The sequence below is a fragment of the Acomys minous genome (assembly GCF_964271855.1).
Source record: "Acomys minous genome assembly, chromosome: 20".
NCBI classification, from domain to species: domain Eukaryota; kingdom Metazoa; phylum Chordata; class Mammalia; order Rodentia; family Muridae; genus Acomys; species Acomys minous.
Genome location: NC_140502.1, coordinates 6805084 through 6877172, shown reverse-complemented (window position 1 = coordinate 6877172; position 72089 = coordinate 6805084). Strand labels below are relative to the sequence as shown.

Below are 72089 nucleotides of genomic sequence, written 5' to 3'. Positions count from 1 at the left end.
AATGTCCCGTTAGATTTTTCTATAATTGATTGTCCTGTAGGCGTGTAAGATATATTTGTAACATTTTCTATGTTACAGTGTCTAAATACTTGGATTCTATAGGATACATATGTTGAGGAATCATCAGATTCAATTTTAAATGCCACTGCAAGTAAGCAGTCACCTCTAATTAATGTGCAATCTCAGAATCATCCTATTGAGATCAAGACAAAAGCCCCCTGAAATTCTCTATAGGACTTTATGGAATGGTACCATGTTTTGCTTTTATAAACTCTGCAAAATGGAACACTTAAGCTATGGTAAGCAATTGCTTTAAGGTGACATTAATAGAACCTGTAAATATTAAATTTTTTTAATTAATTTATTCAGATTGCATCTCAATTGTTTCCCCTAACTTGTATCCTCCCATTTTTCCCTCCCTTCCACTTGCACTGTATTCCCCTCCCCTAAGTCTGTGACTGAAGGGAACCTCCTCCCACACCGTACAGTCATAGGCCACCAAGTCTCATTTTGGTAGCCTGCTTATTCCTTTTCTGAGTGCCTCCAAGGAGAAGTGGTCAAATATGGAGCACCAGTGTGCATGTCAGTGTCAGCCCTCTCTTCCCATACAACTGTGGATGTCCTGTCCATTGGCCAGATCTGAGCAGGGGCCAATGTTTACTGCATGTATTAGACTTGAGGACCTGTATTCCAAATTCATCATACTGATCTTCATCTATTAATTGATTTTGACAACATAACACATATTCTGATTATGATGGTTTATCACTGAAGCCCATACTGTTTCAATGGGATAGCAGTCTTTAATTTTGTCACAAGGTGGCACTGTAGGCCTTATTTTGGATTTACCTGAAGCTCCTTATTTTAATGAGACAGGGTGTCTCTGCTTAACAGCCCAGGCTGTCCTAGACTCTCTTTGTAGACCAAGCTGGCTTTGAATTCACAAAAATCCACTTGCTTCTATCTCCAGAGTGCTGAAATTAAAGATGTGGGCTTTCAAGCCTGGTTTCCCTGAAAATTTTTAATTGTGGTTTAAGGAATATTCTAGTCTGTTTTAACAACCTTTATTTTAGCATTCAGTTTTTCAGTCTCCTTTCTCTCTAAGCCTGACTTCTTTTGATGTTCTTTAAAATGATATATAAAATTTAGGTATAATTGGACATGATTTTTGGTATGGTGACAATAAAATTTATAAAGCATACAACCCCCAATTTATAACATTTTTCAATTTTTAATATGTAACATATTTTATCTTTTAATCTCTCTAGTTTTCTCACTTTATGGAGACTTGTTTTTGTTATTTAAACACTGTGTTTCTTTCTATGACTATCTGGTTTGTGTTTCCAGATTCAGCTCAGAACTCAAGCTATGGCAGACTCCATACCCTCAGAGCAGAATGTCCCTACACTAAGCCCAGTCCCAGATGTCATTTTGCCTGTTCACACAGCAGCCACACCTCCTAGGTTGTCATGAGTTCTTTAGGTACCTCAGTCTTGGGAAGGGCTTATGGGTTGATAAAATAAGTAGTTTGAAATTAATGCATGCATATATTATGAAAAATATACTAATAATCAGCCCAAAATTCATCAATTTTTAGCAGAACACAGGAAAAAACAGGACAATTTAAAAAAATCCCTCTAAAATGCAAATAGAAAGACAAACTCTGAGGACCAAATCTCTAACTGTCCTCCTGATGGTGGCTACAGGGAATCTGGTTCATACAGTTTTGTCCCCAAGCCTCTACCTGCCTCCCTGAAGAATCCATCTGAGAGTTCTATCAGCCATCCTGAAGAGAGCTCCTGAGCCACAGGATCATCCAGCCTCTGAAGCATGGTTTTGCCTGCCTTGCCTAGGAAGGCAGTCATGCCTCCAGAGACACACAGTTCTGCCCTCCAGCCCATGGAACTTCACACCTTACCAAGAGTAGGGATACAAGATTCCAGAAGCACCCAGGCTTTGACTCAGGACTCCACTCACCTTCTAATACCCCAGCAAGTAGCAGAAACATTCATCACCAAACAGGGAAAACTAGATGGCTAAAGGGCAACAGACCAACACAGTCAACAAAAACCATGTCCAAACTGCACCACCAGAACCAAGGAATCATATTACAACAAGCCCTAGATATCCTTAAACATCAGAAACAGGAAAATTATCTTAATTCTATCCTTATGAAAATGAAAGAGACCTTTATAGAGGAAAAAAGTAAAAACCCTTAAAGAAGTATAGGAAAATACAGTCATAAAAGGGAAAAATGACCCAAATGGCTCAAATTCTGACAATGTAAATAGAAAGAGAAAGGAAAACACAAACTGACAGAATCCAGGACACAAAAATTTAGGAAAAAGAATACAAACTACAGATGCATGCATCATGAATGGAATACAAGAGAAGGAGGAGAGAATCTCAAGTGTAAAAGATAGAATTGAAGAAACTGATACATCTGTCAAAGAAAATGTTAAATATAAAAAGCCCCTGACACAAAACATCCAAGACATTAGGGATGCTATGAAAAGACAAAATTCAAGAACAATAGAAGTAAAAGAAAAAGAACATTCCCAGCTGCATGGAACAGAAATTGTTTCAACAAAAGCATAGAAGAAAATATCCCCAACCTAAAGAAAGAGAAGCCTATAAACATACAAGAAGCCTACCAAACACCAAATTGATTAGACTGGAAAAGGAAGTCCTACTGCCACATTATAATAAAAATACTAAATGTACAGAACAAAGAAAGAACAATGAAAGCTACTAAGGACAAAGGCTAACTAACCTACAAAGGCAGACTGTCAATGGTGATAACAAGGTATTCCCTGTTCAAACCAAAGTTAAGCTATAACTGTGCAAGCACCCAGCCCTAAAAAAGATACTAGAAGGATAACACCAAGATAAGAAGGTTAGTTAAACAAAGAAAACACAGGATATAAATAAGTCCACTGCAGCAAAAGCAGAAGGAGGAAGCATAAGCATACACACACACACACACACACACACACACACACACACACACAGAGAGAGAGAGAGAGAGAGAGAGAGAGAGAGAGACAGACAGACAGACAGACAGACAGACAGACAGAGACAGAGAGAGAGAAAGAGAGAAAGAGAGAAAAGAGAGAAAGAGAGAGAGAGAGAGAATCACTACTAAAATAAAAATAACAGGAACTAACAAACATTAGTCATTAGTATCTCCCAAACTTGATAGACGTAATACCCAATAAGACAACATGGGATGTGCTTTACTTCAGATGAGGGCTCTACTTAATCAGTACCATGTAGAATCCAGTGCTTGTCAGCGAACATGATCTGCAGGAGACGCAGAGACCAAGTGTTAACAAGCCAGCAGGCTCCAGAAAAATCGTTGTTTCTAAAAGCAGCTTAAGGCTCAACTTCCTATATGAATTCACTGTACAAATCTGCATAGGAATGGTAAACCCAAACTAAGGTTTCTGTAGCTTTTTCTCAAGTCAAGTGGATTCTGCAGCCACAGGTTGTAATCACAGGGAGACTCTGCCCTTTTCAATGTTTTAATGCATTATACCCGACTTTTTTTTTTTAATATTGAATTTGTTTTTGTTCAGTGTGAGTTTCAAAAGCTAACTTGTTCAAAAGATTCTTCATGTATATGTATGTATTTTGTTGTAGTATGAAACAACTTTTTGAAGAATAAAGACAAAGTTTGCAATTCTAGGAGTTAAAAATGACAGAAGCCAAAAAGAAGGAATGCTTAAACAGGATGCTTCATGTAAGAAAGACACCTCATCAACTAAGATAGACATGATCTAAGAATAAAGGTCTGGAAAAAGGTATTTCAAGCAAATTTTACCCAAAAATGAAACATAAGTATCCATTTTAATGTCTAACAAATAGAATTTCAGTAAAAATAAAATTAAAAATTGTATAGGACACTTCATACTCAACAACAACAACAAAACAAACAAACAAACCAAAAAAACACCAAAAAAACAAAAAGAGGACTCATATTATCAAGATCAATGCCATAAATACAAGGGCACCGACATGTGTGAAGGAAACATTTCTAAAGCTTCAATCTTACATTCTGGATTCCCACACATTAATAGTGGGAGACATCAACACCCTATTCCCACCAAAAGACAGGATTTTGGGACAGACACTAAAGAAAAATAATTAAACAAGTAGATATCATGTGTCAAATGGACATAACATATCTATGGAGCTTTTCTTCAACAACAAAAAAAGAATATATCTTCTCAGTACCTCAGAGAAGCTTCTCCAGAACAGAGCATGTAGTCAGTCACAAAGGTAGCCTCATGAGAATTGAAATAACACCTTGTATTTTATCAGATTACCATTTATTAAAACTGAATTTAAACAATAGAAAGCCTACAACCTCACGAAAAGAGAAGAAATCACTTGCTGCTCCTGCATACTAGCTATGGGAAAGGCAAACAGAGAAGAGATGTGGCTAAGAGGTAGGAAGAATTGATGAGGCAGTAAATGGTGGTTCAGGGAAACTAATCATTAATTGAACAACTGGCTAGAGAAACCAGTTGTTGAGGAGAGGTGGAGGAACAGAGAAAAAGGAAATCCTCAGAGACTCAGGCATAGGTTCTTGGCCTAATACTGGTGTAAGGTATGAATTTCATCTTGTTGAATAAGATGCAAATCTAATCACATAGAAGTTATTTATTCCCATACCATTTGTCTTTGTTTCCTTTTTGTCAAACTGACAAAAATGCAACTCGGTGGTTTATTTGCACTCCAGATTACAGTCCATCATCAAAACCAAAAAGAAACAAACAAGCAATACAAGAAAAGAACCCATGGCAGGAACCTGGAGAGAGGAACAGAATCAGAGAACATGGCAGTAAAATGTTTATTGGCTAGCTTCTCATTGCTTTCTCTGTTTGAATTATTATACAACCCAGGACAAATCAGCTGTTTGTGGAGCAGTAGCCCTCCCACATTGATCTGTCTTTAAAAGAATTCTCCATATACTGGTCAATAGGTCAATATGATTGAAGAAATTTCTCAATCGATATCTTCTCTTCTCAAATATGTCTGGGTTTGTGTCCATTTGGTAAGAAAACAGCTAGCACAATTTTACTTCTATTTTTCAAGTTGACACAAAATATACCACTATTAAACAATATTATTTTCTTTCTTGTATGCTACTAAAATTTCATGTTGTTATTAATAATATGCAATTAGCCAATTAACTAAAGTAAATCACACTCTTTAAAATTTAAAACAACCAAAAAGTTTAGTCTTTTAAAAATATCTGAAGAATTTCTAACAATCTAGATTCTTGTAACTTTAGCGTCTGTAATATTGCAGGATATTTGATATCAATGTGATCCATGAGATTTTGAACTGTAAAAATCCCATTGTAATCTCTGAGAATCAACTGTAAATTCCTGTTTCTTGTTGAGACCTAACACACCCTTAATCAAAGGACTTTCTGTTTATTACAAACAGGTGAATAAGGTATGGTTCAGCCAGCTTTATACACACCTTAGATCCAAGAGCTATCTGTGCACAGGATTTAATAACCCTATGTCAAGAGACAGAGCAAGAAATGAGCAGACAGGGATTACAGAATAAGAGGAACTTTGAGTTGAGGGATATTTCAGACAGCAAACAGAAGTAGAAGGAGGTCTATGGTGCTTTTCGCTCTTGGGCTTTACTCTTGGGATTTTAGCTTTAGCTCTTCAGCTCTTTGGCTCTTCGCTCTCTAGCTCTTGAGCTCCTTACTTCCTTGGCCTTTAGGTTTTTGGGTATTGATCTAACAAGGCTTTGGCTTTGGGTATCTTGGCTTTTTCTCTTGGGCTTTCAGCTGAGCTAGTGAGCCTCTGGGCTTTTTCTAAGATGACATGAGCTCAGTAGGAAATTCAGCTAGGTGCTTTCTCTGCCTCTCTGAGCTAGCATGTTTTTCACATCTGGATCCTCAGTCTTTATTGGTAAAATGGAATGAGCTGGGATTTTAAATAAAAGCAACACTGTAAAATGTAACATGAGTAACATACTTCTTGTTGCAAGAAAAAAAATCCAGGAAATAGCTAAAATCTAAACAAAGTACAGCAGTGCTGCCTACAGTATGTGACTCAGTAGCTCAGTGTTCTTCATCTGAGATTCACTCACAGTGTCCTGTGCTACAGTTGCCTTGATCAACTGCATCTCATTGGCTTTGCCTCATGCAGCCCACCCAACTTGTCTTCTATGCTAAGCTTTCCTAAAAGAAACTTGGAAATGTTCTTTGACTTTCTATTGTTCTGCAATACTTTGAGGAGAGTTGGTGATAGTTGTATTTGAACATATTGTAGATTCATGTACTTTAAGTACCTGGTCCAAGGGTATTTGTAGCTTTCACATATAGAGAAAGCAGAAGATGTAACTTAGGACTCCTTTGTTTTCTATACAGTATGATCCTAGCAATGCAAAACAACTTCAGGCAGTGGTCTTCAGCTTCACTTGGAGTAGCATACAGGCTTAGAGTCTGCATTTCCTCTTAAGAACCAGGAAATAACATCCCATGGGCAAGTTAAAGTAAAGTTTGGCTAAACTCCTCAAACAATATTTCATATGAGTGTTTACAAAGTATATACAATATTTGCTATTTTGCTTACTTTACTTATGAAATTCATCTGAAACTTAAGGATATACAGGAAGTCTAGATAGTTTCAATAATGTAGTTATTCTCACTGTGTAGTTCTGGCTCACTGGGAACTTTCTATGTAAACCAGGGTAAGTTTGAATTCACAGAGATTCATCTGCCTCTGCCTCTGCCTCTCAAATTCTAGAAGTTCAAGCATGATCGACCACACTTGTTCATGAGAATACTTGGCATGTCATAAAATGTACAATTAATATATGATTAATAATTTAAAAGGAAGATGAATATTATATGTGGTATTTTCACCATTGTACATCTATGCATATGGCAAATTATCAACTGTCACCCCATGGCTAGATACAGATGTTATAATGAATAGTATATTTAACTGGTACCTTCATTTTAATGAACATATATAAGTATTACTGATAAATCTGACACTATGAAACTTTAAGAAGTCAGCAGGATTAGGTCAAGATAAAAGTAGTATAAGGAGCCATTATCAGAAAATATAGTTTTGAGAGTTATTTAGTAAAGGTATTCTAAGAGGTATCAGCAGTAACAGAAGATACAACACAGATTTGTTAGTAGGGAAATATGGAGAACATGGAAACCATATGGTGTGTAGGTTTCTTAGTATTTCCTGCATCCTATAATTTCTAGTCAGTTGCAGAAGAAATGTAATATACTATGCAGTTTTTCAATTCATGAAAGTAATGTACTATATACTTTGATATTTACTTAATCTTCTGATTTTGAGGAAAATCAAATCCCTATAGTTCTGAATTATCATTTAAAGCTATGTATTCACTTTACCTCCATAGTCATGGCCCCTTCCTTTCTCTCCTCCCAGTCCCACCATCCCTTCCCTCTCCTCCTCTATTCTCAAAAAATGGGAACCCCCTTATTGATGCCAGCTCATCAAGATGCATCAGAACTGATATTGTCCTCTTTCTCTGTGGCATGGCAAGGTAATTCTGACAATGGAAAGTGATAAAAAGCAGGCAACACAGTCCATGTCAAAGCAATCCCCTGCTCTCCTTACTACAGGACACACATGAAGCCTGAGCAACCCATTGGCTACATCTTTATAGAGGACCTAGGTCCATTCCATGCATGGTCTTTTGTTAGTGCCAAATCTGTGTTATTTGTAAATGAGTTTGCTTAAATATAATTTACATATTTTTAAATGATGGTTTGTGGGGACACATGGCATGAAATAAGAAAGAGAAAAAATATTGATAGATTTTGCATTAGTGAAAATTCATGTAATTTTATACTTCAACATAAAGTATTAGAATTGAAATAATTCATAAAGATACATGTTATGTATGCTCTACCTAACAAAATATTCATTTTCTACCATACTAATTATGTCAAAAACCAAAGTCATCAAAAATATTCTTATAAAATAGTGTAATGGAAGATGATGCTATCCTTACAGACATGATCTTTTGGAGTTATAATTTTAAGATAAATATGCTCATGCAGCTGTTTTTAGAGTGTTAAGAAATTTCACTGCAGAAAGAACAGCACTTCCTTCAAATGTACACACATATTCTATTAATCTTATGTAAAATATATAGTAAAAAGCATTAAAACTGTATGTGGGTCTTAAAGGATGTGTGCCCTCAATGAAGCCTGTTCTCTATAAAAATATATTTTGACAATGTATTTCATGGGTCAAATGTGGTAATTAATCTGTCATAGAAAAAAAACAATGTTTTCCTAGTCATAAATTTGTTTTGGTTTTATTTCTGTCTTGGTATCATGTTAAACCTTCCTATAAAACTGTCTGTCTTGAACTTACTGGGAAAAGTCAGCCATGTAAATCCTATGTAACTGTAAATTTGTTCTTTCCAGGTATAGACTGTAGGACACTGAAGAGGAACTCATGCTAATGCACACTGATATCTGAGCTGTTCATATGGCAGAACAGATGCATAGACAAGGAACAGGACAGCATCTGTTATGAAGTGTCTCCTCTGAACATGTAAGTTGTAAAAGTCTGCTAGACCATAAGAGACAATGCAGTAATTCCTATCAAAGTAACAATTGATCCCTGAAGCTATACAACTTTTCCATTAAACATTTCATTAGAAGGCGAATTTTGGATTTTTCATGCCAATAGAGTATTTTTCCATTTAAGGACAACTATCTTAAGATATTCTTAATGTCAAATGACATTTCACACTTAAATATTTTTGCCTCAATGACCTCTTTTGACTTAATGACTTATTATGCAACCAAGTTTCAGCAAAGACACAGTTAATGCCACTTTGGCAATACTTAATCATCATCTCTATGTTTATTTTAGAAATTTACATTATACCTATATATGTATTTTCCCTTTCTTTATTTGTATTCACAGTTGAGAGGAAGCTACATTTGTTTGTTTCATGGCCCTGAATATGTGAAAAATTATGTATATAGGAATTCCTGCCTCCCATTGGATACACCAGATTGATATTTTAACATTATGTATATATTAAATATGTAATATATAATATATAAAGATATATAATATACACTAAAGCATGACAGCAACACTGAAGTCCTAGTACTTTTAGCTCTAGAGAACAGAAAAAAGAAAAAACTACCGGTCTAGGGGGAAAACCAGGAGCAGCTGTGGCTGTTGCTGCTAGAAGATGCTTCAATGTGTTGGTGCAATGAATTGTTTCTATGGAGACTATCGATGCTTTTCTCTCTGTTGCCTGCTCTAACTACACATCAATCCAGTGATATACTCACAATGTTATTAAATAATTTTTCATCTTGTCCTTTTTCGTCTTGTCCTTAAAAAGGAAAAATTTTCTCATTTTTACTCCCAGATTTTTCTATTATTGTTGCTATTATTATTATTATTATTATTATTATTACTAAAATGTCAAGTTTTTTAAAAATTGTGTTTTGTACAGTACAGTGGAGAGTGGGATATGACTTTCTCACATACTCTGGTGCCTCACCTTTGACCATGTCCCCTGGAGGGGGAAACCTGATGGCACTCAGAGGAAGGACAGCAGGTTACCAAGAAGAGACTTGATACCCTATGAGCATATAAAGGGGGAGGAAGTCCCCCTCAGGAACAGTCATAGGGGAGGGGAATAAGGGGAAATAGGAGGGAGGAACAAATGGGAGGATACAAGGGGTGGGATAACCATTGAGATGTAATAAGAATAAATTAATAAAAAATTTAAAAAAAATTAAAGATGCCCAATCTTCAGCTACTATAGACTTAGGTTTAAATGTTTAAAGTTGATGAACACTTTTGATTTAATAGGTTTTGTGTTTTTTGTTTGTTTGCTCATTTCTTATGGTTGTCTTTAGTCAGATATATGATCATACTCTGGCAAAAGGGGCAGTTAAGGTTCATGAAAGCCAACTTCTATTATTGTACACAGTACAAAGATATTATTTTATACAATATTCCAAGCTTCTGGTAGTGAATGGACTTGACATCTGAAACTACATCAGTTTGTGTTGCAACTTTCTTTTCTGTGCTCAGAGTGCATAATGTCTTTTCCTAAGTAGTCAGCTATAAAGCATAGTCCCAGGCCTAGGATGGGGCCCTGGTGACTCCAGGAAAATGCCATTGTGTCACATTTGGAAACTGTCTTTGTTAAATAGCTCTTAAAAATTTTATTTCTAGGACTCTCATTACAATTGATTACTAACAATACTTATGCTAGCAAATTATTTGAGAAATTTTAATATTACCAACATTACGAAATCATCTACTACATACTGGGCCAAGATATTGTGGAATAACATCAAATATTTAATTGATAAAATTTTTTAAAAGTGGGTATTGTTTATACTTATCTAAATCATTACTTACTATTTAGCTATGCTAACTTTAAATAAAAAATTAATTTACAGGATAATTACTTTTTTCTTGTTCCCAAACATTTTGCCTTAAAGGAGACACATCCTCAAGTTTATGTGGTTGTTCGAGTAGAAATGGCTCCCATACACTCATAGGGTGTGGCATATTTGAAAGGAATACTACATACAGCTTCGTTGGAGTAGATGTGGCCTTGTTGGAGGAAATATGCCACTAGGGGTTGAGATTTGAGGTGTAAGAAGCTTGAACCAGGCCCAGTGTTACTCTCTCTTCCTGCTGCCTTCAAGTACAGATGTAGAACTATTAGCTTCTTTTCTAGCATCGTGTCTACCTGCACACCACCATGATTTCTGCTGTGATGATAAAGGACCTTAACCAAGACTCTTAGCAGTGCTAGACATGGAGCCTAAAATACAACCCTACAGGTCAGCTAGCACTTCTAGTGGAGGTATTGGGACACCAACACCTCCATAAAACCTTGTATTTCCCTACAAGATGTGTAGGGATAAAGATGGAACAGAGATTGAGGGAATGGCCAAGTAATGATTGTCCCAAATTGGGTCCATCTCATGGAAGAAAGACAATCCCTGACACTATTAATGATATTCTACTATGCTTCCAGATATGTGGCTAACATAAATGTTTTCTGAGAAGCTTCATCCAGTAGCTGATGCAAACAAATGTAGAGACCCACAGCCAAATAATAGGTGAAGCTCAGGGAGTCTTGGGGAAGAAAGGCAGGAAAAACTGATTGAGCCACAAGATGTACAGAGGAAAATAATGTAGGCCTTGGGGGGGAGCTCACAGAGTCTAAACAACCAACTGAAGAGAATTCATGGGCTGGACCTAGGCAACCTACATATGTGTAGCAGGAATCCTTCATTGTGCTTTGTAATAAAGTCTGCCCATCATCATCATTAAAAAATGCAGATAAGGTGGAATACTGAAGATTATGACTTGAAAACGAGTTAGAGGAGTTGGATGGTTCAGTCAAAGAAAATAAGGAATTAAAACGAAAGTCTCGTAGATGGAACTGGAAAAGATTCTCCTCAGTGAGCTAACCCAGATCCAAAAAAACAAAAAACAAAAAAACCAAATAGAGTATGTATTCATTTATAAGTGGATATTATCAGGAAAGTAAAAATAATCATGCTACAATTCACAGACCCAGAGAAGATAAGTAACAAGGAAGTCTTAGAAGGGAAACACTAGACTCCCACCATGAAGGAAAATTGAATAGATATCATGTGTTGATAAAGAAAGAGATTTGGATGTGGAATGATGGGAACAGAAGGGCTTATGGATCAGTTCAGGGGAGGATGAAAGAGAGAGTCCTGACAGAGGCAACTAGAATCTTGGAATGGGGTGAAGTGATTTCTGGAATGAGCTAGAAACCTAGTGTATTGGAAACTCCCATGAATCTCTGAGGGTGACCCCAGCTACTATTCCTAGCAATAGAGGATATAAAGCATCAACTGGGTATCTCCTGTAACCCAACAAGACTTCCAATGGAGGGACTGCGAGCTACTATTTGTCCTGGCTACAAGATGTGCTAGCGTAAAGGTGGCACAGATATTTTGGGAGTGGCTAATTAATGCCTAGTCCAGCTTGGGACCCATGCCATGAGAGTGAGCCCACCCCTGACACTGCCTGGAGACTTGGGAGCCAGAGACTGAATAGCCTAGAGGCTTATGATAGAGCCAAATACGAATGGAAAAAAAGTCAATGAAATTATTCTTAATGATATTCTGTTATACACATAGATCAGAGATGGTTCGTCTACAAATTGATGGAAACAGATGCAGAGATTCACAAGCAAATACTAGGCAGAGCTTGGGGAATCCTGAGAAAGAGGGGCAGAAGGATTATAGGAGCCGGAAGAGTCATGGGCACCACAAGAAAGCCCACAGAATCCACTAATCTGGACTCAAAGGGGATCACAGAGACTGAACCGCCAACATGGGAGCTGCAGTCTCCCTTTGTACGACCTCTACAAGACTCAGTTGTGTAGCTTGGTCTCCTTGCGGGACTCCTAAGAGTGGGAGCAGGGTCTGTTGCCTGCCTGGCGACACTTTTCTCTTACTGAGTTTCCTTGTCTAGCCTTAATAGAAGAGGCTTCTAGTCTCACGGCAACTTTCTATCCTTGGGGCACACGCCCTTTGTGAAGTGAAATGGAGGAGGTGTGGATGTGGGAGGGGAAAGGAAGTTGGATAAGGATTCGGAAGAGAGGAGGAAGGAGGAATTATGGTTGGTATGCAAAACAATAAACAAATAAATTTTAGAAGATCTCTATGCAAGTAGCATCATTTAGAGTTAGCAGTGAAATCACAGCAGTGAATGTACACATGCCTATATAGGAATGTGAAGACCTGAAATTAAGATGCTCATCAATCACTCTCTGCTTTAGCAAGCATAGACTCTCAATGTAACCTAAGCTCACCAATTCGGATAGTCAATCTGGCTAACTTTCTTCAGGACACTCTGTTCTGCCTCAGGAGTTTTGAGATTACAGGTGGGTTTTTGATTGAGTTCTTCACATCAGAACCCAGTTTTCATATTTGGACAGCAGGGGATGATTTACTGACTTAACCACCTCCTTGGACTCAACTACCTCCTTACTCCCTCAGATTTAATAATTTAATGTTTTAAAAATTATAATTTAAATGACCTCTTGTAAATGTAATGGAGAAAGAATGATCTTGATCCCCCAATTACTGGACACACACACACACACACACATACACACACACACACGTGCACACAGGCAGATATGAATGCATACAAACACACACACACGAATGTATACTCACATACTCAGACAAACAGACAGACAGACACATACATGCACAGACAGTGGCACTGGTAGTTGTGCGCATGCGTGCACGCATACACACACACACACACACACACACACACACACACACACACACACATACAGTCACAGAGAAAATTCTCACAGGAAATTTTTCTCTAAGAATGGTTTGCCTTCATGTATGTTAAGATTATGTTATTGTAGACCCTACAGCAGGCAGACAAGGTTTGAATCTCATGGAAGTTGAGTCACAGATGGTTATGAGGCACTATGTGAGCAATGAGACTCAAAATCCATGTCTCTGCAGAGAGAGCAACCAGTGCTCTCAACCACTGAGTTTCCTGTTGTAGTGACATGTAAAGTGAAGCCTTTAGTGTCTGGTTTTCGTGAAATGCTTCAGTCTAGTGTTTGCTGTGCTGAGACATTACTTAGAGACTGCGTGAACCATGAAAAAAATGTCTCCATGGAAAGTCTGCACTTGGTGGAATGTGAGAGCTTACAGCTGTACAAACCTTAGTCCTAAGACACTCCTTGTCAACTTTGGATTTTTATTTTTCATTATGATTAGCCATGATCAAATGGGACTAAGAGTTGTGTGGGCTGTCTGCTCTCTCAGGCAGCAAGGGCAAGATAACCTTGGTAGTTGGAATCCTTCCCAGTCTCAATTAATTTTGTCTAATGATTGAATAAAAGTAATTGGAGTGAGCTAGTCAAGGTCAGTCTTTTTTTTCTTCCAAGGCTGAACCCCCTCTGCTCCTTTGGAAAATAAATGTTTACCATCTTGGTGTGCTATCCACTGCTGCACCTATGAATAACATGAATTTTTGATTTCTCTACACCTCAAGGCTACATTACATTTTCATCTTTAGAAAAACATATTTTCAAAAAGGGTAGCTGAGTGTACAGTTGCCTGTTGGGACATCCAATCAGGGAGAAGTTAAATGTTCTGCAGTATTTTTAAATGTTTTTGTTTTGAGGAGCTTTGGGATTGAACCCATGGATCTGCTTGGCCCAATGCACAAGCCTTCAGCTTTGATAGAGGATTTCCATAATGTCTGAGTGCTGGGATTTCAGGTGTGTAGAACCAAGGCTGGCTAATGAAATTTTAAATGATGACATGAATCAATGGCTTCACCTACTCATGTTATGTCTTTATAGAATTTACAAACCACAACAGAAAATCATGTTTGAAAACAATGCAGAGTGTTCTTATTCACTGCACCCCTGATTATTGTGAATGTGAACCAACAAAACCCAACAAATAGTGTTTGAGTATTTGCAAAGCATGGATTAAATGACATATATCCATTTGATCAAAAATAATACTTTAAAAATATGGCACTCAGGCAAAGGAAGACATTAAAACAGAAGTAGAAAATTAAGCTGTTTTAGTGTTAGAAATGAGCCTGAGAATCTCATGAAAAAGGCAAGGCAAAAATTCTACTTCTGTGGAAGCAAGCATAACTATGCCAAGTCCATCACATAAGCACATCCAGTAAAGGTCCCATGAGGACTTTGTTTATAAAGCAAAAGAGGCTGGTATTTTAATGGTCACCTCAGACACTTATAACAGTTACTAAGTCAAAACAATGCAGTTTACAACTAGAACAAATTTTTTGAGCACCAAAAGGAAACCTCCAGTCCAGGGGATCTATTGCTCTCCTCTGGTTTCTGTGAGTACATAGATGGACCACAGACTAACATAGGGGCAAAATGCCCATAGGTAAAATCAAAACAAAAACATCTTTGAAAGTGTCAAGTGTAACCATTTCTGTTGATCTTAGCCCTCCCTTTATCACACCTAGTAAGAAAGTAAGAGATGGTTTCCTTTACTTAGATTTAAGAGATGACACCTGAGATCAGCATGCTGTAGCCATGGTTTTAAAGTGACTAACCTAACCTGAACTAGCTCGCTGCACATCAGTTTTTAGTGTTACTAATGGTTTGTTCTGCAGTCCCAGGGGTCAACCTCAGGCTCATACACGCTTGGCAAGTGCTTTGTAACCCAGCTACATCACTAGTCCTGCTAGCTACCCTTGAAGCCTTGCCTATGTCCTGTGATGTACAGTGGAAACACCAGGCTTACTGGAATCAGGAGGAAATGGAGAACACACAGAGAACGCAGAGCATCCTTCTCTATACAATCACTACAGAGTAGAAATTAGGAAAGCTTCCAGTAGGAAGGAATGGAGCATAGATTTGAAGAGATAAATTCCTGTTCTGCAAGAATGAAATGCGGTGGGAGTGGGGAGCAGGGAGTGATGTCTCAGTGCTTAAGAGAATTTATTGTTCTCCCAAAAAACTTGGGTTCAGTTCTAAGCTCCCTCATACTGGTTCACAGATTCTGGCAACCCCAGTTTCATGGATCCAGGGCCCTCTTGTAGCCTCCAGGTACACCATGTATGCGTGTCATGCACAAACAGATATAAAGACAAAACACCCATAAGTTTGTTTAATAAAGATGGGAATGGATAGAATGATCGTGGCAGGTGTAGGGACAGAAAGCACAAAGAACTTGTGACATTTAACCCTACTTATTCCCATCTCCCTACCCCTCCCTCTCAGTCTGGTCTCTCATTCCTTAAAATAACCAGATAGCCTGGGCTAAGGAGATGGCTCCAAGGTTACAAAATTCAAGGGGATCTGGAATAAGGACCCAACACTTCATGCAGGCACAGCAGCCTGCCTGTAACTCAGAGAAAGAGGACCCCAAAGCAAACTGATTTGCAAGACTCACTGCTTCTGTAAGCTCTGGTTTCATTTAAATGCCTTGCGAGAATAGTGCTCCATATTTGAATGTTTGTTTTCCTGGAGGGAGCACTGTCTTAGAAGGATTAGAAAGTGTGGGTTATTGGAGAAGGTGTGTCACAGAGGATGGCCTTTGAGATTTCAGAGGATCACACTGTTCCAAGTTTGTTCATTTTCGGTCTTGTGCCTATGGAGAAAATGTTTGCTATCAGATACAGTTAAATTTCCATCCTTGCTTGCCTGCTGCCATGCTCTCTAACATGACTCTAATCCCCTGGAACCCTGACCCTTCAAATTAAATGCTTTCTCGTAGAGTTGTCTTTGCCAGGGTGTCTTGTCATGGTAATAAAAAGTAACTAAGACAGAGCCTCTATCAATGAATGTATAATAAGGAACAATGTTAGACTTCTACTCACACAAGAATACATGTACACACCTACCCAATCAAACACACGCACATACACAGGTGAAACTATGTACACACATCAACACACAGAAAACCAAGTTGCTTTTCCACATTCTGATTCCTATTTTCACTGGGCACAAGGCTGTCTAGGCTGGGTAGTAGACACCAATTGTGAGGGAGAGGATGTTGAATAAAAGAACTCGGCAAAACCAGACCTACCTCTCCATCTTTGGCTTTATGGTCTTAATCAAGTGTGAACCCTGGGGCAGTGTGCACCCTTTCTGACCACACCCTGGCCTTGCACTGTGAAGTCAAGACAGGCAGTGTGATCTCATAGACATCCTGGTGTACCTCTCTCCCACTTTGCTCCTCCTGGTCCCAGCTGAGCCTCTTCTTCCTGCTCCCAGGTAAAGTTGTCAACATCACTAATTAGCCTCACTAAAGGCACTTGCAAAGATGCATGAAAATGGCCCCAACTGCTGGGATCCCCACAGGTCCTTTGATCTGAACTCTCACTCAACCTCAGTAAAGAAGAATTTGCTACAAGAACCCTGTGGCCTGGCTGGTAACAAGATACCATCAAATATGTACGGTGTTGTCATCGACATGGGTACTGGCACATGTAAGATAGGCCTTGCTGACAGACTCAACCAACCTACATTGTGATCAATGTTGTGGGCTTCCAGTCCAAGAAACAAACCACCATGGGACAGTCCAAAGAGGAAACATTTAATGGTGAGGCAGCCCATGCTTGCCCAGAGTTAACCCTGATGCAACCAGTTCATAATGGGATTGTGGTGGACTGGGAAGCTGCTGATCTCCTCTTTTGCCACATCCTATAAAATGACCTCCACGTGGCCACCTAGGACCATCCTCTGTTTTTCACCGATCCACCCTTTAACCCTGCCTGTAACCGTGAGAAACTGGTGGAAGTGGCTTTCGAGTCGCTACACCCCCCTGCCATGTATGTTGCCTCCCAATCCGTGCTGTGAGGCTGTGCTAACGGGTGTGTTAATGGGCTGGTGGTAGACACTGGCCATGGGGTCAGCTACACAGTTCCAGTCTTTCAAGGCTACATTCTACCAAATGACATCCAGCGCCTGGATCTAGCTAGCCACCACTTAACTACTTTCTTGGCAGAGAAAATCGTGAGAACTAGCTTCCCGCTTAAGAAGGAAGACATGGATATTGTGGAGAGCATCAAGCTCCAAATCTGCTATGTGGCGTCAGTTTTCCAGAAGAAGCAAGGGCGCTCTGATGCCAAATTCCAATGATGCCTGAAGCTGCCAGATGGACAGATGATCACAGTGGGGAAGGAGCTCTTCCAGTGTCCTGAGCTATTATTCCATCCCCCAGAGACCTCGGGACCTTAACCCTTGGGCCTCAAAAGCATGGTGGAACAGAGCCTCTGCTCCATGCTTCAGGAGTTGTAGGCCAACATGGAACAAAATGTGCTGTTGTGCAGAGGCTCCTCCTTGTTCCCTGGATTTGGAAATCGTTTCAAGGCTGAACTGCCACGCTGTCGTCGTCCGGAGGCCTTCATGGTTGTGGCGGCCCAGCCCAATGGGAACCTCTCGTGGTGGATTGGGGCGTCTATTCTGGCCTTGTTGTGTGCTTTCCAGTCCACTTTCCAGTCCCACTGGATCCTGACTGAGCAGTATGACGAAGAAGGTCCTGATATAGTGCACTGCAAGTGCTCTTGGTTCAGCACAGGTTGGGGAGGTGTGTGGGAATAAAGTTTCTGTAGGGAGCCAGTTGTGTCTTAACAAATGTTCCATTCTCCTCCATCCTACCCAGTAGCCACATAGAGAAACTCACTTGCAGACCAAGGCCACGGAGACTCGAACATCACACCTTCCTCTATGACATATGATCTAAAGCACCTCTCATAGTCCACTCTCTAGACACCCTAATTCTCACTCATTCCTCACAAGAATCCCTAACACAATACCTTTCTCTACTGTCATCAAACCACCCTCCTGGGATCATTCCCTCACTTGCCAACCCAAGGCAGACTGTAACATTTGATACTAATTTTCCTTTCCTTTCCCCTCCCTCCCTCCCTTCTTTTCATCTTTCCTTCTTTCCTTCCTTTTTTTGAGACAGGGTTTCTCTGTGGAGCCATGGCTGTCCTGGACTCGCTATGCAGACCAGGCTGGCCTTGAATTTGTAGAGTCTGCCTGCTTCTACCTCCTCACTGCTGGGGTTATAGGCATGGGCCACTGCATTAGCAGTTTTTGTTTTCTTAACTGTCCTCCTGACTGGTATTTCATGGAAACAAAATGATTTGCATTACATATTTTGAGAACTGTTAGTACTTTAGCCTGCTTAGGGACCAAAATATCTGACTTTTTAAAAAAATATTGTTTAGTCTTCTGAGTTCTTTATATTCAAGGCAGTAGTCCTCTTTTAGATGTATAGGGTGCAAAAACTTTCTTCTATTCTGAGGAGGTATTTATTGACTTAATTTGCTTTTTTTGCTATTTTGATATGCAAGAGACTTTGTAATTTCATGAAGCTTTAATTGATAGTTTTTGGCCTTATTTCCTTAATTACTGGAGTCCTGCTGAGCAAGTCTTCCCCTATGCCTATATTAAATATCTTTTGCTTTATTTATTTTTTATGACTGTGCTGCCTGCATATTTTGTGTCCATTACATATGTATCTCATGCCCATGAATTTCAGGAGAGAGCATAAACTCCACAGGTATTGAATTTATAGATAGTTGCCAGCTACCATATGGGTACTTGAAACTGATGCCAGTTCTTCAGTAAGAGCAACAATTGCTCTCAACCTGAGTTTTCCTTTATCAGGGTAAGGATGTCAGCTCTCCAGTGAAGGTCTTTGGTGGCCGTTGGTGGTCAGAGTTATAAAGCATCTAATTTACATCTTGTAATATGCTTATTTAGTATTATTGCCAGATTTCTTTTATTTTATGTGTATGAGTGATTTGCTTGCATAAATGTATGTACACCATGACAGTCCCTGGTGCCCATAAAAGATAGAAGAGGTAGTCAGATACCCTGGAATTGGAGTTATGAGCCATCTATGTGAGTGCTGAAAATTAATCTCTGATCTTCTTAACAAATGTTCTTTATCTCTGAGCATCTCTCTATGTTTCACCTCTTCTTTAGGAAAAGATTTCACTGCACAGACCTGGCTGACATAGAAACGGCCTTTGTAGATCAGGATGGTCTGAAACTCACAAGAGATCCATGATCATCTGCCTCCTGACTGCTGGAAGTAAAGCTCCATTCTACCACACCTGATTCAGTTATTGAGTTTCAATCTTTTGTTAGAGAGGCTGTCACAGAGATGGGGGTTATTTGCAATGAAACACCATCTACCAGCTGTGAACTGAGCCAATGTACACATGAACTCACAGTGGAATAAAGGAGAAAAATACCTTGAGGTAACAGGATATCTGATAGAAGATCAACAGAGATGGCTTACCAGGGCCCAGAGGGGCATAGTGAGAAGGAAGTAATGACCAAGAACGATATATGAACTGGACCTAGGGTTCCTACATACATGTAGATGATGGGAAACTCAGGTTTCATATAAGTTCTCAATTTAGAGGCCTGGAGGCTGTCCCTGACAGTTTGATCACTTCCTCTTGGCCTTACTAGTCCATAGATGAAAAGGACATGATCCGTCCTGATGCAACTTGGTGAGCTAGAGTGGATGGGAAGGGGATCTTCACTTATCTGAGAAATAAGGGAGAAGTGATTAGGGAGAGGGAGGGAGGATATAACTTGAAGAAGAAAAGAGATCCAGTTTCCAAACAGGATATAAAGTAAATACATTAATTTCAAAAAGATTCACAAAATATGTTTTTAGGAAATTGATTTCTCTCTGATCTTTTGAAGAGAATTTTTGTCTGGCCTCAATAAAATGATATAGCACTTGGGAACAAAGATGCACCCCAGCATGCCTGCACTGGAAGACAAGATGGAAAAAATCTCCACAGCCACCATGACCTTGCCCTTGGTGCTGTGGTAGACAGGGAGGAAAGTGATCCAAACAGTGCAAAACACCAGCATGCTGAATATCAGGAACTTGGCTTCATTGAATGTGTCAGGCAGGTTCCTGGCCAAGAAAGCCACAGTGAAGCTTCCCAGGGCCAGGCAGCCTAAGTATCCTAGGACACAGTAAAACGCTATAACAGAACCCTTGTGGCAGACAATGATGATGTGGCCATGCTCAGTGTGTACATCAATATCAACAAATGGAGGAGAAGCTCCTAGCCAGATTGAACAGAGAATAATTTGGATGAGTGTACAGAGAGGAATGATGTAGTTAAGTGTTCCTGAAACCAGAATGTACCTCATCCTTCTTGCAGGAGCTGTGACTTTGAAAGCCAGAAGTACTGTGATTGTTTTGGCCAACACACTGGAAATAGCCACAGTGAATACAATTCCAAATGTGATTTGCTGCAGGATGCAGATGACAGAGTTTGGATGGCCAATGAAGAGCAAGGAGCAGAGGAAACAGAACATAAGTGACATGAGTAAGATGTAGCTTACAGCGCGGTTATTTGCTTTCACGATGGCTGTGTCATTATGCTTCAGAAATACCCCAAGGACCAAAGCTGTGAGGGCAGAGCAGCACAAGGCAATTAAGGCCAGAGCCATCCTGAAGGGGTCTTCATAGCTCAGAAAGACCACAGCTTTGTGGATGCAGTGATTCTGCTCTGTGTTGGCAAACTGGTCCTCTGGACACTTCACACACTGACCCATGTCTGATTGAGAAAGGGCAGATTTGTTAGTACAGCTTCAGCAGTTTGTTGATAAGAACTTTCATTTCAGATTATTAAAGCAAAATATGAGAAAAACTGTTCACCGGCCATTTCATTTAGCCAAGAATAAACATGTACTCATTTGACTAAAGGGGCTCTGTAGGTGGCAAGAAAACTTTAATATTTGTGACGAGTTGCTTTCAATACAAAAACCACCCTAATTTATTATTTCATGAAATTATTATGTTTGCTGTATAGAAAATATTTTATATAAGACCCCTTGTATTTTGTAGATCATATGTCAACCCTTATCCCCTACTTTACTAGAAACAAATGGCATCAGACACTTGAAAATGGGATCCTAGATATTATATGAATTCTGTCTCATATTTTCTCTTTCTGATAAATTTACTAGTAACTTCTTTTACCTCTGTACTAATTTTCCTAAAGATACAGATTTAGTTTCCACACCTCCATTACCCTGTCCAATGGATCATTTGCCTTATGTGTTCTACCTGGATGTATGTACATACATGGTATGCATAAACATCTCTAGATAAACATACTTAAGTTTAAAAGGAATAAGTGTATATTGGAAAGATTAATGCCTGCAATTTGCCTTACATGCAGTTTTAGAGATGAATAAGGAAAGATCTTATGTAGAATTGCTCACACTGCACCTTAATAATGAAAATTATTTCTTTGAGAAATTGTGATATGACCTAAATTTTCAATGAATCAAAATGTAGTTCTAGGCATAAGTTTTTTGTTATAATGTTATTAATGTTTGTATTCCTATAAAGACTAATGGATAAAATTGTATAATTTATTTTTGCAGTTGCATTTTAGACTCATTCAACATCCTTTGGTGGTGGAGAGGTTTACCAATGTGAAGGCTTTATGACAGCATCAAACACTCACTTGTTCCATTAGAAATTTCATTTTCAGGGCAGCGGATGCAAATAAAACAGCAGGCTGACATTCCCTCCTGCCTGAATTTCCTGAATCCAGGACCACAATCAGCACTGCATACAGAGGGCAGCATCTGAGAAAATAAGATACATGCTAACATCAGGAGTTTTATCTACTTCTACCATAACTATATTATATTAGCATGTTAAAATATCAAAAAGTTTATTTTATATACAGAAACTGAGGTCCCAATGTCACTTGCCAGTTTGTATAATGCCAAATATATGAATCTACTGAAGTAAATAGCTGAGAAGTTGAGATTATTACCATGTCTTAGAAATTCAAGAAAAGAAACCTTTAGCTCATTTTTGAAAACAGTATATAAATTGCAACCTGGTTTTCTAGTTAATTTTCACTGAGCTCAAACAAAATACGGTGAAAAGAAAGGTTTAGGAGAACCTTAATTGAGGAATTTTCTCTAACAGACTAGCCTATATTTATATCTGTGAGATATTTTATTAATTAGTATGTATTGTAGGCATACTTGTTTAGTATGGAAAGTACTATTCCTAGGAAAGTATGCATGAGAAATCAAACAAAGCAAGACAGTAAGCAATGTTCCTTCAAGTGTCTCTGCTTTTGTGTCAGTCTCCAAATTCTGTTCAATTTTTTAAGGCATGGTCTCTATGTTGCGCTGCCTGGTTTGATTAGCTATATAGGCCAGACTGGCCACATAAGGATAGAGAATTTCCTGCCTCTGTCTGCAAAGAGTTTGGATTAAAGACATGCACCACACACACCTGGCTTCTTTCTGATTTTAATGGATTTTTAAATTTTTTCTCTCCAACATGTATAGTGCTGTCAATCTTTTTGCCATAGAAAAATTCTATTCTATCGAGATGTGTCCTTTCTACTCCATCAGTTTTGTTTTTAAACATTGAATGGATAATGGACTTCTTTAAAAGCACTTATGTTGGTTTTTGGATAATCATGTTCTTCCACCCTCGCGTGTATTTATGCAATGTATCTCATTTAGTTGATCTGTATTTGTTGAATCATGCTTATATCCATGGTTTAAGTAGGCATAGGAGCAGAGAATGATCATTCTGTTGCCTTGTTGAATGCTCTTGGTAGGTTTTAGTTAAGAATTATTCCAAACAATATCCATAATGGGGATTTCTCACATTTTCTAAAAATTATACTTCATTACAATATTTCCCCCCAATTCTTATAGGAGAATTCTGCTCAGGTTTATAAATAACATTTTATCCATGAAGGTAACACAGGATGCTTTGGGTTTTTTGTTATTGTTTTATTAAACCAATCTTGTTTTCTGTGTATTTTATTAGATAATCTTATCATGAACATTAATTTATTTTTGAAAATTATTTGGTAAATATTGTTTATTTGTTGTTATTGCAATAATTGGTATTTTTTTCTAATAGTTATTTTCTCTGGATTTTCATGATGTCTGTGAGTTCCTTTGACATCTTGTGTTCAACTTGTGTGGGGTTCATTAGTGATTTTCATAGCGCTGCTTAAATGGTTATGAACTCTTGTGATTGTGCCTGGTATTGAACTTTATTCTCTATCCTAGTATGAGTAATAACCTTGTTGAGTATAGTATTGTGGTTGGCAGTTATGTTTCTAAGTGTTTGATATATATCACTGTTACTCTTCTTCTTCAAGAATGTCCATAGAGGAATCTACTGTTATGCAGCCTTTCTATGACATGGTGTTCTGCACTGCAGCTTTCAATTTTATTTCATTGTAACAAAACAATTTTAAGTGAAATGTGTCAATGGCTGCTTCTTTATTGATATTAAGTATTTGGTATTTACATATCTGTTCTATCTTTATTGACACACATCTCACTGGAAATTTACAACTACATTTTTTCTGGAAATGGTGCTGATGACATGAGTGGGTCCTTCTTTTCTCATGCCCATGGTTTGTAAATATGATCTTTTAATCATAACACTTTGGTCTCCCATGCTTTTAAGTCTTCTGAATTGGTTTATCAAAACTTACCAACAATCTTCATGCTTGACCATCATGTTTTCATCTTGAAGTATTCTTTTGGTGAGACTTTTTTCTTGGAATTTAATTTCACTTATTTTGCTTTTCCTTTACATACTTTTGTGTGAATATTTTTGTTATTTTGTACCCTTATGGGATTCCTGTTTCACATACTCTTTCACTACCTTATTGTACGCAAGTACTTTTGACCTTATTGTATCCTTCCAGAAGTAATTTGTGTCTCTTCAATTTTTAGAGAAAATTCTTATAATCATTCTTTGAACTCTTTGTTTAGTATGTCACTGAACCTTTAAGTCTATGATTCTAACATTTTGAGGTATGCTGCTTTGATATTATCAGTTTTATGTTTGTTTGATGCTGCATGTATCTTGTTATGCATACTCCGGATCAGAGCACTAGCTCTATGTTTTTTATTCTCAATTATTATTCCAGTGGATGTTTTTGTAATGTTGTAGGAAGGTGTAGTTAGAACACAGGTAACATTTTATTCGTGTCATTGAATGGATTTGTAGCTGAGTAGCGACACTTTTAACTCACATGTTAATTGACTTGGCTTGACTCCCCTTATCACTCAGAGAAGGAATATTTACTTTAAATTTCATAGCATGTGATCAACTGAATATATCACTTAGAATATAACATATATAATTTCTGAGCTTTGTACTTGTAGTTTCATAGGACAAATAGACTGTCTTAACACCAACCACATCAGAATTCTTACTTCTATCGTACCCGGGAGCCACGATATTATATTTAGCTTACAAATTTTCTCACAGTCAAATTTGTATTACTACCAGTATCTCCCAATATAGAGAAGGAAACTAGCCATAGCCTTGTTAGCTTGAATGAACTATGCAAAAATTTATGGACCAAGGAAGGATACTTTTGTGAACATTTTCTTTTATGTAGGATAAAATATTGCTTGAAAAATGGACGAAGTCTCCATAACAATTGATTTCTTGCGCACACTGTGTACCACTATTCTCTCTCCAGTTCCCAGGTATCCATTTCACTCTCTGGTATTCTTATGCAGCCCATATACCAGTGTTGCATGGGCGTGCATGCAGACAAAAGCCCCATCACACACAAAAGAAAATAGAAAGAAAGAAAATACACAGTTATAATTCACAGAATATCTAATATTTATAACAAAATGGTAATTAATTATTAGAGTTGCTGGCAATTCAGAGCCTCCTTGTAAAATGGCTTAAACAAAATTTTATAATAAAAATTATTTATAGTTTTTAAATGACTTTGTATTTTTATTTACTCTATCTTTCCAATCAGCCTGAGGCTCTTCAGCATCTATTCCAGAGGTTCTCCATAAGTGAGGAAATAACTATTTAGTTATAAGAATGGTACCTCAAGAATATTGCTTATTTTATAGAAAATAATATCATTGAGTTGTTAAACATAGTTTTATATTCATATTAAAAACAAAACAGGTCCTGATAAAATTAAAAATATGGCATACATGGCAGGTTTGAAAGCCTTAATGAACTAATAGAAATGTCACATGAAAATAGTGAAAATAAGAAACATGATATGGGAGGCTAGAAATAGGTTCCTTATGTGATGGTTTATTTAATTTCATGACATTACAAGAAAGGATAAGTGCAAATCAGTACAGTTATGTCAAACTTACCTGTCTACTTCCTGAGGCCCACTCTAGTGTGACTTCAGATAAATGGAGCTGTTGTCCATATGGAAAATAGGGGCTAAACTTTCCTATCTTCACCTTAAGCACAACACTGTGTGGGGAATTCCTAATGTGAAAAATATCACACTCTTGATGGTTTATATTCACTATGTCACTAACAGTATTAGTGAAGTGGTTCTTTCTCAGAAAGGAGTGCATCTGAAAGACAGGAAGAATTCTACAATCTATATGCCTTTGATTGATGTGAGAAAATGTGTTCAGATTTTCATCTAAAAGGCATTTTTTCAAAGGTACCTGGAGGGAAATGTCAATGAAAGTGAAATTATAAATTACAATCTTTGCTGAATTTTAGTTAACTGAAAGGACTAACAAACAAAAGCATAGACTTACATGTAGACATCAAACATAGATGTACAACACACAAACATGTGCATTTAGAGAGACCCACATCCATACAGAGATGCAAACATAATATATCAGCACACTTACTTACACACACATCAATATACACACCCAGACAGAGATATGAATATACAGACAGAAACAGACACAGAAGTACAGAAATGCACAGCACACATATATAGGCACACACATGCACACACAGAGATATAAACACAAAAAGACATAATGAAATACAAACACCCACACAGAGACATATTGACACAAATAGAGATTCATTATCATAACATCTAAAGTCAGAGACACACACGCATACACACAAACACAAACACACAGAAACACAGATAAACATATGTGCAATCCCAAACACAGAAACACACAAAACAGAGTCAGGAACACATAGACATGCACTGACATATACCCTCAGAAAATACACTAAGCCAAAAACAGAGAGACACTGAAATACAGACAAATTTATGGTAATTTACACAGACTGACAGAGAGAGTCATTTGGCCGTACACACACACACACACACACACACACACACACATACACACATGTACAAATGTACAGCGAGAAGCATACATTCAAGCACATAAACATACATTTATGTGCTGAACTGATTCGCAGCACCATTTTTTGTGTAATTACTCTTATCCTGTGAGGAAGAGCCCAAGAGATTAAAGTTGGACAACATCGGTTGATAAAACTTGAGAAACACATCCTAGCATTTATAACCTGAAATTTTACAGTTAATGAACAGACACTCATCTCTTCATCATGTATAGAGTTAATGAGGAAGGCTCAATTATGTCTCCAGTATTAGAACAAGTGTGATTATATTAAGGTGCTCTGTGACAAAATCACTGATTTTCACTAATAAATAGTGTCTCCCACTCTGTTTGGGCAGCTGAGAGATTCCTACAAACTACGATAGTAATGCACAATTATCATCCAAAAGAAGAAACACTACCTTCAAACATTTATGATTGTGTTCATTCCCATTGTCAGTTGGCTGATTTTCTACCTGTTGAAGAAGCATCTCATGAAGGGAATGGGCCATAACATACACAGCATTGTATATGTCATAACTGCTGTCACTAAAGGCCACATCACTAGACTGTGCTTTTAGCCATTCCAATGAAGCATTGGATAAGCAGTTCTTCATTGTCTTACAGTTAGATGCTGCTGCTTCACAGTTAAAGTCCATCCAGTCCTGGCTTGCCAGATATTTATCTGAGTATTTGAGAGGGTTCAATGTCTGCACAAAATTTTTAAAACCAGAAATCTTACCATGGCCATGTGCAAAAGCAAGAATCCCATGGAATGAGACAAGTGTAGAATCTCCCTTTTCTGTAATAACATCCCACTCTGAGGTGGTGATCCATATTTTCTGTATCCCTACAAATTCCCAAATTCTAAAACTCAAAGCTAGGGTACTGTCTGAGTTGCCATAAATGATAACAACATTTGTAGACGATGTCAGAATTTGGTTGTAATACACTTCAGCTCTTGACTTGTATAACTGCATATTGACAGGGATTACATTCACAAAGGCAAAACAGACTGTATTTTTTCCATCTCTCTTCTCAAATATGAGAGAAATTGTATGCCTTGATCATTGTCTGAGATGGCTAGACCGACCCAATTCCAGCTGTAGTAAACTAAGAAGGAGACCATGGCCATGGCTAGAGATGTATCCTCATGGGCCATCTGATGCAGATAGGGAAATTGTACATGGTCATTCAGGAGAGGATGAAAAGTGCCATAAGTAAGCTGAAGTACCTAGGACACAGGGAGCAGCATGAGGTAGGATACACTTCTAAGAACATGTAAACATATTCTTATTTGTAAAAGCTCAATAAATTTCCCTTACTTGTTACTTCTCCCCTTATCCCTATTTCTTACAAATAAATGTAGGATCCCATCACATCTTTGTATAAAACCATTGAAATACATAGATTGATATAGGGCCAATAAAACCAGTCTTGTCTTTACACCTTTCTTAACATCTTGTCAATTGCACTGATGGATACACAATTTCACCAATTTTCATGTCACAAAATCTCACCTGATGATATTTTAAGATGTAAAAGAATGTGTGAAGTATCAGAGATGTTTCCCAGTTTGGTCCTGTAAGCATTATGTTACATAAGACCTTGTGGCCACAAACATAATTAGGCACAAATATATGTATTTGTTTAGATAAATGAATGAGATTGTATAATTCTGGCATACTTAGACAAAGTGGAGATTTAAATACTAAAGATGCATTTGGTAGAAGATCAGGGTTTCTGTTGATTTCATCCATTGAAAAAGCCAAGGTCAGAACAAACCTTTTGTTTTCAGCTTTTGTTCTGTAAAAGGGTATAATATGTATTATAGACAAAGTTCTACACAGGGTAATTTTCAGTCAATACATGGCTATGCTGTACTTGATGTAACTCTGCCCCACCCTTAATGTTTGAGACAAACATTCATTGTAATGAGGTTGGGATGACATAAGAATTTGGAATGTTGGAAAATTTATACATGTTTATGTGAGTTCATCTCACCAAAATAAGCATTTTTTATAGAAGTCATTTTCCACTGTGGTTGTTTCATACTTGCTCATAATGTAAAGACAAGACCACATGCTTTGATCAAACTTCAAACCTGATCAAGAATTCACTTTTTAATTATTGAGAAATATTAAAATTACACATAATGTGTGAGACCCTGACTTTGTGGCATTTTCTTATGAAATTGATTGAAGTGGCTGCGGTACTGAATGGATGAATGATGAATGAATGGGCAGAAATGTTTCTGAGCAACATTTGTCTACTATACTAAAAATTCATTACAATTAGTGGACATATATTTAACATATTCTCACACATCCATCTTCACATTGTTCCTTGGTTTTTGTAGTTTGTTTTCAGGTAGAAGATACACACACACACACACACACACACACACACACACACCTGGTTCTGCCTTCACTGTTCTTTTATTATGTTTCTTTTTTAACATATATATTTATAATATTAGACATGAATAAAATAAACTTTATACAGCAAGAACCACAGGACAATCATGAGTTATACATGTGTTACATTATTAATGATTAGTCTATTTGTATTTGTCAAACTTGATGTAAACGTGTTTCCTATCATGTTGGGTCAAAATTTCTGAATGAAGATCAGTGTCTACCATGTCTCATATCTATTCATTTAAAATACCTTTATTGATCTAAAAACATCTTAACGCCTAATCTACTAACATTAACTGAAAGACTAAACTACTTGGTTTTCAGCCCCATCAGAGATTTGAGAAGGAATAAAACTTAAGTATCTGAGTGAGCCAGAAGTGCAGGTTAGCAGCTTCCAAAATGAAAAAATGAATGACAGTTTACTGCCTGAACAGTCTCCCTGCACTCTAGATCTTTGGAGCATCATCTTCAGCCTTCTGGCCCAATATATCTGACAGACATGAAGCCTTGTCTATGCATAGACCTTTATGTCTCAGCCAGCATCAGAGCTATTCCCATATAGTGGGATTAGAAATATTAGTTACTTGCATGTTCTGCAGTTTGAATTCTTTACATCCCAATTGAAGCCCTCTCCCTCATCACCTCTGGAACCCACTCCCTTCCTCATCACTTCCTTTTCCTATCCCTTCCTTCATTCCCTTTCCTTCCTTCCTGTAGTCCTTAAAAACGGAAGTGTTCCTCCCTTAATGTCTGTCCTCAGCTTTTCCAGTGTCTTCTGAACTACTGGTAACCTCTTCCTCAGTCGCCATGCAAAGCCACCCCACCAGGATGGAAGTGAACATTAGGAGGCCTGAGTCCATTTCAGAAGTAGTCCCTATTCTCTATATTCTGGGACTCACAAGAAGACTGTGCTGCCTATCTACTACATCTGAGCAGGAGGTTTAGGTCCACATCCCACATGGATCTTGGTTGGCACATCAGTCTCTTTATTGTAATATGGCTAACCTGAATTAAGTGGCTAACATCTGCTTATGAATAAGAATATTCCATGTGTATCTTTCTGGGTCTGAGTTACCTTACTCAGGTTGATTGTCTCTAGTTCCATCTTACTCCCTGAAATTTTCAAAATTTCTTTGTTTTTGATAGCTGAATAGTGTTCCATTGTGTAAACAAACCATAGTTCCTTTATCCATTCTTCAGTGGAGGTACATCTAGGTTGTTACCAGATTCTGGCAATTACAAACAAGGTGTTGGGAGATTTGTGGGAAATCAAGGAGAAAGATAAAAGGACCAATAATTGACACACATTATGACCACATTTCCAATTACACTAACAGAACATTGGCATTATACTGAGAATTAGAAACATCTGGAAATTGTACTGTGATTTGTTTGTGCCAATATTACATGTTTATGAAATAGAACATAAAGATTAAATCATATGGGGAATGTTTACGATATGCTTCTAATAAAATGGGCCAAAAGTTAATTTGGAATATAATATCTTTTTGTTTCTCTTGATGGGAAGAATAATCTCTCCTGTCCCCTCCTAGTCATTTCATATCTGAACAACAAACCTCAGTCATACTTCTTCATTCTGAAAGATTCGCTCAGATTTAAATATAATTAGTTTTCCACTTAGAAATTGTACTTTTGTGGTATCTTTGTCTACAAAAATAATCCCTTTTAGAATACCCTTTATTACTATAGAAAACTTGCCATTGAAAATTTCAGAGCCACACAATTGGAATTCAAGACTAAAATTTTTGTGACGAAAACACTAACTCATGCATACTAAACACTCAAACTAAGGCACCAGCCGAGGACAATACAGGCGGTAAACCTTAAACCCCTACCCAGATCTAGCCAATGGGCAGAACATTCTCCACAGTTGAGTGGATAGTGGAGTATGACTTTCACACGTACTCTGGTGCCTCATATTTGACCATGTCCCCTGGAGGGGGAGACCTGGTGGCACTCAGAGGAAGGACAGCAGGTTACCAAGAAGAGAGTTGATACCCTATGAGCATATAGAGGGGGAGGTAATCCCCCTCAGGAACAGTCATAGGGGAGGGGAATAAAGGGCAAATGGAGGGAGGGAAGAATGGGAGGATACAAGGGATGGGATAACCATTGAGATGTAACAAGAATAAATTAATAAAAAAATGAAAAAAAAAGAAACACCAGTTATTTGAACTATCAGAGTAGCCTATTAGTATAAAGTGATGTACTTGAAAACAACTGTCAGAAATCCATAAAGCCAAAATATGTACAGTAACCACGTGGTAAAATATGCAATTATACTTAGTAAATTACTGAAAGAGAAATATAAGTGGCAAATATGATAAAAGTCTCAGAAAATAAACAACTTAAACATAAAAAAGAAGATATATAATTCTTAAATAATTGAAGAGATGAGCTACTAGGAAACTCCTCTAATCATGTGCTCAAGTACTGTCAACAATATATGCTACTTGGACAAGTGACAGGAAAGTAAGTAGTCACCACGATTAGTGATAACCTCAATTTTCAAATATAAAATTTACAGTATAAGCATTCTTTCTTTATGCTAAAGTGGGAGTAAAGATCTAGGATATGTAATACATGAAAACCAGTGGTTGTGTATGTATACAAGTTATGATGGAGATAAAGGGCTACTTTTAATTCACATTGGACAGAAATCATACTTACGTTCTTGATGCAGGTTCAGAAATCATAGAGTGACCACATCCATAGAATTTCAGACAGTAAAACACCTGTGTGAAAGCTTTCTATAGCTGGATGTAGCACAAACAATAGGGGCCCCAGCACTTACTTGTACTGGTAGCTGCACACTGATAGAATTGTTATCAGCATACCCTGTATAGTTATATAATTGTACCTTCTCAGAATGAAACTTATTGAAATAGTATGGAGTCTCTTTTGATGATAAAGCACTGGCTACTCTTCGCTGAAAACTGTCAACAAGAGGTCTATTTCCTGTGGATCAGGGTAAATATTCCTGTTTTTACTCAAATTCTAGCTGTGAAATCAGAACTCTAACTGAAAAAAACATAAAATGGCAATTTGAAATCATAAAATAGCTTTGAGTTTATAAAAGAATTTAGAGTTGTTTCTTGATGTGAACCTTGGAAGAACAAGACAGAACACTCAAAGCATTGCTCTTTTTCTCTTCTTCGGATCACTCCTGACTGAAATACCTGTGACAAAATCTACAAGAAAAATATGAAAGCACTTACAGCTTTTTCAGAATGATGTTGAAATAGTCTTTCTTCACAGGCCTTTCCACCATATGAAGGGAGAAGACACAAGCTGTCATTAAGTTTCCATCCTTTTTTTCATTCTGCTTCATTCTCCAAAAGCACCTGGAAGGAATGAAACTGGTCATGAGAAGTGGAATGTTCAGAAGCAAGAAGAACAAAATCAAAGTGAACATCTTTGTCCTACTGTAAACCTGGTTATTGTGGGTTGAGAAGACTCATACATATTTATCTATCATATGGGCACCCACGTGTTCCTATCTTCTTTTATTTTTCTGGACAAAGAAAAGTCTACTTGCACATCCATGCTTCCTTTTTTCCCCAAGGCCCTTGATCATTCCTGGAGGAGTCTTCCCTGGGGCTTGTCATGTGTGGTCCACAGTCTATGTGGTAAATATGAGTCAATAAATATATATGAGAATAGTTCTTTCCCTGGTTCCATGACATCATTAATGTTTATGGACAGTCAGATCCCTAGGCAGAGGAGCGTTTACAAAATTTTGGTTTCAGAAGTATCTTAAAAATCTGTTTTTGTGAATACCATTAGATATTATGTCACTAGAAAATTTTTAGATGATTCACAGTGAAATGTAAATTATTGATTCAGGAGGGACATAGAAAAGTCTTCATGATTACATGGTGAGCATTGTGTCACTAAATCTATTAGTTGGAGAGGCAGCCTCTTGTGTGAGGCATCTGAGAGTTACAGAGAATTTACACTGTGGAGTATGCCATACCAGTGACAAATAGAGAACATCTAACCAAAACTTGTGTATGTAATGTCTAGAGAATCAACAATCAGGTAAAATCCTGAAATTTCTTGAGTTCTTCTGTATCCAAAATCATCCACCTACTCACAAAATGACAGACAATTTACATGTTAAATGTTGACTTTTAATGGTTAAACAAAATCTAGAGAGAACTCCAGACCTTTTTGTATGGGTTCAATTATTAAATAAGACATATCAGTCTATTAACACCTACATTATTAATGAGAAACTAACTTAAATGTTTGAGTTCTAACACGTGATCTTCATCCTAGATTCTCAGTTCTCACAGATCAATGACTTGTGGTGACCCATTTCTTTTAATTCACCTTTGATTTCCAACAGTGAGTTTTCATCTTTTACATTCAAGTGATGTCTGTAAAGAATTCTTACACTGAGTATCTTAGAAGTGAACAAGAATTGGGAAACAACAATGGCTTTAATGTGTAAACTCTCCCTGTACCATTTTCCTAGTAATCTATTCTGGTTGCAATCTATAATCTGCATTGCCAATGTGATGATGATATTTGACTTTCCCACTGGCTTTACACAACACTCCATCCTTAATTCCTCCAGGCCTTTTCAATTCTCAAATAATACTTGTCCTATTTTTTGCATAAAAATGTGTACGTCACACATGCATACCAACAGACATTTATACATACACAGACACAACACACATATACACACAAACACATACACATGCACAAACATACTATTGGAACTAGAGTCTATGAAAATTCTGTATTTCCTAAATTTGACTGTGTAGCTTAACATGATGCCTTCTTGTTTCATCTCCAAGTGCTGATAATGATATCATTATTTTACAGGTTAAGAACAACTCCATTATTTATATATAGACCATCATGTGCTTTTCATCTGAATTTTGATAGGTGTAGAAAAGTATGGACTCAAAAATTGTATTTGTTTAGTTTCATCTTGGATTTTTGGTTTCAGTCATTTATGAATTAAATAGAAGCTAATTTTAAAGCATCCATATAAGAAGTTATACTATTTAATTAAAATAGCTTTGTAAATATGTAATATATGAGATAATGCATTTAATGAAACTTTCAATATTCTAAGAATGTTTTGCAAATAGCAGAAGTGACTATATATATATGAAGGTAAAATCATACAATTTTGGATATGTCTTATTTATTTACCCATATGTTAAAGGGCATTAAATTTGATGTCATATCTTGTGTATTCTGAAATAAACATTACAGACAAGTGTCTATGTGTTATGCTTACTTATGTACATACACATATTTCATGACAGGTTTGGTGAAGCTGTATCCTGTTTACCACTCTTGAACCTTCAGTTTTAATGCACACTAAAAATATCTAAGGGAACTTTCACAAGTCCCCTATTCTCATTAACTTATTTGGTCGTTATGTATCTATCCATTCTCATTATGATTAGGGAAAGTCCTTCTGACTAGTGTTTCATATTTTTTATGCCTAAACTAACATAAGCTGAAATTTTTAATAATTAGATAAAATGAAAATTTAAAATATAATTTGAGATATGAGGAAGTATGTTCTACCAGGCCTGGAGTGATGACACAGTAGGTAAGGGCAGTGACTGTTTTTACAGAGATGTAGGGTACTATTCCAAGTATCCACATAGAGTCCCACAACCATTGATAAATCCAATTCTAGAGGCTCTGCTTATCTATTCTGGCCTCTGTTCATTCATATGAATAAGATGACTAAATTGTTTTTAAGATAGAAGTCTGCATTACTACTTATTTAATGCAAACAAAAACATTTACTTCTATTTTACCACAGAGTTATTTTTAACAAAATTATGTATAATAACATAAAACAAAGTACATCACATCAAAGATGGACAATGCAAAATAATAATGAAAAACACCCAAGAGAAGGCATAAGAATGAGATGCACACTCATTCACACACACAGGTATTTTATCCAATACTAATCTGAAAGCTATACTATATATGCAAAGCACCTGGTTCAGACCAAGTAGGACCTGTGATTTCAGCTTAAGTCCTTGTGAGTGCATATGAGCTTTTTTTCTGTTGATTTACATGGTTTATGAAGGATGCAGTTTTGTTGGTTAGGGGAAGTAAACTCAGGGACCACTTTCTTCACTTTGCCAATAGATGGATTAGGTGGAGGAGGAGGGGAGTGTGGATGTCACTGGTTGTCTACTTTTCCCATGGAGTTCTTTGGGAAACTAGGCTACTGGGTTGAAAAAAAATAGGAATGAGAGGGCCAAGTGCCATGGGGACTTCCCAGAAGTTATTGATGGTAAGGGTGGTACTTGACTTTGATTTGTCTTATGAATTCAATGAGGAGTGGGAGATGTCAGGTAAGGATGGCTTTAAAGTCCTAAATCTCAGACTTGGCTGGCAAGGAAGAGGCAGTGTTTTTAGATGGGGTTGCTTTATTGGTTCCTAAGCATTGGCAGACTGTGGCTATGGTAGGAAAAAACAGCAAGAGGGTTTTTCCCTCCTTGATTATTTTTATTTTAGGTTAGAGACATGTCTTGGGTCCATGAGTCAGGTAGTAATTATTACCTGTGACCATGTGACATCCCACGTGGGAAGGACGTGCTCCCAAAACAAGATTTGTATTTGGAGAGTTCTGTGCCTTGTGACATGCCCAAGCTAACTGCACAGCATAATCAGTAGACATGAGTGTTCTTGAGAAAGAAATGAAGAAGATATTGCTGCCAGAAATAGTTTCTGAGAACAGTTTAAATCAGTTAACACAATTAGCTCATTGTTGCGTTTGCAAGTTCAGTGTATTTTAATCAGATCAAGGCCTATTAATTATGAAAAGAGCTTCTCTTGGACTTATTCAGCCAAAAGTGAGTCTGTGAGTTCTTGTTCTTCAAACTGGTCATTCAGGGGGCTGAGAATTGAATGGATAATGGATGTAGTCTCCTGGGTATTCTCAGGCTGAGGAAGGCCAGTTTCCCATCCTCCTCCACAGGGAGGCAGCTCTCCATTTCAGTGCCCTGCCCACCACCCCTCAGAATAAAGTCTGATCTCCTGGCTTGAGAAGGCACAGGGTGGCCATACACTTATCCAAAATGAGACACCAGGGGACTGAGTCTCTTCCACAAGGGGAAGGGAACCGCACTCTTAAGAGAGAACCAGACAGCGGAGCTTGCTTAGTCAAAATAATAACAGCCTGGAGACAAAGAGCTATGTTTTAATTCATTCACAGAGTCCTCTATATCTAGTTTGGAAAAGAAAAGCTTATGAGACAAGGGAAAAGCTTGGTGTGGGGTGGGTGATGAGTTGGGGAGAGATAGAGGGAAGGGATGAGTGAGCCAGTTCTTATTTGGACACTGTTTTTTTTTTAAAGCCTCTCCCTTGTATCCCCAGGATATCACCCAAGGCTCCTGTCTCTGGATCTTTTGAAGTAGATGCAAGGAGCCAGAATAATTACACCTTTTCTACCAAATGAGATGTTATAGATTCCACCGCCTCGCCCCAAAAAAGAGGGAGTTTTGTTGTTGTTTTCTTTTCTTTTCTTTTATCCCTGCACAGATGAAACTGGCTTCTCTGGGGGGAGACAACAACAACCAAGCAAACAAAAACAAAAACAAAAAGCAAAACCAAAAAACACCAAACCCACCAACCAAAACAACAAAACCCTCACACCTCTGCTCAGAAAACTCCCACAAGAGTCTAGATTTTATTCTCTAATTTAGGCTTCCTGTGTCTTCTACCCTTTGTCTGTCTGTTGCATGAGTCTCAACTGTGCCTGCCTAAAAGGTTGTGTTGTGAATCTCTGTTCATCTGCATGTGTTGTCCCTGTCCTATGTCTGTGCTTGTCAGAACACAGAGAGCTTCCAGTCTAGACTTTCTCTTGGTTACATGATCCCAATGTAAAATGCTTTCATGTCTTTCCTTGACTTGACAGGGATGTATTATTGGTGGTAGAGTTAATAGCTGATTTGTTTAATCCATGCACATACGCAGAATCTACTAGGTGTTGACATTTTTAAAAAAAAAAAAAAAGGAAGAAAGAAAGAAAAAAATAAGAAGTAGCTTTACTCATTTAGCCATCTTGATGGCCTGGCCTCTGATTTCTTATTTAGTATCTTTAGGAGTTCCAAGGGCAATTGTTCCTTAACCTTCTAACCACACTATAAACTTTCATGGGAGATCTCTCAACACCTAGAAGCCCATTACTATATTTAATCATGATTTATCTATCCATTCTCACTGTGAGCCTGGACCCAAATCACAACTATGGTTTCAGTTTTTGATAACTTAAGCCAGTGAATGCATTTTATACTCAAGTAGTCTTTCATAATTTGAAAAGAATGAAGTAAAATTAAATACTGATTATAAAGAAGTCAGCATTACTAGTTTTTTTTTACTGTTAGTGACTTTCTTGGTCTAGACAACAGTCATTATGTTGAGGCATCTCCCACATGTTCCTATTGTCTCCATTACTTTTATTATGAAATGGTGTTGGATGTTGCCAAAGTCTTTTTATTAGCTAATGAAAAGACCAATATCAATCCTTCTACTGCATACAAGAAACACGCTTCAATACCAAAATTAACATTACCTCAGAAGAAAGGGCTAGAAGAACATTTCCACACACGTGGACCTAAAGAACAAGATGGTGTGGCCACTACAATAGTTAAAAAATAGACTTCAAACTAAAATTAATTGTAACAGCTAGGGAAGGAATCTACATAGAAATCAATGGGAAAATCCAACAAAATAATGTTTCAGGTATTAACATGTATGCCTCAAATGCTAGGGCATAAACTTTTGTAAAAGAAACAGTACTAAAGCATATATTATATGTTAACACTCACCCATTGATAATGAGGGACTTCAATACACAACTCTTACCAATGGACAGGTCATCCAAACAAAAACTAAATAAAGAAGTAATAGACCTGACAGACATATTCAACAAAATGGACCTAACAAATATCTACAAAATATTATAAAAGTATATACATTCTTCTTATCACCCCATAGAATTTTGCCCAAATTGACTACATACTTAGCCACTAAACAAGTACTAACATATACTGAAAACTTGAAATGAACATTTAGCCTATGAGATCATCATGGATGAACAATGAATTTTAACAACAATGGAAAATACAGAAAGCTTTGAAACTCATAGAACCTGAACAATTCTCTAATGAGTGACTATTGAATCAAGAAAAAAATAAACAAATAAATTAAGGACTTCCTATAATACATTGAAAATTATGTACAACATATGTGAATATGTGAGACAAAATGAAAGTGGTGGTAAGTGGAAAGTTCATCGCAATGAGTACCTACATAATTATAACAGAGATCTCATATTAGAAACTCAATAGAACACCAGAAAGCTATAAAACAAAAAATGTCAGCAAACAAAATATGAGTAAATGGTAGGAAATAATGAAACTGTGTGGGTAAAACAATAAAACAAACTGAAAGAGAACAATACAAAGAATCAAAGATACAAAAAATTGACTCTTTGATAAAATTAACAAGGTAAACAAACCAAACTCTTAACTAAACTAAAAACACAGAGAGAATATCCAATTATCAGGATCAAAGACAAAATGGGAAACACCACATAAGATACTAAGGAAATTTAAAGTATCATCAGGGTATACTTTAAAAATGCTCAACAAAATTGGAAAGTCTAAAGGAAATGAATAATTTTCTCAATATATAATCCTTTGCAAAGTTCAATCAAGATCAAATAAACAAACAATAAACCTACAATCCTTAATGAAATGGAAGCAATAATTTAAAAGCTCCCAATAAGAAAAGCCCCAAACAGGAACGTTTAAGCAAAGAATTCTAAGAAGTTTTCCAATAAGAGCTAACTGTGATACTCTTAAAATTATTTCACAAAACAGAAACAGAAGGAACATTGCTAAATTGGTTTTAAGAGGCCAAAGGAACCCTGAAACAAACAAACAAAACAAAAGTTTCAACAAAGTCAAAGAATTGCATACCAGTTCCCCTTATAAACAGTGATACACTCATGCTCTATAAAATACTTGCAATCTGAATTCAAGAATTCATCAAAAGGATCCTCTACTATGACTACCAAGTAGGCTTTTTGCCAGAAATGCATACAAAAATCTGTCAATTCAAACCACCATATAAACAAAGTGAATGAAAAAGTGAAATGATAACTGATTAAATTTATAAAAGCTTTTTGACAAAATGCAATAACACTTCATGATAAGCATCTTAAAATGGGTTATAAGGCAGGGGTCATATCTCATCATAATAAAGACAATTTACAGGAATTCTACTGCCAATGTCAAATCAGATCTAGACAAACTCAAAGCAATTCCTCTAAAATCAGGAACAGGACAATTCTGTCTACTCTTATTTGAAGTCCAAGATACATATTCTATGATATATTGATATTTCTTTCTTTCTTTTAACTTTTATGTAGATCTGGGTGCCTTCTCTGACTGTATGTCTGCAGTCCCTGTATATGTGGTGCATATAAATACCAGAAGAATGAGTCAGATCCTTGGAAATTGGAGACAGCTTAGCACTGCACAGTTGGCACTAGCAATCAGACTTTATGTCCATTCATGCACAGAAATTGCTATTGATGATTGAGCCACATCTCCAGTACTGAATCAGTGTGTGTACTAGGAGAACCTTGTTTGGTCCCCTTAATTATAGCAAAAAGCAAACAAGGGTACATGTAGGTTTCTTCTCTCTTTGGAGATGCTTTTATATAATAAAAACTGGCCTATAGGACGGTTGTAAATGGTATGTTCCATTACAGGGCTAAGTACATGATATGTATAAGTTATGATGTGAATGGTTTCAAAGTATCCACTACAAACTGCCCAATGACAGAGTAGGTTGAATTTTAGAGGTTGTAACTTCAGAAAGTCTTCCAGCTTGACCTAAAATTATATCTCAGATCACTCAGTCGATATAAAAACAACAGATATTGTTCTTCCTCAAATTGATGAGGAGAGTAAATCTCAGGAATAAGGTCATGTGAACTAAAGATGTAGTTGCTGAGCTATACATCCACTCAGAGAGCAGCACTGATATCTCATGTCTGTTCAAACTAGGCCTCACATGAGCACTATAACACATGCCCTGAAAGAATACATTAAATGTAAAAAAGACACCTAGTGCTCCATTGCCAGATATGTGAATTCCAATGCAAAACCAACATAAACATCAAAGTAACATTATTCCAAATGGTACAGGCTTAGGCTTAGAAGAGTTTACGGTAAATGTCATAGTAGACAATTACTTCCAAGAATGATAGGAATGTTCCAGAAAATCGTAGAGTATAGGCATCACCTCTAGAAGAATTCAATGTGATCATAAAGCCTTCTATACAATGAAAAAATAGAGTTAGCCTGTGACAGAAAAATTTCACAAAGTTACAGAATTATTTTTTTAAAAAATCAGACTAAAAGATGTAAAAGAAATATAAAATAAATAAAATAAAAGCTCATGGAAATGTCTAATCAGGAGAATACTGCAATCTGAAGACAGATTGGCAAGACATGAAGACAAAGTAGAAAAATTAGAAAAATCAAACTATGACAAAGGTCAAATAAAAAATGAGAGATACATGACACCAAAAGTATACAATAAAATTGAAACTTACAATCAATGGGCATGAAAGGCAAAATGTACTCACCACAGTCATTTAGAGTATATCTAATAAAATGTAACACAATTCCCAAAATAGAGTGGGAATTGTGGCCACTTAGAACTAGGAAACATATAAATACCAAACAGAGATTTTCAGAAAAGAAACTCATCTGACATATTTTCATTAAAATTTGAAATTTATAGGACATAGGACAGAAATTGAAGATTGTCAGAGAGAAGAGCATTTCATAGAAAGGACCCTTCTGGATGACAACAGATTATTTTATGGACTCTCCTAAAGGGAAAGAGTATCCATGATCTAATTCAGACAGATAGAGACAATGCTGCCCACAAAGTTACTATACCCAGCAAAGTTATCTTTCATTATGGAATGATATCATGATGGCAATTCTGGGTTATTAAGTTAACAACATATTAGATTTACTGAATCTCATAATGGCAGGCTTGCCTAGGAGGAGTTTTGGCTGAAAGTAAAGCAACTTCTAATTTGGATATTTGAAGTAGGCAGACAAGCCTTTGAATTGGAAAAAAGCACATCTTTAATCAGTATCCTGAGTTAAGAAGACACAACTTTCTATTTCTTTCTTCCTTCCTTTCTTCCTTTCTTTCTTTCTCTTTCTTTTTTCCATCTTTCTTTCCTTCTTCATTTTACATCCTGGTAATATCCCCCACCCTCCTCTCCTCCCAGTCCCACTCTTGCTCCATCTTTCCCATCCACCTCCTATATTCCTCAGAAAAGGTGAGCTCCCATACCCACTCACTCTCCCTCAGACCAACTGCAGGATTGGAGAAATAAGAGAAAGTCTTGGTGGCTCCGCAGTAGGGTAAAGCGAGCATGTAGGGAACAGCTGGTGAAGGGAAATCAACTGCTGGTTGAACAAATAGTCAGAGGACTAGTTGTTGAGAAGAGCTTGAGAAAAAGAGGAGAAAATAAATTTCAGCCCAGACATATACGTGCTTTAAACTCAAAGGCCATCCAGGGCTACTATATTTATCTTCTGCATTTTTCTTGCCTCCTTGGCCCAGCCCCAGTATTTTATTTAAAGTGAAGTTCAATTTTTTCATTACAAATTACATCATGATTTTCTCATCTTTTATAATCAATAGAGCCTTTGAAAAATCAACAGAGCAAAGAAACAATCTAACAAAGAAATACAAATGATTCTGCTTAAGGTACAGTAAAGCATACAGCAAAAATTAGTCAATACCTAAGCAGTGGTGAGCATAACTTAATTATTATTTCTTAAATAATACTCAGGAAAGTTTAATAAAAAATTTCCCATGGCTAAGGCTATTGTGTTTACATTATTGTCATAGCAACATAGCTTTAGTTAAACGTTCTCTAATAAAAAAAAAAAACTTGACTTACTTTTAGTCCCAAACCAACAGGTATACTATCCAAACTCAGGCTGTCAAGAGATCCTCTCTTGTAAAATATCTGTAAAGCATTGCATTCCAAGCCCTCCTTCTATTGTTCTCAAAACATATTCTAAAGAAGATTTGCTACACCTAACAGTATGTAGCCAGGTACTATTATATCAAGATCCTAATTTTCTTTCAAGCAGTTTCTGCCTGAGGGTTCACAATGGTCAGTGCCAAGATTCTCTTATTGTCTTGTGTCTTTGGCCACATGCCTTCTTTAAACATCCTCTGCAGGGAAAACATTTTCCCTGTGTGAATTTCATTTCATTAGTGCTGAGAAATAGGAAGGCAGTTTTAGAAGAAAAAGTATATTTCAAAATAGTTTTTAGACAAAATTAACCTGGACCATACATAATATGTAAGTGCAGTGGTGATCCACCATAGATCTTTGGAACTTTGTCAAGCTAAGCCTCAACAGCTATTCTAAATGTGTAGTTATCATGCTGGAGAGTTGGAGGTCTCTGGAACTTTGTTAAGCAAAGCCTTTATGACTTATCCTCATGTTTGTGACAATGCTGCCTCATATAAGAAGGATATTTGTCCAGCTATGTACATGGAAGATTTCTTGGTAGTAGCCAGAAACTAGAAACAACACAGGTATCCCTCAACTGACAGTGGACAAGGAAATTGTGGTAGATTTATGCAATAGGGTTCTACTCAGCTATTAAAATCAAGTGTAAATATTTTGAAAACTTATTTATTTTATACATCACCTTGATTCTTTTATTTTGTTTGTTTTAAATACTAAAATATAACTCCATGATTTCCTGCTCCCTTTACCCCCTTGAGTACCTCATAGGAACCATGCCTTCACCCCTTCTCTCCCTATAATTCATTATTTATTGTATTATTGTTAGCTCTTGACTTAAACATACTTGCTAATCATATAAGTAAATTGACAGAATAAAAACAAAACCAGTTCTCTTGATAGTACATTCACTAGTGTTTTGTTACTAATTATTAAGCACTCCAAAAGCATTTATAATTATCAAGTTACCCTTCATATATATTCATTTTCGTGTGTATGAATGCATTATCTCTCTATATATGTGTGTACCATATTTAGTACTAATGTCTATGCAGGTCAAATACCCATGAATTGGAATTACACTTCATGACATGGGTGCTGGAAATCAACTCTGGGTCCTCTGCAAGAACAGCTAAGGTTATTAAATGCTAAACCATCTCTTCATCTCCAAGATATGAGTTTGAAATGCTGCAAATACAAATAGGATTCACAATGTTTGATAACATATGTTATGATATGTGACTTTCTAATGGTGAGCATACATGTGGGAAGAGAATGTTAGGAGGAAGGACTTGGAATGACTAGAGAGGAAACTCACACTTTCTTCGAGGGTTCAGTTTAGTTATCCCACAATTTTAACATGGTCACACACAAAAAATTAATACTTATGCAGATCAATCTTGAGAGACAAGTGAGATCTAACCAAGGACACTTATGAACACTCTCTGTTCATCAAAAGGACCTGTACTTACTTATGAACTCCCAAATGGCAGCTACCAACCATCTCAAAGCCAGTTATTGGAATGCAAAGCTGTGTTCTTGTCTCAGTGGTCACTGTACACATATTATTAAATACCCCTATACAGGAAATGAAGATAAATATATTTTAGAAAAGAAATCTAACTCTAATTACCTGTGCCTAGGGATATTTATAATGCAGAATAGAAAATTTATCTTGGTGGTTTTTACTTTAGTGCAGTGGTACTGAGACCTAGGTTTTCCTTCAATAGAAATGACAACTGCAGAGAATCTGATAGTCAGAGTCATCTAAATTTCAAACGTAGTACAAAAGATCATTTAAAGAAGCTTCTCTTCCTGTGTCAATTTCTTGACTGTCTCTTATGGTATACTTAAAGTTCTTATGTGATATGCATGGAGAGATGTCCAGCCATTCTTCTCATTTCCCATCCTTCCACTGTAGGTTCTTGTAATTCTGACACTCTATGAGCACACTGAAAAACAGAATTCCAGTTCAGAGTCTTTGTAATGCTATGCTTTATTTTTAAAAATTATGTAATTTCATTTGTGTGTGTGTGAGTGGTGTGTGTGTGTGTGTGTGTGTGTGTGTGTGTGTGTGTGTAAGTGTGCTTGTGCTTGAATGTGTGTTTTAGTGTGTTTTGTGTGCACTTGTTAATTCAAGTAACATCAAAGCCCAGAAAAGGTTATCAAAACATTCTACTCCTATACAACTACTCTACTTGCTAGAATAACATCAGGATTATTTTACCTTCTCCCTGCAATCAGGAGCATTGTTTCAACTTAATCTGTAAACAGCAGTTCACTCATTAAGACCCTCCTGCAGTTTTCTCTCACTACTCAACAGCCATGAAATGTATTCATTTACCTAGAAACTGAAACACAATATTTGGATTTGTTTTGAACACTTTTGTATCGTAGAACATAAAATAATATTTGCACACTAAACTATTGCCAGATAGCTAGGTCTTTTAAGTAAATGGATGAGTGTGAGAATATTCTGACAATGTAGAAAATAGTAATTAACACGATACTGCTGGAAAACATTAGAATAAACAGTGAGAGTCGTTCTAAAAACAGATCTCGCATTGTAACCAAATAGTTTGTGGTTATGCACCATTCTCAGTTTGAATTCATGAAATGTGAGTTCAGGAATATGATTTATCCCTGAGGTTTTAGATGGCATTTAAATTTGTTCTTAACAAAATTATGTAGAACTTGAGAACAAAAATGCATACTGCCTCTTTGCAGTGGAACCGAGATGGAGAGAATCACCACAGAGACCATGACCTTGTCTTTGGTACTATGGTTTTCATGGAGGAAGATGTGCCAGACCAAGAAGAACACCATCATGCTGACTGTCAAGTACTTGGCTTCATTGAATCTGTTAGGCAGGTTCTTTGCCAATAAAGCCACCGTGAAGCTTCTCAGGGCTGTGAAGGCCAAATATCCCAGGACATGATGGAATACAATAATTGAGTTCTGGTTGCACACAGCGATATGACCATGGTTATAATGTGGATCAATATGAACAGGCAGAGGAGTATCTCCTAGCTAGGTTGTGCACAGAATACTTTGGAATAGAGAGCAATGTAGTCAAGTCACCTGAAACCAGATGTTGTTAAAATTCTTTCTGAACATTTTTGCATAACAGCATAATAATACACTGATATGCTGATGTGGAACAATACTTGCATCCCTGAAATGAAGTAAATTTGGGTGCAGGGAATGTTCTTTCTCTTTTCTTGCTGAGTTGTATGGGTAGGTGGTTAACCAATAGTCATTTCATACATATTCATCAGAGAGATTGTTCTCACTCTTTTTCTATTATACTTCATCACAATGCTTTTATCCCATTTCTATGGAAGAGCTCTCTTCATGCATGTGAATTAGGTTTTTCCCCAAAGAAGCAACAAAGAAATGGTTTTTTTAAATAAACCAATGTCATTGTCTATGTGTTTTGATTAGACAATGTGACCATTAACATTGAATTGTTATTGAAAAATCATTTGATTATTATTATCTGACTGTGATGTGAGGTGATATCTCAGATGTCTCAGATCATATAAAATTTACAGTAAACATTACTTCTTACAGTAATGAGAAAAGACTCTCTCAGGGGGACATATCAGCTGAACGTATAGCTACTGAGTTAAGTATCCAGTGAGTAAAAAGAAATGAAATCTCACATTTGCTCTAACCACACCTCTTTTGAGCATTGCAAAAACCCACTTGAGGAAAACATAAGAATAAAAACAACACGAGCAGTGCTCTGCTCTCAGGTATACAAATGTCAATGTAGAAATAAACACCAACATGAATATATCAAAGCCAAATCACTCTAAATGTTATAGTCATAGACTGAAATAAGTGTATTTTTAATGACATACTAAGTAGAAAATCCATAGAATGATGAAAATATTTTTAAAAAACTCAAGCAAGGCCGAAAGCATCTTCTCTGTATACACAATGAGATCATGCACATTTACATACATTATGACACTGAGTAAGTATATGAAAAAGCCCCAATAAAGGTACAAAATACTTTTTAAAAATTCAAATAAAAATATGTAAAGAAAAAACTAAAATAAATTAAATTCAAATATTAGTAAGAAATCTCACCAACAAATTGCGTCAAGTTGAAGGAAAATAGGCACGACTTAAAGATAAGGAGTAAAAACAAAAAATTTAAAATATGACAGAGGTAAAACAATAATGAAGAATGAAAAAGATAGACAAAAGAAGAGATATGATTAAAACACCAAATTTATTAACCATGGGCACAAGAAGAGGACTCAAGACAAACATGGCTGTAAATTTCCAAAATACAGTGGGTCTTGTGGTCATGTAGATGCAGTCATCGTTTAAACACAAAACACTCTCAATCAGAAAAGAAACAGACATTAACATGTTTTTCTTGAAATTTGTTTTATAACAAAGAAAGTAAATTAAAACCTTTATGAAAGAAGTGTTTGTGATACAAAGGCCACATATGAAAAACGCAGGTTGCACTATAGACACTCTTAAAAGTGGGGAGTGATGTGTTTCAAACACTTAAAGACATAACTGACAATCCCAGTTTCTATACATAGCAAATTATCTCCCATAATAGAATGAAAGAAAACAAAGATCTATAATGAATACAATTACAGGATTTTCTGACTACTGAAAGAGAACTATAAAAGACACTTGAAGAAACTCCATCATACTTATAAGAAAGATGAACACAAGTGGCCAATGGAACAAATATACAGCAGTAGAACACCAAACAGAAAAACAGTTATCAGAAAAGTATCAAATATACCAATAACAATAGTCAGATAATAATAATCAAACGATTTTTCAATAACAACTCAATGTTAATGGTCACATTGTCTAATCAAAATACATAGACAATGACATTGGTTTATTTTAAAAAATCATTTCTTTGTTGCTTCTTTGGGGAAAAACCTAATTCACAGTCTCATCATCTGTCTGATTCCCCCCCACACTAAGTGAAGACTCTCAGAGGATATTCATGTTGAGCTAGTATCCAATTATAAGTGAGTGTATACCATGTGTATCTTTCTGGGCCTGGGTTATCTCACTCAGGATGATCATTTCTAGTTCTACCCATTTGCCTAAAATTTTTAAGATTTCCTTGTTTTTAATAACTGGGTAGTAGCTGGGTGGTGGTGACACATGCCTTTAATCCTAATGCTTGGGAGGCAGAGGCAGGTGGATGCCTGTAAGTTCAAGGCCAGCCTGGTATACAATATGAGTCCAGGACAGCCAAGGCTACACAGAGAAACCCTGTCTCAAAAAAAAAAAACAGGCAGCATTCCATAGTGTAAATGTACCACAGTTTCAGAATCTATTCTCTGACTGAGGGACATCTAGGTTGTTTCCAGATTCTGGTTATTATGAATAAGGCAGCTATGAACATGGTTGAGCAAATTCTTTGTTGTGTGGTAGAGCATCTTTCGAGTATATTCCAAGGAGTGGAATACTGTGTCTTGAGTTAGCCCTATTGCCAGTTTTCCGAGAAAGCACCTGATTGATTTCCAAAGTGGTTGTACAAGTTTGCAGTCCCACTAGCAATGAAGGAGTGTTCCCCTTTCTCCACATCCTTGCCAGCATATGCTGTCACCTGAGTTTTTGATCTTAGCCATTCTGATGGGTGTAAGATGGAATCTTACAGTCATTTTGACTTGTATTTCTCTGATGACAAAGGACACTGAGCATTTCTTTAAATGTTTCTCAGCCATTCTATATTTTTCTGTTGAGAATTCTCTGTTTAGCTCTGACCGTCATTTCTTTTTTAAAATATATTTTATTAATTTATTCATATTACATCTCAATGGTTATCCCATTCCTTGTATCCTCCCCTTCCTCCCTCCTTCCCCCTTTCCCCTTACTCCCCTCCCCTAAGACTGTGACTGATGGGGACTTCCTCCCCCTGTATATGTTCATAGGGTATCAAGTCTCTTCTTGGTAGCCTGCTATTCTTCCTCTGAGTGCCACCAGGCCTCCCCATCCAGGGGACGTGGTCAAATATGGGGCATCAGAGTTTGTGTGAAAGTCATACCCCACTCTCCACTCAACTGTGAAGAGCGTCCTATCCATTGGCTAGATCTGTGTAGAGAAACTCATTTCTTAATTGTGTTATTTGTTTTAGTTGTGTTTAATTTCTTGAGTTGCTTATATATTTTGGATATTAGCTCTTTGTCAGATATAGGATTGGTGAAGATCTTTTCCCAGTCTGTAGGCTATCTCTTTCTTCTGTTGACAGTATCTTCTGCCTTACAGAAACCTTTCAGCCTCATGAGGTCCCATTTATTGATAGTTGACCTTAGAGCCTGGGAAACACTGTCTCCTGTGCCTATGAGTTTAAGGCTCTTCCCACTTTTTCTTCTAACAGATTAAGTTTCTCTAGTTTTATGTGGAGGTCTTTAATCCACTTGGACTTGAATTTTGTGTATGGTGATGAATATGAATCTACTTGCATTTTTCTACATGTAGATGTCTGGTTAGACCAGCACCATTTGTTGAAGATGCTATTCTTTTCCCATTCAAAAGATTTGACTTCTTTTCAAAAATCAAATGTCAAGATCTTACTGGGACCAGTGACCCTGACTCTATCGGAGGCACATGGCCCAGACTCATCATGCATGAGTGCATTTTAGTCCATGTGGGGCAGGCTGGTGTTCTAATGGGTAATGCTTGCTGGGAGCTCTACTGCCTGGAACATGGTATTCAGTCTGATAGGTAGATGCCCAGCGATAAGATCATTGGTGGAGGGGATGACTCCTTCATCACTTTCTGTGAAACTGGAGCTGGAAACTATGTGCCTCAGGCAGTTTTTGTGGACCTGGAGCCTACTGTCATTGATGAGATCTGAAATGTTCCATAATGCCAGCTCTTCCACCCACTGGGAAAGAAGATGCAGCCAACAACTATGCTGGTGGCCACTACACCATTGCCAAGGAGATCATTGACCTGGTAGTGGACTGGATGGGACAGATATCTGATCAGTGCACAGGACTTCAGGGCTTCCTAGTATTCTACAACTTTGGAGGGGGCACCAGCTCTGGATTCACCTCTCTGCTGATGGAGCCACTTTCTGTCAGCTATGACAAGAAGTCCAAGCTGGAGTTCTCCATCTACCTAGCCCCACAAGTGTCCACAGCTGTAATGGAGGCCTACAACTCCTTCCTGACCACCCATACCACCCTGGAACACTAAGACTTGGCCTTCATGGTGGAAAATGTGGCTGTTTATGACATCTGTCGCTGCAACCTGGATATTGAGTTCCCTACCTATAACAATCTCAACTGCCTTGCCAGTCAAATTGTCTCCTCCATTACATCTTCTTTGCACTTTGATGGGGCTCTCAACGTAGACCTGACAGAGTTCCAGACCCACCTGGTGCCCTAACCTCAAATCTACTTCCCATTGGTCACCTTTGCACCACTCATTTCTGCAGAGGAGGCCTACCATGAACAGCGGTCAGTGGCAGAGATCACCAATGCCTACTTTGAGCCTGCCAACAAGATGTTGAAGTGTGACCCTTGGTATGGCAAGTACATGGCCTGTTGCCTGCTGTAACAGGAGATGTGGTGCCTAAGGATGTGAATGCTGCCATTGATGCCATCAAGACTAAGCGCAGCATCCAGTTTGTGGACTGGTGTCCCACAGGCTTCAAGGTAGGTATGAACTACCAGCCACTTACTGCAGTGCCTGGAGGTGACCTGAACAAGGTACAGCATTCAGTGTGCATGCTGAGCAACCCAAGTGCCATTGTTAAAGCCTGGGCCCACCTAGATCACGAGTTTGACTTGAAGTATGCCAAGAGGGCTTTTGTACACTGGTATGTGGGTAAGGGCATAGAGGTGGGTGAGTTCTCTGAGGCTTGAGAGCATATGGCTGCCCTAGAAAATGATTATGAGAAAGTAGGCATCAAGTCCTATGAGGAAGAGGATGAAGGAGAAGAATAGACAGCTACTTGGAGCCTGTTCACTGTGTTTATTGAAAAATAATCTCCAAATACAGTCTCCTTGCACAGTTTCTTGTCTCCTTTGTTACTGCCTGAGCTTTTGCTGTCTCCTTTTCTGCTGTAGCTGCTAACTCTTGCTATTTGCTGATGGTGCCCTTTTATTTTATTCTTACATGGCTGAAGGTGAGACTTGCCAAGGGGCCCTGCACTGAGCCCCAGAAAGTATGAACCTAAGGACGTTGATGTAAGTTCCTAAGGAATCTCAGGATAGGAAAGAAACAAGGACCAAATTGGGGACGATACAAGTCTTCACTTTTCTAAATATGGACCAAATGCCTGGCAGTTTCTGTGATCACAAGTTGCACTGCTTTTTTCTTGCTGCTACTTCTTTCAACTGCCATAGAAGCAAAGCTTGGCCCAGGCTTCTTTGAACACTGAGGGCTTGGACATGGAGGCTGCATGGTACCAAAGTTCCTGGGTATAGAGACACTTCATACACTTGGGGGATGAATGAGAACAAGGGCACTCTCCTAGTTGTTTATACCATTGCACCTCTGGCAGCTTTGCATAGCTTTGCTGTCTATCTTGGTTTCTGGGGCTGGAGCTATGCTATTAAAAGTCAGGTCATCTTCTACCCCCCACACCCCGAAATCAAGTGTCCATCGGTGTGTGGATTATTTCTAGGTCTTTGATTTGATTCCATTGACCAACTTGCCTATTGCTATGCCAGTACCATGCCATTTTAATTACTGTTGCTCTATAGTACAGCATTAGATCAGGGACTGAAATTCCTGCAGAGGATTTTCTATTGTACAGGAATGTTTAAACTATTCTGTGGTTTTTGTTTTTCCAAATGAATTTGAGAACTGATCTTTCAATGTCTTTAAAATTGTGTAAGTAGTTTGATAGGGATTGCATTGAGTTTATAAATTGCATTTGGTAAGATGGCCATTTTTACTATGTGAATTCTTCTTATCCGTGAACAGGGGAGATCTTTCCATCTTCTGATATCATCTTCAATTTCCTTCTTTAGAGACCTGAAGTTTTTTTTTCACAGAATTCTTTCACTTTCTTGATTAGAGTTACTCCTCAATACCTTATATTTCTTGTGGCTATAGTGAAGGGTATAGTTTCCCTAATTTCTTTCTCAGTATGATTTTTATTTATATAAAGGAGGGCTACTGACTTTTGAGTTATTTTTGTATCCACCCATTTTTTGAAGGTGTTTATCAGATGTAGGAGTTCTCTGCTGGAATTTATGGGGGTCACTTATGTAAAATATCATGTCATCTGTGCATAGGGATAATTTGACTTCTTCTATTCTCATGTGCCTCCCATTGATCTCCTTTTGTTGTCTTATTGCTCTTGCTAGAACTTTAAGGACTATGTTGAATAAATATGGAGAGAGTGGGCAGCCTTGCCTAGTCCATGATTTTAGTGGAATATTTTTGAGTTTCTCTCCATTTAATTTGGTGTTGGCTGTTTCTTTGCTGTACATAACCTTTACTCTCTTTAGGTATGTGCCTTGTATCCATGATCTCACTAATACTGTAAACATGAATGGATGTTGGATTTTGTCAAATGATTTTTCAGCATCTAAGTATATGAACATGTAGGGTTTTTTTTCAGTTTTTTTATATGGTGGATTACAGTGATGGATTTCCATATATTAAACCCTTCCTACATGCCTGGAATGAAGCCTACTTGGTCATGTGATTGATATGTTTAATGTGTTCTTGCATTTGTTTTTATGTATTATATTGAGTATTTTTGCACCAATGTTCATTAGAGAAACTGGTCTCAAATTATCTTTCTTTGTTGTCTCTTTGTGAGGTTTAGGTATCAAGGTGACTGTACCCTCTTAGAATGAGTTTGGCAATGTTTCTTTTGTTTCTACTTTGTGTAGTAGTTTGAAGTGTATCTGTGTTAGCTTATCTTTGAAGGTCTGGTATAATTCTTCCCTGAAACCATCTGGCCCTATTTTTTGTTGGGAAACGTTTGATAGCTGCTTCTTTTTCTGTAGGAGAAAATAGGACAATTTAATTTGTTTATCTGATCTTGATTCGACTTTGGCAAGTGGAATCAATCAAGAAAACTGTCCATTTCCTTTATATTTTCATTTTTTGGCATATAAGCCTTTGAAGTGGGACATAATGATTTTTTAAAATTTCTTCAGTGTCTGTTGTTATGTCTCCTTTTTCATTTCTAGTTTTATTGATTTGGATAGTGTCTCTCTGCCTGTTAGTTAATTTGTCTATTGGTTTGTCTATCTTGTTGATTTCTTTATGATCTAGCTCTTTTTTGTTTGTTTGTTTGTTTTGGATTCTTTGAATTATTCTCTCTGTTTCTAATTTATTGATTTCAGCCATGAGTTAGATTATTTCCAGCCATCTACTTTTTGTTGTTGTTTCTTCTCCTTCTCCTTCTCCTTCTCCTCCTCCTCCTCCTCCTCCTCCTTCTCCTCCTCCTTCTTCTTCTTCTTCTTCTGTGTAGGGCTTCCAGATATGTCATTAAGTTGCCTATGTGAGATGTTTCCAATCTCTTTATGAAGGCACTTAATGCTATGAATTTTCCTTTTAGCACTTTGAGTGTGTCCCACAAATTTGAGTATGTTGCTCCTTCATTTCCATTGAATTTTAGGAAGTCCTTAATTCCTTTCTTTGTTTCTTCCCTGACACAGTTGCCATTGAATAGAGAGTTGTTCAGTTTCCCTGTGTGTGTAGGATTTTTTTTAATTCTATTGTTATTGAAATCCAGGTTTAGTCAATTGTGATCTGATAGTACATAAGGTATTATTTCAATCTTCTTGTGTCTGCGGAGACTTGCTTTATGACCTACTATATGGTCAAATTTGGAGAAGGTTCCTTGAGGGGATGAGAAGAAGGTATAATCTTTTGTGTTTGGGTGAAAAGTTCTGGTTTAATTACTATGTTACATACATGGAGACAGAGCAAATTATCAGCTACAACTGAGCAACAGGCCTGGGTCCTCTCCATACATGGTCCTTGCTTGGTACATCAGTCTCCACAGGCACTTGCGGCACCCAGATTTCTTGTCTTTTTTGATTCTTGTGGAGCCCCTGTCTCTTCTGGTCCTTCTATCTCAACACTCTTCCATAAGACTCCCTGTGTTCTGCCCAAGATTTGGCTGTGAGTCTCAGTAACTGATTTGATCCAGTGCAGGGTGGGGTTTTACAGAAGGCATCTATAAAAGGCTCATGTCTTGTTCATTCTCTTCAACTGCTTCCAGAAAATGTGCTATTTACCCTTCTGAATTAGAATTAACTATCCTCCCAAGGGTCCTCCTTTTTACTTAGCTTCTTTAGATCTGTGGACTGTAGAATTGTTATCCTTTATTGTATGTCTTATGTCCGCTTATACTCAGTTGAGTATATAACATATGTGTCTTTCTTGGTCTGTGCCATGGACTGTCTCAGTTGGGTATAGGTCTTTGGGGTCGGTAGCTCTTGAAATGTCAGTGGGCAGAAGATAGGCCAATTGCCAAACAGACCAATTCAGGTGAAGTTTGAGTCTGTGTGTATTTTACAGAAAAACAAGTCAGGTTCTTATACACATATTGAAATGAGGATTTTTTTTATTGGTTACATTTTTCCTATACAATTCAAAATACAGGATGCAGTGTAATAATGTTGTCATCAATCTTGAACAATCATTCATAAGTCATTAGACTGGTATTGGTGAATATGCCCTCTTTATCAAAAGTCAATGTTTTCTCATTATGACAAAGACCTGTGAGTCAGGACTGGTTGTTTTCTTAGCTCTTCTGTCACTATCTGGAGCTTTCTTAAACACTTTATTTGTAAGTCATAATATGAACTATGATTAATTCTTAGCCACATATTTATTAATAAGTGGAATGCAACTTAGTGGTAAACTTGTCTGAATGGCCCTTGGCTGCATTTTCAAGTTAAGGTTCACCTAGCAACACAGTTATGTCTGAAAAGTTCTTTGATAAGAAAATAAAAAACAAAGGCAGAAAGAGAAAACAGTCAGAAAAAGAGTCGGTATGTTCTAAAACAATGAATGCTGTAATCAGTTACTCCTGTCATGGATATCAGATCTGTTCCAGGAGGCTCTCCCTTGAGTAGGGGTTGTAGTTTCCGGTTCTGTAGTAATGCTTGTCACACAGACTCCACTGGAGGGGTCATGACAGGTTTGGACTACTTCACTCAGGATGATCTTTTCCACATCCTTACATTTGCCTGCAAATTTCATGATGTCCTTGTTTTAAATAGTGGGATAGCATTCCACTGGGAATATGTACCACACTTTGTCATTCATAAGTATGAGATATAATCCTTCTATGTCTTCTCCATCTCCCATGCTTGATACAATCTCTAGGATGGGAGACCAGCTCGGTGAATTCACAACAGGTTGTTCTCTTATGGAGGGTGAAAGCCTCACCAATAACCCTAAAAAGAAATGAAGCAGAGCAGCAAAAAAAAAGTTTCCATGCTATCAGGGACTGTACTTGATCAGTAGCTTTTAAAGATGAGGAAATAGAAGCTACAGGTAGAGGTCCAAAATCAGCACAAAGAGGGGGAAATCCTCAGCCTTATCACAGAAAGAACACTAGATACTGTATCACATGGTACTAATTTTTGCTCTATTTCAGATGTTAGTTTAGCTTTTTTTCAGATCATTTTATTTTTATTTTTAACTCTGGCATTTTTTTTTTATCTATTCCCAATTTTATATTTTTCCAAAGCTGAAAAGTATCATTAGAATGTTCTCTCGTACACTTGCATTGATTGTCCCTGAACTGCTCTTTCTAAACTGGACCATGTCCTGGGATCAAGAGACTCCACTTCTGAGAATGAAGGATAACATTCATTCACTAATGAACTCTATTAACTTTATCAGCTGATGGTATCCTGCTTTATCTTTTTTAACGGGAACTTTGTTGCTCCTTAGATATAGACAGTTCCATTTCTTTTTTTTACCTCCAATGAATCTTCCTGCCTTATTATTCTTTTTATAAACAATTACCAGGATTTATCACCTCTTAATCTTTTTATCCTTTTTATTTTTCAACCCCCAGTATTTCAGGTTGTGTTCCTGATTACACTTACAAGCACCTGCATTTATTTACCAGGTCAAGGTCACGTGATATGGCCACAAAATTAAATAATTCTGTTTGGGAGGGCCACAACACAACTAAAGATGTGATAATTTTACTGAGAGCAATCAGAATTTTTATACCTTTATCATTAATAGAATTTAAGGGAAACTGCCAAGGGCAATAAAGTTGCAATTGTCAGGATAAAATTACCTTTGCAAGTTACACAAATTAATGTCTAAGACCAGTTGTCCTTTTATAATTCCATGCTTCATTAACACCTAAGAGAACATACAGAGCATCCCAATGTGGGTTGAATGCTTACTGCCTAGGAGGGTGCATCTGTGTCTCAGAATTGGAAGGCACATTGTGCTTTAGGAGGCATGGACTGCAATCTAAAAACCCTACAACACATGTTTCTCAAAGCGCTTACACCAAGCCTTCTCCTTGGTTCCCTGTAGAAACACTGTTTTTTTCTTTTCATTTTTGTTTGTTTGCTTCATACCTAGAATCATTTCAACTCATGCTCATATCTCCTCCAATCTGTATCTACTAAGGTTTCCTTCTCTCATTAGAAAACAATTGAGCTTCTTTGGAATAATAATAAAATAGAATATATTAAATAAAAATAAGCTAAGATAAAAATGCATCAGAAATTGACAAAAGAAACAAATATATGAAAAATCTTTCAAGAGAAGGCATTGTACTTAAGACCTATGCATTTGCACTAAGGGATCACTTAAATACTCTACCTTGGAAGCCATGATAATATACAAAGAGCCTTTAGATTTAAAAAGGGAAGAAAAATATATTTCCATCAAATAATATAACACATATAAATATATAAATAATGTGATGAACCTAAAAATATAGGGAGGGGATAACCCTGCAATGGCATCCAAAGTTGAAATCAAGTTCACTTTTCTCTTCTCCACATATGGCTGGCTTGCAGTCTACCTTCAAAAGTAGTTTACTTCCTTACTGAGACTTCACTGAAGGAGATTTAATTTTCATTAGCACATGCATAATGTCCCTGGGTCTGGTAGGCTTCATGGAAAGCAGTTATGTTGTGGATCTGTAGCACAGAGTAAGCGGTGCAATTTGCCACTGTTGGGGGTGTTTTAGATGTGTTGATAGGTATGTGTTACTCTGGAGGGGCTCTCCTGGTGTCCCTGGGTCTGGAAGGATTCCAGAAAAGTGGGCAGAATTGTGGAGTAAGAAATGGAGCACACTGTCTGTGGTAAAGTTTACTGGTGTGAGTTGGAAGATAGGGACTTAAGTGAAAAGGGGTTTTCCTGTTATCCCTTCACAGGGTATATGAATGATTATTTTGTAATGAAAGATGAAAATGAGGAGAATATACATGAATAGGGATGGAAAAAGGAGGCAGGAGAATTACAGGAAGCAAAACCATAATTAGGGTGTATTATGTGAGAAAAACTATATACAATGAAAAAAGAAAAATTCAAACCAGTATGTTTCTACTGCAGTTACTTTATAAACTGCAATTAAAATTTATTTAATTTCATTATATGTGGTACATTTTATAATGTATTGGTATGTGCCTATATGAGCCAGAGAAGGGAGTCTGCTCCTCGGAGCTATTACTGGTAAGTGTTAATTGCTTGAAGTGGGTCTGGATATTCAACTCACGTCTTCAGTAAAAGCAACACATGTTCTTAATTGCTGTGGTATCTTTTCCACTTCTGCAATAATCTTTCTATTCATTAAAAATCTTTCCATATACTAAGTTCTACTCCTTGGACTCCCAGGATGCGTGAGGGTTATGTTACTTTCCACCTGCAAGGGAATACTTTGTTTTGTCTTCATCTGCAAATACTCATTCATTTTCTCACAAACTTCCTGTGATTTCCCTTAGTTCTGAACTTCTGTCAAAGTCACACATTTACTCAGATAGATATCTTAACTCTGGCTATACATTAAAGATAGGAAAAACTGACATTCTACATTAATTTTCAAGAGTTATCCCTTAAAATTTTGGTGACAACATAAAAAAATAAAAGACAATGCACAGAAAAGTAGTATTCATGGCACGGTAGGCATTGTTGATAGAAAAAACAGTGAGAGTAATTATGTAATGATTATATCTTATGTCATATACCAAGAGGTGGTATTGTACTGAAATTACATTACATTTGCCATGTATAATTTATGAAATGTGAGTTCAGGAAGATGTTTTCTTCCTTAGCTTTCTAATAGAATTTTTCTTTGATATTAACGAAATTATGTAGCACTTGGGGATAAAGATGCATCCCTGCAGACCTGCACTGGAGGTCAGGATGGAAAAGACCTTCACAGCTACCATGAGCTTGCCCTTGGTGCTGTAATAGACAGGGAGAAAGGTGATCTAGGCATGAAAGAACAACAGCATGCTAGTTGTCAGGAACTTGGATTCATTGGATGTGTCATAGAAATTCTTGCCCTCAAAAACCACAGTGAAGTACCCTAGAGCCAGTGAGGCATCGTATCCCAGGACAGAGTAGAATGTGGTAACTGTGCCCCTGTTACACACAATTATGATAGGTTAGATTTAACCCAGAAGGATATTATGTGGTATGCATAAAGAGAACCCCATTTATCTTTTCACAAATATACTTTTTAGGTATATTATTATAAGTCTGACATCTTACATCTTCATCAAAAAATGCAGCATTGTTCTGCAGTCTTTAAAATAGTCTTATCTTTTAAAAATTGTTTTCAGTTATTTATATGTCTCTGTGTTTATGTATGTATGTGTGTGTGCTTTTGTGCATATGTGTGTGTGTGTGCATGTGTGTATGTGTATGTGTGTATTAGTGTTTTGTTATGTGAACCATGTAAGACAGGTAACCATGTGGCCAAGAAGAGGGCATGATATGGTTTGGAGCTCTTGTGACATAAAATTATTAATGTCATTTTTCATGATTGAATGTTGAATTAGGTATTATTCAAGTGCAGGCTATGACATTAGCTGCTGGGACATCAGTACATCTTCTTTAGTATTATTTCTGTTTATCAAATTTTCACTCTTCTAAGTCAAATCTTCTAACTGTTTGGATATCATCAGAATTACCTTACCTTCCCCCTACAATGAGGAAGATTGTTTTATCTTCATCTGTAAAAACAAATTCATTCTCACACAAACATTCTAACTTTTTAAATCACCAATTTACTGGCATCAAAGACATTGGTTCACATATTAAAATAAGATCTTTGATCTTATATTGAACATTTTAAATTTAGAGATGAAAAGAAAAATTACACTGTGCACTATGCTGCCAATAGTTATAAACTGTAAAATAAGTGGGTGAGTGCAAGGTTTTCTGGACAATGTAGGTAACTATAGTAGCTAGGATACTGCTATGGAACATCATTAGATGAAACAGTGGGCATCATTCTAAAAACACAAGGATCTTGGACCCAATATTTGGTGGTTAGGCATCAACTCTATATTTGTCAGTTTATCAGTCAGATTAACTGGTGCAACAAAGAACCAGCCCCCGGGGAAAAGTCAACCCCTATCACTATTAGTGATATTCTGCTCTGCTTCCAGACAGGAGCCTAGCCATGTTGTCCTCTGTGATGCTCTGTGCAGCAGTGTTTCTAAAAAAAAAATTCTGAGACTCACAGCCAAATGCTGGATGATACACAGGAAGTCTTGTAGAAAAGTGGGGGAAAATAGAAAATGACATTGAAGTGACAGGAGCTCCACAAAAAGACCAAGAGAGCCAGTTAACCAGTGCTCAGAGGGCCTTGCTGAAACTGAAGCAACAACCAGTGACCACGTATGAACTAGGTTTTTAGCCCCCTACACAGATTTAGACAATGGGCTCAAGCAGATCTGCCTCATACATGGACTCTGTTGCCAGATTTTGATCACTTCCTCCTGGTGGGACTGCCTTTGTAGGTTCCAGGGTAAGAGGATATGCTTAGTCCTGATGGAACTTGGTGATCAGGGTGGATGGGAAGGAGGTCTTCTCTTATTGGAGGAATATGGGAGAGTTTATGGGGAGGGAGAAGTAAGGAGGAAGTATTGGACTGAGAGGAGAGAAGGAATGAGGTCTACAACCTGGATATAATGTGAATAAATTTAAAAATAAACATAACTCATGAAATATGACATTAGGAATATGATTTCTCCCTGATCTTTGGAAGATAATTTTTGTCTGGTCTTAATAAAATTATGTAGCACTTGGGCACAACGATGCACCCCAGCATCCCTGGACTGGAAGACAAGATGGAAAAAATCTCCACAGCCACCATGACCTTGCCCTTGGTGCTATGGTAGACAGGGAGGAAAGAAATCCACACAGTGCAAAACATCAGCATGCTGAATGTCAGGAACTTGGCTTCATTGAATGTGTCAGGCAGGTTCCTGGCCAGGAAAGCCAAAATGAAGCTTCCCAGGGCCAGGCAGCCTAAGTATCCTAGGACACAGTAAAACGCTATAACAGAACCCTTGTGGCAGACAATAATAATGTGGCCATGCTCGGAGTGTGCATCAATATCAACAGAGGGAGAAGAAGCTCCTGGCCAGATTGAACAGCGGATAATTTGGATGAGTGTTCAGAGAGGAATGATGTAGTTAAGTATTCCTGAAACCAGAATGTACCTCATCCTTCTTGCAGGAGCTGTGATTTTGAAAGCCAGAACCACTGTGATTGTTTTGGCCACAGTGAATACAATTCCAAATGTGATTTGCTGCAGGATGCAGATGACAGAGTTTGGATGGCCAATGAAGAGCAAGGAGCAGAGAAAACAGAACATGAGTGACATGAGTAAGATGTAGCTGAGAGCCCGATTATTGGCCATCACAATGGCAGTGTCATTGTGCTTTAAAAACACCCAAAGAACTAGAGTTGTGAAGGCAGAGAAGCACAAGGCCATTAAGGCCAGAATTATCCCTGAAGGGTCTTCATAGCTCAGAAAGATCACAGCTTTTGGAAGGCAGTTGTTCTTCCCTGTGTTGGTGTACTGGTCCTCTGGACACTTCACACACTGATCCATATTTGATGGAGAAAGGACAGATTTGTTAGCACAGCTTTAGAAGGTTATTGACAAATATTTCCCCTAAGAAGACTGTTGGAGAAGGTCTGAAATATCTGCATTTTGTTGCTGATACTATAATTGATGGTCATTTACAGGGAACAAGACCAAACCATCATTTATCTATTTAACAGTTTGATGAGATCATTTACCATGTTTTTAGATAGCAAGATTTCTCACATATTGATATAGGAAGAACAGTAATAGAAATAGTCAAGGGTGGTGTGTGTGTGTGTGTGTGTGTGTGTGTGTGTGTGTGTGTGTGTGTCTTGGTGTGTCCATATAAAGGTAACAGATGATCTCATAAATTTGGTAATGATTTGGTTATATGTGGGAAGTGAGTGTGAGTGTGAAAAGTGGACTTTAGATAAATGTAATATTAATGTTTGAAAACTGGAAAAATTAAAAGCCATAAGCATTCTGTCCTTATTTATGTCATCTTGGTGTATGACTAAGAACGTGTGAGCTTGTTCATAAGAAACACTCATGCTATTATTGAATTTAGATACCTCTGCAGACTGTGTACTACAAAGCCCTTCATCTTGATCCCATCTTCATGGGAAACATCCAGAACCATCCTATTCCCTCATTTCAATCTCTACAGGACACAGACGGAGTGAATATATCTGAAGTAAAATATATATTGACAAACATCATGAACAAAATAAAACAAGACTCCTTAAGAAAATGTGGTAACTCAGATATTTTTATATGGAACAATCTACCTCATTCACAGTATATTATTCCCAAATGGAGACTATAAAAATTGGTTGCAATTATGTAAGTAAATTACACAATTGTAGAGATTTATAATGTGCTCCCAGATTTTTAATTCATTTTATGTAGAACAACACCTTTTTGTACAGCTCTAATTAATTAATTTGCTTTAAAAAGTGGAAATTTGATGCAACCGTGAAAAGGATGTTCCGCTCTTGTAGATAATCTGCATTCAGTTCTCAGCACCCATGTTTGGTTTTCCAACTTCCTGCAACTATAACTATATGGTTATTAATTTCCTCTCACCTGCACCTGCCCTTGAGTACACATACCCTCAAAATTCACTAATAAATAAATAGTAATAGAAATATTTTGTAGTATTTTTATTTAGTTAGTTTCATTTTATTTTAATAATTTTATTGTATGTACTGAGAGTGAGAACATGGTACAGTGACACAGATATAAATGGTAATGTGGTGAAGAAAATTAATGTATCCCCTACCTCACACAGCGAAAGTTTTTCTGTGACAATAGTTACAATCTACTAATCCAACTCACTTGTAGGAAGGACCAATCAGAAAACTGAGACTACAGTGAATAATAATGTGCTGCATTTGAGTAATAACTCTGGATTTTTTGCACTATGTATTAGCTTTCTCTTTCTTACAATGTCCTATTTGAGATAATTACACTATAAGGTAATAGGTTACAGACGTAATTACCCTTAACTCTTACTAATTTTTACATTTAACAAAATTTTTTTACTATTTGTTTAATAATTTTGGAGTATATTGGAGTGCATAAATGTCAGATGCCATTTTCTACAAGTCATTTGCCTCCTCTTATTGTATGGGTCCTGGGGATGAACTTAAGTCATCAGCCTTAGTGGCAAATGTTGAGCCACTTCACTGGCTAGAAATGTCTTTCATTTCATTACATTGTATGAAAGGCAAAATATGAGATAAGCTATGCTTTAGCCATTTCCATTTAGCCAAAATTAAATTTATAGTCAGTGGGTAAATGGATTCTGTAGATGGTAATTACTATCAATACAAAAACACTCTAATTTATTACTTTATGAAATTGATTTGGTGTTATATATAAAATATTTGATACAATACTCTTTATATTTTGTGCATTATGTGTCAACATTTATCCTCACCTTCACATCAAATTTTAAAATTACATAAAAAATTTAAAAATACATATTACACTAATTCTGTCTCATATTTAACAGTTTTGGATAATGTTACAAGTAATTTTTGGATGACTATAATAATTTTTCTAAGGATACAGATTTGGTTTCCAGCACACACATTACACAGTCCATTGGATTGTTTGCACTATTCTGTTTTCTGTGTGGTTCTGTACATACATGCAAATATAATAATGGATATTTTAAAAATTTATGACTGGAACTTTTCCTCCATGTAGTTTTAGAGGAGATTAATCATAAGGAAATATCTCATGTAGAAGGCAGTCACACTGCAGTTTATGAAAATGGTTTCTTTGATAAAATATATGACATAAATTTTCAATAAACAAAAATACAGGTTTATTTTGGTTGTAATATTATTAAAGTCAGCATTACTAGGAAGACTAGTGGAGCAAATGGTATATTTTCCTTGTTGCCTTTATATACTGCTTCAGTATCCCTTTGTGATTTGAGCAGAACCAATGTGAAGTCTTTATTAGGACAGACAACACTCACTTGTCTCATTAGAAATTTCATTTTCTGTGCAGGGAATACAATCAAAACAGCAGGCTGACATGCCCTCCTGCCTGAATTTTCTGAATCCAGGACCACAGTCAACACTGCATACTGAGGGAAGCATTTGAGAAAATAAAAAACATGCTGATGTCAGAAGTTTTATTATTCATTTAATAACAATATTAACAAGTTGAGATGTCAAGAAACTTATTTTATATTCAGAAACTGAGGTACGCAATGTCAATAAGCACTTTATATAGTGCCAAATATATTAATATATTGAAACAAATTGATTAAAGGTTGTGCTCCTTACCAAATCTTAGAAATTCTGGAAAAAATAACTTGTAGTTTACTTTGTGCAAATACTACAGACATTGCAAGCTGATTTTCTAGTTAATTTTCATCAAGCTGACACAAAGTAGAATAAACAGACAGAGAGGATAGAAAAAAGCTTAAATGAGCAATGCTCTGTGTCAGTTTGTCCTTTCTTTATGACTGTGAGGAATTTCAGTAATTGCTATTCATTGTGAGTAGGACCAGTCTACTAAGGGCAGTGAAATTTTTAGACAGTGATGTATGAGAAATCAAACAGAGCAAGCCAGTAAGCAGTGTTCCTTCAAGGGCCCATGCTTCATTTTTAGTCTCCATTTTTTCCCCTGATTTCCCTTGTCTATAATCTATGAGCAAAATCATCCATTCTTCTTCGCTTTATTTTTGGTTAGTGTTTAAGCACAGCAATGGCTTAGCAAGCTATGACAAAAGCACATCTACAACAAGGGAACTATCTTCTGAAACATTAGATACCATATATGTCCTTCAACATACTAAGACTACAAATCTTGTCAGACTAGGTATAAAGAACACCAGCTCAAAAGACAGATCTGGTGTGTCAGTAGTGACAAAGTGCTGAGTCTTTTTTTTCTAAGAATGAGGAAGGTGAAGTGCTTTCTGCAGTGAGAGGACCTTACAGAGCTTGTAAATACTAGGTGAGCCTGAGGAAATGTTACTTTATGAATTTCATAACTTAAAAGAAAACCATCTTTGGGTTACACTGAACCTGATGATGGGGCACTATATATTGCATCAGAAATTTGCTAATCTTGCATGCTCATTTGAATCCATCATTTAGTGTTAAGTTCTGTGTGAAAACCTCAGTGTACCTGGAGCACAGGCTTATATCTCCTGTCCATCACAGGTAAAGATAACTACATCTCTTCTATTTGTTGTTGTTGTGGTTGTGGTTGTGCTACTGTGTAGCATTAAGACAACAAAATTCTCTATGTAGAACAGAGAACATTTCTTTTTCACTGTTTTTACATATATTTTCACCTTCATTTTGGCACTTATCAAGATTATAATGATTACTTTTTAAGAATAGTGGAGAAAATGCACATTTCTTTCCTATTTCTTTTCATTTTTTAAAGGCATGTTCCTTATGTCTCCTTGCCTGTCTTGGAACAGCTACAGAGACCAGACTGGTCACATATGAAGAAATAATTTCCTTACTTGCATACTAAGTATTTGGATTAGAGACATGCACTACATATACCTTGTAACTTTCTGATGTTAATGGCATTTTATCTCTCAGTAGAACTAGTATGATGTTGTCAATCTGTTTGCCATAGAAAATCCTATTCTGTCAAGATGCGTTTTTTTTCTGACAGGTTGTTTTGTTTTGTTTAACTCTGAATGTGTGATGGAATTCTTCAGAAACTCTTTGTGCATGTTTTTGGATAATCATGGAATTACACCTTGGAGCATATTTACATGACATATCTCTTTTAACTCATCTGCATTTGTTGAATCATGCTAACATACCTGGAATGAGGTAGACTTGGTGAAGAGTCTGCTCTTGGTAAGTGATTAGATAAAAACTATTTCATCCATGTCCATCAATTGGATGGTTCTCACATTTTTAATTTCTCTATATTACAATGTTTTACCTCAATTATTATAGAAGAATTTTCTCCAAGTTTAAAATTAACATTTTCCCATGGAGGTAACAAAAAAGGTTTGGTTTTTTTAAAAAAAGTTTATTAAGCCAATCTTGTAGTCATGGATATTTATTAGGGAATATGATCATGAACATTAAATTGTTTTTTAATATTACTTGATATGTATATCTATTTTTTGTTATTGCAACATTTGATAGTTTTCTAATAGTTGTTGCTCTGGATTTTACTGTTGTCTATATGTCCCTTTAACATCTTATGTTGATCTTATGAAGTGGTTCCTCTAGTATCTCACAGTGCTGCATCAGTGGTTAAGAACTCTTATGTTTGTGTCCGTCTTTGAACGTTAGTCTCTGTCCTTCTATTATGAATAATAATCCTGCTGAGAATAGTTACTGTGGTTGCATCTTGTGTCTCTAAATGTTTTAAATACATCACTGTTACTCTCCTCCTTTAAGAATGTCCATAGAGGAATCTGCTGTTACACATATTGGGCCTTTCTATGACATTATCTTTTGTACTGCGCCCTTCAACTTTTATATTTGTTACAAATTAATTTGTTTCTTGTTTTTTCTGTGTAGCCTTGGCTGGCCTAGACTTACTTTGTAGACCAAGTTGGCCTTGAACTCATGTCAATCCATCGACCTCTGCCTGCCTAATGCTGGGACAAAGTAATTGTTAAATTAAATATGTAAATGGATATTTCTTTACTGATGTTTATTATTTAGTATTTAAATGGCAATTGTATCATGATGACCACACATATTGCTAGATACCTACAATTACATGTTACAGGAATTGGTGTTAAGGACTTGAATGTGTCCTCCTTATCTTTTTTCCATGGTTTGTCAACTTGTTCTATGAATCATAAAGTTTTGGTCTCTTGATTTTTAATCTTCTGTACTGTTTTATTTCTGTCATAGGTTACATTTTCTAATACCTGAGCAACATCTTCAAGTATGGCCATCCTGCCTTCTTCTTGAAGTCTTCTTTCGCTGAGACATTATTGTAATAATTTTATTTTATTTATTTTGTTTTTCCTTTACATATTTTTGTTTGAATATCTTTTTTGTTTTGCGTCTTTATGGGATTTCTTTTTCAAATATGCTTTCACTGTCTTATTGTATGCAAATTCTTTAACCTTATTGTATACTTTCAGAGGTAATTTGTGTTTCATCTTTTGATTTTTCAGGCAACATTCTTATAATCATTCTTTGAATTCTTTGTTTAGTATGTCATTGAACATAATCTCATTACAGTCCATGATTGTAACATTCTGGTCTATGCAATTTTGATATGCAAATTTTTATGTTTGCTTGATGCTGCAGCTATGTTGTTATGAAGGTCCGTGAGCAGAGCAATTGTTGCATATTTTTAAATCTTGTGTGTTATTTCAGTGTATGCTCTTTAATGCCCTTGCCAGGTGTAGTTAGAACACCAATGATATTTCATTCCTGCCATTGAATGAATAGGTTGCTCTGCAGCTACAATTTCATCTCATTTGTACTTCAAATTAGAATGACTTTACTCATCACAATGAGAAGGAATATCTACTCTAAATATCACAGTATATGATCAACTTAAGATATTCACCAGATTCTAGCTTAAAGAATTTCTGAAGTAATATCTTTAACATTTAAAAAACTTTATAGTTTTACAATTAAAATAGGATGCCTTAACACCAGCCACATCAGAATTCATACTTTTAGCATACCCTGAGCCATGATGGGATATTTTGTTTACAACTTTCCTCAAAGCTAAATTTGCATTACTACCTATATCTTCCCATATGGAGAAGCAAACAAACCATAGTCTTCTTAGTTTGAATGAACTATGCAAGAATTAAGAGGAGCAATCTAGAATACTGTAGTGAGCAATTTTTATGTGGGATTATTTACTGATTGAAAGAAAGAAAAACTTTTTATAACAATTAATTTCCTGAACACATTGTGTACCACTAAGCTGACTCCAGTTCCAAAATATGGATATTATTCCTCTACTGTCCTATGCCTTACATATGCCAGTGTTGAATGAACAAATACACAGATAAAACACCCGTAATATATTAAAAACAGTAATAAAATACAAAGTTATACTTTATAAAATATCTAATATATATCAAAATGTTAATTTATGATTAGAGATGCTGACAGTTTAGAGCATCTTTGTAAAAGTGTTTTAACAAAATTATGACATAATAATTATTGACTGTTTTTAAAAACTACTTTGTATTTTTAATTTACTCCATCCTCACAATTAGTTTCTGTCTTTGCAACATTTCTTTCAAAGTTTCTGCATAAGTGAAGGAAATCACTTTATAGTAATAAGAATGGTACCTCAAGAATATTGCTTAATTTATAGGAAAACAGTATCGATGACTGGTCAAGCATAGGTTTATATTCATATTCAAAACAAATCATGTTGTGATATAATAAAAACACTATATGCATTACATGTTTAATATCTTTAAGGAAGTAATAAAAATGTCACATCAAAATAGTGAGAAAATTTGACACATGAGGTTAGAAGTAAGTTCCTTTTGTGACAGTTTATTTCATTTTACTAAGTTATGACAAAGCATAAATAGATCCTCAAAACACAAAGCATTTGCTGCTGTGTAATTTAAATCAGTACAGTTATGTCAAACCCACCTGTCTACTTCTTGTGGCCCACTCTAGCATGCCTTCAGATAAGTAGACCTGTTGACTATGTGGAAAATATGGGCTAACCTTTCCAATCTTCACCTTAATTCCAACACCTTGTGGTAAATTCCTAATGTGAAAGATATCATACTCTTTCTGTAGTTTTTCTTTGTGGTTCATATTCACTTTGTCACCAACAGGATTAGTGAAGCGCGTCTTTCTCAGAAAGGAATGCAACTGAAAGACAGGAAGCACTCTAGAGTCTTTATGCCCTTCTTTGATGTGAGGAAATGTATTCAGAGAAGGAATTTTATTAAAGGTATCCAGGAGGAAAATCTCAAAGAAAGCAAATGATAAGTTAATGTATCATAATGTTTGCTAGATTTTAGTTATATGAAAGGAACTTAACAAAAGGAAGCATAGATATACATGTAAAAAGCTAGCATAGATATACAACTCACACATTTGCAGAAAGAGAGACCCACATCCATACAAAGATACAAACATAATATATCCAAACATTTAATTACACACATATCAACATACATATTCAGACACATCTGTGAACATACAGACACAGAGACATATGCACCCAAACTGAAAAACAAGTATCAAAACCAATAAAACACATACATAGGTTAACATACACGCATGCACAGATGTATATACTCAAGGAGATGTAATTAATAACAAACACCCACACAGAGCCATAATTAAACAAAGACATGTGAATTCATGCTCACAACATCCAAGGACATATATGCACACACACACACACACACACACACACACACATCAAAATAGATATACATATGTGCAACACCATACACAAAAGCACACAATACATACACTCAGTACACAGAGATGTACACACTGACAAATACCCTCAGAAAAATACACAAAACAAAAACAAACACTGACACATAGACAAATTCCTTCTAACTTCTTCAGACAGAGACAGACAGATACACAGACAAATGCACATATGTATACACACAGAGATACACAGAAACACAAATAGAAACACAAGAGTACAGTGAGAAGCACACATTCAAACACATGAACATACATCTATGTACTGAAGTCAGTCATAGCACTATTTTCTATGTGATTACTCTCTTGCTAGGAGGAAAGTCCCCAGGGAATATATTTGGAACAAAATCAATTGATAAAGCTAGCGAAAGCCATCCGGTGAACTTGTTATCTCCAATTTCAAAATTAATGAACAAGTACTCATATTCCCATTATGGAGAGGATTAATGAGGAAAGGCTGATTATGACTCCGATATTAGAAAAGGTGTGTTCCTATTCAAGGTCTCTGTCCCTAAATCACTGATTTTCACTGATAAAAAGTATTTCTAATTACAGTGCCTTTGCTTTAGAAACATATACAAGTATCTAGATTTATTTTTGGATAAAAGGACATGTTTAGAAACCTAATTTTTCACATAAACAGTTCCTAGTCCATTCATTTTGGGCATCTGAAAGATTCCTAAAAACTATGGTATTAATTATGCAATTATCACCTAAGAAGCAATCCTACCTTCAAGCAGCTATAATCATGTTCTTTCCCATTGTCAATTGGCTGATTTTCTACTTGTTGAAGAAGCATCTCATGAAAGGAATGGGCCACAGTATACACAGCATTGTATATATCATAACTGCTATCACTAAAGGCCATTTCAAAAATCTGTTCCATTAGCCATTCTAATGAGGCATTGGATGAGCAGTTCTTCATTGTCTTACAGTTAGATGCTGAGGCTTCACAGTTAAAGTACATCCACTCTTGGTTTGCCAAATATTTATCTGAGTATTTGAAGGGGCTCAATGTCTGGACAAAATTTTTAAAACCTGAAATCTTACACTGGTGCTGTGCAAAAGCAAGAGTCCCATAGAGTGAGTCAAGTGTGAGATCTCTCTTACTTGTAGGGACATCTCATTGTGAGGTGGTGACCCATAGTTTTTGTATGCCCAGTGATTCCCACATTCTAAGGCACACAGCAAGCGTACTATCTGCATCACCATAAATGATAACAATATTTGTGGATGAAGTAATAACTTGGTTGTAATACTCTTCAGTTCTTGACACATATACTTCCATGTTCACTGGGATCATGTTCACAAATGCAAAGCAGATTGTATATTTTTCCATATCTCTTCTTAAATATGAGAGAAATTGTTCACCCTGATCATTGTCTATGATAGCCAGCCCTACCCAGTTCCAGCTGAAATAACTTAAGAAGGAGAACATGGCAAGTGTGAGAGATGTATCCTCATGGGCTATCTGATGAATATAGGGAAATTGTACATGGTCACCCAGGATAGGCTGGAAAGGCCCATAAGTAAGATGAAGTACCTAGGACACACGAAGCCATATGAGGTAGCATGCATTGTTAAGAACTTGTAAACACAGTTTTATCTGTAAAAGGTTCTGGGAATCTCCCTTACCTACTAGTTCTCCCAGTATCCCCATTTTGCACTAGGAAATGTAGGAGTCCCAATCAAGTGTCTGAATAAAACACTTGAACTAAGTAAATTTACAAAAGTACAGTAAGTCCAGTCTTCTCTTTATATTTTTCTTATATGGTAATGTCACCAATGGAAACACAATTTCATGAATTCCCACCGAACAAAATCTCACCTTCTGAGATGAGTAGTGGGCCAGGAGTCTATGAAATATCACAGATGTTTCCCAATTTGGTCCTGTAAGTGCTACTGTACACTCGAACTCTTTTTGACAAACATAGTTAGGAAGAATATAATCATTTTGTTCGGATAAAGGAAAGAGCTCATATAATTGTGACACAATTATACAAACTGGTAGTTGAAATACTAAAGACTTATTTGGTAAAAGATCAGGGTTTCTGTTGACTTCATCCACTGAAAAAGCCAAAGCCAGTGCAAACCGTTCATTTTCAGCAAGTCTGTAAAATGATACAATATTTATTATGGACAAATATCTACCCATGTTAATTTGTAGTCAATACAATGACGATCCTGCATTTAATGATGTTGTTCCCCATCTCCAAATTTAAAATAAATTTCCTATGTAATGAGTTTGGGGTGACATACATATCTTGAAGATTTCAAAAGCTATACAATTTAATGAGAGTACATCTCCTGTACACAAGCATCTTTCACAGACCTCAATTTCCATCTGAGGTTATTGCATGATGGCACAAAAGATTAAAAACAAGGCTTTGATCAAAATGAAAACCTGATTATGTATCCATTTAAATTATTGAGCAATATGATAAATACACATCTGTGAACCCCTGAGTTTGCATTATTTTCCTATTAAATTAACTGAATTGGTGAAGGTAGTGAATGAATGACTGATGAATATGCAAGGGTGTTTCTGGCACATAATGTGGCTCCTATACTTAAAAGTAATTATAATTATTGAGCAACAAATTTAATGTATTCCCTCACATACATCTAAATAGTACTCCTTTAACCTTGGCAATTTGACTTTTCAGGTAGAAAATCTTTATAATTTTAATTTTAATGTTTAAATATTAATTTTTAATTTGTTAATCTTACATGAAAGTTGTAGGCCCTGTATAGAATAATTAATTAGAAGATGTAAGTTAATAGTAAGGCATTCAAACTTCTGATTTTATCAGGTACTAGTTTAGTTAATCACAAGTGTTTTCTATGTTACCAGATATTAAATATCTAGAGACAAGCAAGACTTGAGTATTCAAATATACAGAGATAGACAGATCACCTTTTAAAATCTCAGAGATATATTGAATATGGCATTTAGAGATATTTCATTAATTTAAGGCTTTTTTTTACACTGAGACAGGTCTAGGAAGCATATGCATGCTATTTCAAAGAGGATGAGCATCAAAGAACCTCCTTATGGAGTTTGCTTCAATGGCAAGCTGCCATTGGACAAGAAACTACCTTTTCTTCAAGTATTGACATTTTGCTTTCAAAGTTGTGGCCATGTAAGGAACAACAAAAGTTGATTGGTGAACTCTGTCAGAAAATAGAGAAGTCATTCATAATTCTTGGTTCATAGAAAAGTCTTTCTGATATTCTGAGCCAGTACTACAAAGAGATGTGTACTTCAGTGTTGTAGGAAACACTTGGTTGGCTGTACCTGTGACAAGCAGTCTTTGTCACTTATATAGTTTTGGAAGGTGCTTCCTCTGTAACTCCTTTTTATTCAAATAATATTTATACTTCTAGTGTCTCTAATGGTGTTGGAATACTAGATACTTATAGCCTCATAGTTTAACTTAAGATGCTTAGTATTCAAGAAAATTGTTTAAGGTTTTTAAAGATATCTTTAGGTTAATAAATACAAGTTATGATAAAAAGTAACTTATGTACAGGACTTTGGACTCACCAAGAAAAGATAGGTGGTAAAATATTTTTCCCACATTGTTAAATACACATGACCTGGACATTATGTACATAATTCTTACTAGGTAATATATAATTATTTATGTTAGAGAAATATTCTTTTATTTAGACAAAAGGATGAAATGTTGCAGGACAGTTGACTACATTGTGAGCTCTGAGATTGTGTAACAGGAAAAAAACATGTTTCTGGTTGTGAAGTGGCTCAGCCCTAGCAAGCACCCTTTATGTGGGAGCTATCTATGAACAGTACTAAATAAAGTTAACCCTAAGTCAAGAGGCAGAGCAAGAAGATAGCTGGAAAGGAGTAAAGGGAGTAAACATAAAGGAGAAACACTGACATAAAAGCGTTTAAGGCAGTGTGGAGAATGAAAATGGGCAAATTTTCC

General features: G+C 36.7%; 3 pseudogenes across 3 annotated transcripts; 2 read left to right on the top strand and 1 right to left on the bottom strand.

Annotated features, from left to right (window-relative positions):
- Positions 1-16689: 16689 nt before the first annotated feature.
- Positions 16690-18138, top strand: LOC311590765 (actin-like protein 9; annotated as a pseudogene). Its single transcript has one exon. The product of its transcript is annotated as an actin-like protein 9 (transcript).
- Positions 18139-20238: 2100 nt separating this feature from the next.
- Positions 20239-41615, bottom strand: LOC311590764 (vomeronasal type-2 receptor 116-like; annotated as a pseudogene). Its single transcript has 8 exons — positions 41540-41615; positions 40383-40490; positions 35700-35867; positions 31939-32102; positions 27126-27937; positions 25738-26046; positions 22062-22185; positions 20239-21143 (listed from the first exon to the last, which is right to left on the bottom strand). The product of its transcript is annotated as a vomeronasal type-2 receptor 116-like (transcript).
- Positions 41616-48850: 7235 nt separating this feature from the next.
- On the top strand, positions 48851-50183 carry LOC311591725 (tubulin alpha-4A chain-like; annotated as a pseudogene). Its single transcript has one exon. The product of its transcript is annotated as a tubulin alpha-4A chain-like (transcript).
- The last annotated feature ends 21906 nt before the right edge of the window (positions 50184-72089 follow it).